This window comes from Acinonyx jubatus, chromosome A1, assembly GCF_027475565.1.
Source record: "Acinonyx jubatus isolate Ajub_Pintada_27869175 chromosome A1, VMU_Ajub_asm_v1.0, whole genome shotgun sequence".
Classification (NCBI taxonomy): domain Eukaryota; kingdom Metazoa; phylum Chordata; class Mammalia; order Carnivora; family Felidae; genus Acinonyx; species Acinonyx jubatus.
The window spans coordinates 61,860,116-61,932,204 of NC_069380.1; the positions used below are offsets into that span (position 1 = coordinate 61,860,116).

Consider the following 72,089-nt stretch of genomic DNA (forward strand, 5'->3'; position numbering starts at 1 on the left):
TGCCAATGTAACATCTCCTGATACATAAAGGAAAGCAACCATTTTAGTAAATGGTGTTGTCTTATCATTTGGATCTACCAGGCACTCATGTGGTAAGCTGCTGCATATATTTTATTCTTAGAACTATAAATTCTACCTGGTTTCTTCTAAACTGCAACTTATTTACTGGAAATTTATAGAGAAATCATTCTTGACTGGTGAAACAGAAGAAACAGGTCATTTATTGCTTTATGGAATGCCAGCTCATACTGAGGAAGAAGCAGCTTATAATGAACAGGAGTTTAGCTTTAGTGGATCTCAAATGATTCCTTTCAGTTTCCGTTTTCACATCAACTGCTAATTGATAGGTCTGACTGATTAAATTTAGTAAAAAGGGCCATCACAGCAGCTGGAAGCAGAGAATCAAATCATAATCATTTGGTTGAAACAAGAATTGGCAAACTCAGAGGTCTTAGCTTTTGACTTTAATTCTCCTCTACCCCCCCAGTGGGGACTAAGGGAGGATAGAGGTGCTAATTGAGCCAAAAGGCCATTCATAAAACTACCAGGGAGGATGGCACAATTTTCCTAAAGCATGAAGATGATTAGCTAATTTGGAGGGGGAATTGAAGGAGTTTGGGGTCATGTCCTTGGCTGATCTAAGATCAGCCAAGGACCTGATCTTGTTACCACCCTAAGAGTGAAAATTGGTAATTTCGGAGAAAATAAAAACAGATAAAAGACAGGATTGTTTGAGGTACTATTAAATGATTCCAATTAAAGAGAACACAGAAAAACCTAAATATTTTTAGTATGTAAAATAAGAGTATCCAAGGATTTACATGGAAAATCTGTAGTTCCCACTCCATAACTTTGAGTACCCAGAGGCAGTGTCATTTAACCATATCTGTTATTGGTTACTCTGATGGTAGTGACCTTATTTTAAAAATATATGCATATAGAGCTCTTTCGTGATAGTTTTGTCCATTGTTTTTGACTCCTATGAAAGTTAAGGGTGCAACTCTTTATTTGCCACTTGGCTTCTTGCCTCATACCCACTCCACCAAAATCACTTTTAGGGTTTCGATTGATTTGTTTGTAAATGTAAATGATACATATTCTGTTTCTAGTTTAATCTCCCTTTAGACATCCTTTGTATTTGTTTAGTTGACAGTGTTATATGTTAGGTATGCAACATAGTGATTCAACAATTCTATACATTACCCAAATGCTCACCAAGCTTAGTTACCATCTGTCACCATACAACACTGCAACAGTTCTTACTGTGTTCTCTGTGATGTGCTTCCATCTCAGTTTAAAACTAGAAGTACCTCTTAATCCACTTCACTTATTTCATTCATCACCTACCCTTCTTCCTTTTGGCAACCTCCGATTTCCCTGTAATTATAAGTCTATTTTTTCCATTTTGCTTTTTAGGATCCACATATAAGTGAAATCATACAGTATTTCTTTCTCTGACTTTCCCTAGCACAATACCCTCTAGATCCTTCCACGTTGCTATGGATGGCAAGATTTCATTCCATTTTGTGGCTGAGTACTATTTCTAGCACATCTAAGCCATTCATCTATCCATGGACACTTCTGTAGAATCTTTATCTTGGCTATTATACAATATATGCTGCAATAAATAAGGGCATATATATTTTTTAATTAGCATTTCTATTTTGAGTAAATATCTAGCAGAATTGCTAAATGGTAGGGTATTTCTATTAATTTTCTGAGGAATCTCTGTATTGTTTGCCACAGTGGTTGTACCAATTGACATTTTCACCAACCATACACAAGGGTTCCCTTTTTTCTCCACATTCTCACCAACACTTGCTGTTTTCACATTTCTTAAAGGTAGTCTCTTACTGGTGTGAGAGAATGTAGTTTTGATTTGTATTTCTTAATTACCAATAAACATCTTTTCCTGTGTCTGCTGTCAATCTGCATGTTGTCTTTGAAAATGTCTTTTCAGATCTTTTGTTCATTTTTTTTAAACTTAAAAAAAATTTTAAATACTTTTATTTTTGAGAGAGACATAGCATGACCAGGGGAGGGGCAGAGAGAGAGAATGAGACTCAGAATCTGAAGCAGGCTCCAGGCTCCAAGTTGTCAGCACAGAGCCCAATGTGGGCTTAGACTCATGAACCGCATGATCATTACCCGAAGCTGAAGTCGGACACTTAACTGAGCCACCTAGGCATCTGTGCCCACTTTTTGATTGCATTATTGGGGGGTGGGGGTGAGTTCTAGCTCCTATGTTTTTGGATATTAATCTTTTATTAGATATATCCTTTGCATGTATCTTCCATTTAGTAGGCTGCCTTTTGGTGTTGATGCTTTCCTTCACTGTGCAAAAACTTTTTAATTTTTGCTTTGGTTTCCCTTGCTTGAAGATACCTATCTAGAAAAATGTTGCTAAGGCTGATGTCCAAAAGATTACAGCCTGTGTAGATGTTTTTAGGAATTTACTGGTTTCAGATCTTATATTTAGGTCTTTAATCCATTTTGAGTTTATTTCTGTGTACGGTATTAAAATAAAGTGGTCTAGTTTCATCCTTTTGCATGTAGCTGTTTGTTACCCAAACACCATTTACTGAAGAGAATCTTTCCCACATCCTGTGTTTTGGCTGCCTTTGTCACAGACTAATTGACCATATTAATGTGGGTTTACTTCTTGCCTTCCTATCCTGTTCCACTGTTCCATGTGTCTGTTTTTGTGCTGATACCATACCATTTTGATTACTATAAATTTGTAGCATACATTGAAATCTGGTATTGTGACACCTCCAATTTTGTTTTTCTTAAAATCATTTTGTCTACTTGGACCTTCTGTATTTCCATACAGATTTTAGGATTATTCTCGATCTGTGAAAAATATTGCTGGCATGTTGATCAGGATTGCACTGAATCTCTAGGTTGTTTTGGGTAACATGGACATTGTAACAATATTCTTTTGATCCATGAGCATGGTATGTCTTTGCATTTTTGTCCTTTTCTATTTTTTTCACCATTGTCTTAGTTTTAAGTGTACCAGTTTTTCGTCTCCTTTTTAAAATTTACTCTTAGGCACTTTATTCTTTTTGATGCATTTGTAAATGAGATTATTTTCTTAATTGCTCCTACTTTATTGTACAGAAGTGCAATGGATTTCTGTATATTGATTTTTCCTGAAACTTTACTGAATTGATTTATTCTAATAGTTTCTGGATGGAGGCTTTAGGGTTTTCTGTATATAATGTCACCTATAAATAGTGGAAGTTTTCTCCTTTTGTCAATTTGAATGCCTGTTATTTCTTGTCTTCTGAAGCTAGGACTTAAGATATTATGTTGAATAAAAGTGGTGAGAGTGGACATCTTTGTCTTGTTATCTTGGAAGTGCTTTCAATTTTTCGCCACCAAGTGTGATGTTAGCTGATGTTAGCATTTGCATATATGACCTTTAGTACTTTGAGGTATGTTTCCTCTAAACCCACTTGGTTGGGAGCTTTTATCATGAACTAATAGTTTTACAAGTGCTTTTTCTGCATCTGTTGAGATGATTCTATAGTTTTATCCTTTATTGTGTTAATGTGGCATATCATGTTCACTTGTTGGTATTGACCCATCCTTTATGCTCAGTATACTCCTACTTGATCATCATGGATGATGCTTCTAATATATGGTTGAATTTGCTTGTTAATATTTTGTTAGATTTTTGCATCTATATTCATCAAGGATATTGGCCTGTAGTGTTCCTTTTGTAGTGTTTTTGCTTTAGGTATCAGGGTAATATTGGCCTCATAGAACGAATTTGGATGCATTCCTTCCTCTTCTATTTTGGGAGTCGTTTGAGAAAGACCAGTATTAACTTTTTTAAATGTTTGATAGTAGTCACCTGTGAGTCCATTTGATGCTAGACTTTTCTTCAGTTTTTTTTATTACCCCTTCAATTTCATTACTTGTAATTGGTCTGTTCAGATTTTCTATTTCTTCCAAATTCAGTCTTGGAAGATTGTATGTTTTTAGGAACTTATCCATTTCTTCTAGGATGTTCAATTTGTTAGTATACACATTTTGTCTCTTACAATCCTTTGTATTTCTGTGGTGTTCTGTTTTCTGATTTTGAATCCTCTTTTGGTTTAATTTTAATTTTTTAATGTTTATTTTTGAGAACGAGAGAGTGGGGGAAGGTCAGAGAGTAGGAGACACAGAATCTGAAGCAGGCCCCAAGCTCTGAGCTGTCAGCAGAGACCCTGCTGCGGGGCTGGAAGTCATGAACCATGAGATCATGACTTGAATATAAGTCGGATGCTTAACCAACTGAGCCACCCAGGCGCCTCATTTTTTAAAATATTTTTTAAGTGTTTATTTTTGAGAGAGAATAGGTGAGAGGGAGGGGCAAAGAGAGAGAGAGACAGAGAATCCCAAGCAGACTCTGTGTTGTCAATACAGAGGCTGATGCTGGGCTCAAACTCAGGAACTGTGCGATCATGACCTAACTGACTGAGCCACCCAGGCCCCCCTCAGAGTCCTTTTTTTTTTTTTTTTCCCCTTGATGAGTCTGGTTAAAGGTCACTCCATTTTGATTATCTTTTCAAAGAACCAGCTCTTGGTTTCATTCATCTTTTTTGTTTTTGTTTTTAGTCCCTATTTCAGTTACTCTGCTTTGATCTTTATTATTTCCTTCCTTCTACTAACTTTGGGCTTTGTTCTTTTCTAGTTCCTTGAGAGGTATGGTTAGATTGTTTAAGTGAAATTTGTTTAAGCAGGACTTATCACCCTAAACTTCCATCTTATAATTGTTCCTTGTGTCTCAACGATGTTAGGTCATTGTTTCTATTTTTGTCACCATGTATTTTATTATTTCCTCTTTGATTTCTGTGACCCATTGGTTATTTAGTTACATGCTTAGCCTGTTTCTTCCACTGTCTTGTAACATGTAGTTTCATACAGTTGTGGTCAGAAAAGATGCCTCATACATTTTGGCCTTAAATTTATGGAGACTTGTTTTTGTGGCCTAACATGTGATTTCTCTTGGGGACTGTTTCCTATGTACTTAAAGAATGTACTACTGTATTGTTTCTGGATGGGATGTTCTATAAATATCTGTTAAGTCCATTTGGACTAATGTTTCATTCAAAGCCAATGTTTCCTTTTTGATTTTCTGTCTGAATGATCTATCCATTGATGTAAGTGGGGTATTAAAGTCTACTATTATTGTATTACTATCGATTTCTCCCTTTGTCTTTAATATTTGCTTTATATAACTTATGTGCTCCTATGTTGAATGCATAGGTATTTACTATTGTTCTATCCTCTTTTTGGATAGACCCCTGGCTAAAGCTGAACTTGGCACTGGCTGGAGGGGTTTTGGGGTACTCTGTACAAGGGGTGCCACTGCAGGACAGCTGGAGCTATAGCAGGTATGAGCTCTCTGCAGGGTTGTCCTGGCTAGTCACGTGGAACTAAGGTGGGTGCTGGACTTGAGGTATCCCAGGGTGCTCTGTATCTCTGCCACCTTGCTGAGACAGCTGAAGCTGTAATGGGCTTGTTTTGGGGGTGTCCTGGTGCATGCCACACTAGAGCCTCTGTGGTAGGATGGCTGGACTTTGAATGGGAATGGGTGGGGGAACCTGCTTTGGGAAAATGGTTGCTTAGATGCCCAGGGAGATGTATACAATACCATTTACTAGCACCTTCAACCCTGGAGAATGTTACAGCCGTTCCCCTGTCATTTAGCAGATACTTTAGAATTAGTTCACTTCCAGTCTAGTTGCCCTTTAAATCACAGCTTTTTTCCCTATGCCTCAGGGTAAGCAAATGGACTCATGGTCCCTCTGTGCTATCATCCCTACTGCAGTTCGCAGTGTTGAAGGTGGTGGTCCTGTCATTTCCACGTTTTGTGTCTGACCTCCTGTTCTCTGTGCATCCCTCTATCCTTGTGTAGTTAGCTGTTCAGCCCTTCCTCAGGAGGAATTGCTCTGTATGTGATTGCAAATTCAGTGTGTCTATGGAGATGGTGAGTTCATGGTCTTTGTATACCACCATTTGGATTCCTTTCCCTCATTCTCTCTTAATTACTGACCAGGTATGAATATTAACATACCTGTAACAGCTCCACATTTCTACACCATTCCCCACTTCATTTTTTAACATTTGTAGTTTCCCAGGGTAATCTCTCAGGGTAATTTTTTTTTAAGAGTAACTATTGAATTCTTGGTCCATAGATAATTTGTAAAGGTTGAAAATAAGAATTTATGTGAATCTACAAAATACTTTTCATTGAAAAATATACAGAAATGAAAAACAGTCTAGTTTCTCTAAGGTCCTGTGTTAGGACAAAAAATGTAGGAAAATGTTTCTAACATCAAGGACAAATTATATTCCATTAATTGTTCCAAATAATGACATATTTTACTTTGGCTCATATGTATTCCTTGACTTTCCAATGCTTGCATTTGTTTTTTTGTTTCAAATTAGTTTTCCTTAATTTCCTAATTGTAAATTGTTCTATCTTGTAATAATAATAAAAAAAAAGTAGACAATTCATTGTATGGATGACGAAATCTTCCCCCCCCCCCTTTTTTTTCTTCATTCAATAACATGTCTACTACCCAATGTCTTTTTAAATAACCATTCTGGAGCCACAGAAGTTCAGTCCTTAATAGAACAACTTTTAAAGTTCTACAGACTGAATATTTGTGTCACTCCTCAAATTCATATGTTGAAACCTTTTCCCCCAATATGATGGTAGTTGGAAGTTGGGCCTTTGGAAGTTGATTAGGTCCACTCTCAGACATGCGATTAGTGCCCTTATAAAAGATTTCTAAGAGCCCTTTGCACATTCTGCCACATGAAGTTACAATGAAAAGATGGCTATCAATAAATCGGGAAGTAGGCTCTCACCAGACTCTGAATCTGCTACTACTTTGGTGTTTGGACTTCCCAAACTCCAGAACTCTGGAAAACAAATTTTTGTTATTGATAAGCCAAGCCACTCAGTCTATTACATTCTGCTCTAGTAACCCAAACAATGTAAGACACAAAGCCTGCTACACAACCATTGTCCCAGGGCTTCATTGCTTTGTTGAAGGTGCTGTCATTTGTGAAAATGTATTTTGCATCTATGAGACAGTTTGTTTCATTGTAGAATTCCAGGTTGAATATAATTTTCCCTTAGAAATTTGAGCTTATTCTGCTTTTCTACAATTCAAAGTTGATAAAAAAACAACCAAACAAACAAAAACAGGTCTCAACTTTCTTTGGAGCTGACCTTGCAGTCCTCTTCAGTCTTGAAGTATTTGAGAGCTTCTCTTGATTTTAATACACTGAGAATTATGCAGACCTTTTAAAATTTCTTCACATAAATCTGTAAATACCTTTGGTTTAAATCTTTTAAGTGTGGCAAACTTTCTCTTCGTCTAAGTCCCTCTTCTTGGTCTTCCTCCTTAAAATTCTAACTGAAGTACAGTAGACCCATGAAGTACATAAATCAGTAACTAGACATTCAGTGAGTGATCTTGAAGTAAACCTATTTCTAATATCTTGACCATCCATGTCAAAAATAAAAGATTGTAAACAAGATTCCCTTATGACTTATAGCTACATTTCCCATCCTATACAATTTAAACTCATTCCAATTTCTAAAACAAAAAGGTGATAGCTGGCTGGCTCAGTCCGTAGATCATGAGACTCTTGATTGTGTGGTTGTAGGTTCAAGCCCATGTTGGAGATGAGATTGCTTAAAAATAACATCTTTAAAAGCAATATACCCTCCCAAACTGCCTATTTTAATTTTACAAATGGAGTCCTGCAATATTCGTACTTAGGTCTGACTTTTTATTCAACATTAGCTTTGAGGTAAAACCATGCTGAATGTAGTGGTAGTTCCTTTAGTTTTAGTCCTATTGTTAGAATATCTCATTGTCATGTTTACTTATATTTTTCCATTAATACTTGATTAGTTTTTAAACATTGAATACTTAGATGCCAGTTTTTGGTAATTCTTTGCCTTTTGTAAATTTTCTATTAGGTTGTCGGTCTTTTCAATAGTGATGCATAGCAGTTATGTATAGTTTCTGGATATAGACCATTTGTAGGTTCTATTTCTTGAAGTATTTTCTTCTCTGGAACTTTATTTTTTCCACTCCTTTAATGGGCCACTTTATAAACACAGTATTATCCAACTTAATGTTTTTTATATTCAAGACTATTGTGTGCTGTTTACTTATCCTAAATTTATAAAGATTTTTTTACTATATTCTAAGAGCTTTAATGTTGGGCCTTTTGTATATTATATGTACAATCAACAGGAAACAGATTTTTGTTGATAGTATGAGAATAAAGGTCAAGTTCCGTTTATTTCAAGGGAATGCAATTCATCCAAACCTTTTAATAGAAAACATCTTTCCTTTAATATTATCCAATATCCATCTTGTCATAAATCAAGTATCCATATGTGTGGATCTATTCTATTCCATTGCCCTTATTGATATTCATCCAATTTCATTCTGTATTCATTCAAACAGCTTTAAAATACTTCTTGGTTTCTGAGAGACTAAATCGTTATTTCTTGTTATTCTTCAAGAGTGTCTTAGATACACTTTTCCCTTTGCATCTTGAACATTTTAGAATAATTTTGTCAAAATCCATGATAAAAGTTACTAGCATTTTAAATCACATTGCTTTAAGACCATAAATTAATTTGGAGAGGGTTGAGATCTTCACAATTTTCAGTCTTTCTGTATTTGAACACTGTGTATTCCTCCTCTGATTTAGGTCTTCCTTAAGGCTCCTAATGTTTTATGACTTTTGTAAAAAATTTCCAAATAATTCCTTAGAGCCCAGGCATTTGATGACTTTCAGTATAGAATGGTTATATTAAAATTTTATTTTCTATATTATAGCTTTTAGATGTAATACAGACCTAATTAACCTTCAAACTTTAACAAGTATGGAACTGGACAAAATATATGAAATGATGACTTCAGACAATGGTGGAAACAGGCAAAGCAGGAAGGCCTTAGATGAGGAATATGAAGAGGTAGGCCCTAGAGTTACCTCAGCTGGCTACTTGGAGATAATGGTTGAGACTATGCAGGGATGTAGTACCTTTCTAGCATCTTGTGGTGGTGCTGAGTTGAAGAGATTAAGATAGGAATTTAAGGACGCCAAGGTAGTTATAATTTGCAGAGCAGAATACTAGAAATAAGTGGTGCATAGAGCCCAGGGATTTATGAAAGGAATTTTGAATTCCTAAGTATCAGACTCAATATGCATAATAGGAACTTTCCTGATAATAGAGAAGTAACTATTGGAAAGAAGTAGGTCAAAGGATTCCTGAAGCTCACACAAGGCTGAAAATTTGTGTCCTATCGGCTGGAGTGGAAACACCTTATAAGCTATAAGATACTAGGTAGAATTCTAAGGAGGAGATCCTCTCACAAGGGGGCTAAAGTGGGGTTATACTAAAAGATGTCCTAGTCCTCCAATAACTAAGAATGCAGGTAAAACTCAAAAGGACAAAACTGGCAAGTAAGTTAATACCAGAACAAAGTCTGAGACCCAACAATGTAAAACTCAGAATATACAATATCCTATCAAAGTTTACCAGCCATGCAAAGAATCAAGAAAATACGGTCCATAACGAGGGGAAAAAAGCCATATAAACAGACCCAGAAATGAGATGATATTAATAGCTGCTATATATTCCATTATTTAAGAAGGTAGAGGAAATTGTGAACAAATTAGAGAAACATTAGATAAAAATTTTTAGCTTATTGGTTGTATGTAAAAAAAAAAAAACATAAAAACATTCATTTTATATATTGGTGTCAATTGGAGGGCACAGAGATGAATAGGTCAGAAAGCCCTTCAGAAAAGGACTTCTTGCCCACTTAGAAAAGGCATAGTTAAGTGACAACTTCTTCCTATTATTTCTGAATCTGCCTCGGAATTTGATCTGAGGTCACACTGATTACAGAGTGACCCCTGGACACTAAGCAAGAAGACCATGGCTGAAATCACATTGTTCTTTAGTAGCCCCTGAACAGTGGCTGACCAGATCAGTAATAGAGGGCCTATCCATTTACCTTAATGGGGAGGGGTCTCATGTCAAGCAGGAGAAGGAAAATAATCTTGGTTCAAATGTGAATGTAAGTAAATGTGAGTTGGTTCAGTGTATGGGAGTGAACTGAGATACAATGTCGTTGTGGTATAGTCCCACTCAGGGTTATCCTTGAAGAGTAGCACGGATGGAAGATTATCCCAATGGGCAGAACTTGCAGCAGTATACTTGACCTTCCATTTTATACGGAAAGAAAAGTGACTTGAGGTTAAAATGTATAAGAAATAATGAGAAGAAACCAATGGTTTGGAGAGGTCTGGTCAAGATTAGAAGATGGGTACCAAGAAGTTCTTGGGTAGAGGAATCTGGATGGACCTTTGGGAGACCGAGCATAGTAAGAAGATCATTGTATTTGATGCAGATGCCTATCAGAGGGCATTCATCATGAAATAGGCACTAAGCATCCACAGCAGCCAGACTGTTACTCTGCAACATGAATGTGAATGGACTCACTGTGGTGGTTCCTACTCACCAAATTTATCTACTGCTTGAGCCAAATACTCAACCTGCCATACAGTTGAGCAGTTGGGCTCTTGTTACAGCATCAAACTTTGAGTCATAGACTCACTAGCTACTTGGTGCGGCAACACAGTGGACTTCTTTTAACTCAGAATTTTGACTAGAAGACTTGAAAATTTTTGTACATTTTGCTTTTCCTTCCTGCAAACCCTCAGGAAGTGCCACTATTACAGCACTTATAGATGGCTGATAACACTACCAATGGATCACTTGCAACCTTGAATCAGACCAAGAAATCCACCTCAGCAATTGGTTCATGACCACAGTATCCACTGGTCTTGTCTGTACCACACTATCTAGAAGCTGCTGATATTCTGGGATGATCAGTTGATGACATGCTTAGGTGACAGTTTGAAGAGGATAGCCTTTGAAGACAGACACTTTTTTTCAGGAACCTGTATATTTTCTAAATCAATAATCCTCTGAGGTTAAACCCCCAACAGATGAACTACATAGGTCTAAGAACCAAGAGGTAGAAGTAGTAAAGGTCTCACTTCCCATCACTTCCTGTAACTCACTTGGGGAATTTGTTTCCCTCCTGGCTCTGTACTCTGCAGGTTTAGAGAGATCCAGTTTTCTCAAAGGGAAATATTTCCATCAGGAGACCTAGCAAGGTTGCTGTTGAATTTTAACCTGCCATCTGGGTACTTTGAACTCCTTATGTTAAGAAAATAGAAAGCAAGAAAAGGAATCGTCATCCTCATGAGGGTAATTGAGCCTGCTCAGAAAGACCAGGTGTAGGGCTGATGTTACAAATGGAGGTGGAGCAGAATGTGTTCAGAATCAAATGATCCAACTGGGTGTGTCTTGGTTTTCACTTCCTCTAGCTTATTGGTAGAGGGACAAGTGTGACAGCCAAGTCTTGAGAAAGTTAGGAGGCTGAAACCCTTTAGGAGTGATGATCTGCTTTATCGTGCCAAGTAAGCCATTTGGATGCTGAAATGTACAGACTGAGAGTTTAAGGGGATCTAAAATGGATAATATGGTAGATTGAAGATGGAGAGCAGATGCACCTTCAAAACTTGAAGGATGATGAAAACTAATTACGTCAGCCTTATAATTTTCCTTTGGAACAGCCCACCATTATTCTAAACTTCTCTCAGGACTTGGACCACTCCGATTCATTTTAATAGTACAAGGGGCCGCTATCACAGACCCTGCTCCATTACCCTTCAGAACTAAAGGATCAATTTCCCAGTCCATTGCTGCAGTACTGCCAGCTCTTAACCCTCGCTTCTGGGAGTTCCCCTTGGATGAAGAGGGCCCCGTTGTCTAAGGTCAGGACCTATCCCAGGCAGTCTGCATTCAATGACCGGTTGACTTATAAAAGCCCATTTGATTGCCCCAATAAGGGACAGATCTTGAAGTTATACAATGACTGAAGACTTGACTTGGAGTCAGCTGAGGCCATTGAATCAGGATTCCAGTTTCTCTTCTGAAACCTGCATTCTTCCCTTACATCCTCAGATGTTGATCCAAAGAGCACTCCTTAAGAAACTTCCAAAATGCCTAATCTTCAGTCTACTTCCTGGGAAAATGAAACTATAACTCCATATCACTGCAGCCAACCTCATCTTTCATAAGCTTCTAGAAAACCTATCCCAGAAACTTGACAACGTCTATCACTAAAGATCAAGATCATCTGCTTTTACTTCACTGTGTTTATTTCACTTTATATTCTTTACCTTTTTTCTTTAAACTAGTACATTTCTGTCCCTTTCATTCATTTCACCCAACCCCACCTCTGTTCTGTTCCTGGTATATGAGTGTTTTGTTTTATTTTTAAATATTCCACATACATGAAATTAGTATGGTGTTTGTCTTTTTCTCTGATTCACTTAGCATAATGCCTTCAAGGTCCATCCATTATTGGAACAAACGGGAAGATTTCCTTTATATGGCTGAATGTGTGTGTATCACATTTTCTTTATCCTTTCATCCATTAGTGGACACTTTATGCTGTTTACATAATTTGGCTATTGTAAATAATGCTGTAATAAACACGGAGTGCGTATATCTTTTTGAATTCATGTTTTCATTTTCTTTGCATAAATATCCAGAAATGGAATTGTTGGATCATACGGTAGTTCTGTTTTTAGATTTTTGAGGAACCCTCCTGCTGTTTTCCATACTGGTTGCACAAATTAACATTCCCACCAAAAGTGTATAAGGGTGATTTTATTCCCCACATCCTAACTAACCTTGATTATATCTGATCTTCTGGCAATTGCCATTCTTTAAATTTTTTTTTTTTTAATGTTTATTTTTGAGCGAGAGGGACACAGAATCTGAAGCAGGCTCCAGGCTCTGAGCTGTCAGCACAGAGCCTGATGCAGGGCTCAAACTCACGAACCATGAGATCTTGACCTGAGCTGAAGTCGCACGCTTACCAACTGAGCCACCCAGGCACCCCTGGAAATTGCCATTCTGTGATTAGTGATGTTGCATACCTTTTTATTTACCTGGTGGCTATATGTATGTTGTCTTGGGAAAAACATTGATTCAGATCTTTGAGTTTTTAATCTAATTGATTTTTATTAGAGTTGTAGGAGTTCTACTTGGAAATATTTCCCCATTCATAAAATGCCTTGTCATTTTGTTGATGATTTCTTAGCTATGCAGAAGCTTCTTAGCTTGATGTACTTCCACTTACTTGCTTTCGTTGCCTTTGATGTCAGGTCCACATTGTCAAGACCTCAAAGAGTTTTTGGGCCTATGTTTTCTTCCAGGAATTTTGTTTGAGGTCTCACTTTCAAGTCTTTAATCCATTTTGAGCTATTTTTGTAGATGGTTCAAGAGGGGTGAAGTTTCAGTCTCTTCCATGTAGTTGTCCAGTTTTCCCAATGCCATTTATTGAAGAGATGTCCTTTCCCCATTGTACATTCTTAGCTACTTTGTCATAAATTGGAGACACATGTTTGGGTTTACTTCTGGGCTCCTTATTGTGTTTCATTGATCTGTGTCTGTTTTTAGGCCAGTACCACAGTATTGTGATTACTGTAGCTTTGTAGTATAGTTTGAAATCAGGAAGCATGTCGTCAGCCTTATTTTTTCTTGGGATTGCTGTGGCTACTTGGGGTATTATGTGGTTCCATAAAAATTTAAGGATTTGTCATTTCTGAAAAATGAGAATTTTGATAGGGATTACATTAAATCTGTAGATTGCTTTAGATGGTATGAACATTTTAACAGTTTTCACCCAGTTCATGAGCAGGGAATAATTTCCATTTATTGCTGTTATCTCTAATTTTTTTCATGAATGTTTTAGAGTTTTCATTGTACAAGTCTTTGACCTCTTTGGTTAAACTTATTCCTAGGTACCCTATTCTTTTGGATGCATTTGTAAATGGGATTGTTTTCCTTCTATCAGCATGCAGCAATGCAGCAGACTTAGGACACAAAATCAATATACACAAACTTTAATGAATTCATTGATTATTTCTAATAGTTTTTGGTGGAGTCCTTATGGTTTTCTGTGCAACATCCTGCCATCTTCCAATAGTGACAATTTTACTTCTTTTCCAATTTGGATGTGCTTTGTCTTTTGCCTAATGCTCAGGCTAGGACCTCTAATACTGTGCTAACTAAAAGTGGGGGTTGTGAGCATCTTTGTCTTTGTTTCTGATCTTAAAGCTGAAGGTTGAGTATAGTGTTAGCTGTAGCCTTGTCATATATGACCTTTATTATTGAGGTATGTTCCTTCTATACCCACTACATTGAGAGTTTTTATCAAAAATAGATGTTGGAATTTGTCAAATGTTTTTTTCTGCATCTATTGTAAAATTAAGAATTTCATCCTTAATTTTGTTAATGTAGTATGTCATTTTGATTGCAGATACTGGAATAAATGGCACTTGATCAAGATACATAATCCTTTTAATGTTGAATTCAGTTTGCTGATATTTTGTTGAAGATTTTTGCATCTGTGTTCATCAGAGATATTGGCCTGGAGTTGTTTTCTTGTGGTATCCTTGTCTGGTTTTTATTATCAGGATAACATTGGACTTGTAAAAATGAGTTTGGAAGTGGTTCCCTCTTAGTTTTTTGGAAGAGTTTAAGAAGCACTGGTGGTATTTCTTCTTTGAAGGTTTGGTAGGTTTTACCAAATTAACTTTTAATTAACTTTCATCTTAATGCTTTTGGTAAGAAGGATATATGTATTTATTGACCCAGATCTTTCAGTAAAAACAGTCAATGGACTGATACTTCTACACTTAAACTTTCAGTGACAATTTTATGTGAATTTAGATCAGTGATCAAAAATTTAAGCAAAACTTTTTTTAAAAAAGACAAATCTTTAAGGATGTAGTTCTGAGATATAAAATTACTACTGGCTTTTACAAAACACAAATTTTGGGCAGAACGTAATATGACAGCAAAAAAAGAAATGCCATTGTGTAAATAGAGCTATGTTTCAAGTAGCATTTATGTTATCATAAATGGCCAACACAAGCAATCCATTGTAGGAGGTTTTGTGGCTTAGGTTGTGTTTATTTTTGAAGTTAAAATACTGCACTCATGACTGTGGTTCGTGTACTGGAATAATATTTCTATTTTTGATTCTTGAAATATTTTCTAAATATTCTAAACATAGTAGAACCTAAACTGTATTTCTGTCTACACACATGTCTGAGTATGTTTCTATAAATCTGGAAATAAAATTAAATTCCATTTATATATAGACAGGTCAGTACCTCAAATTCCTGAATGGCAGATTACCTTGAAATGATTCCTTTAGCACATTGGTTTCCTAGGCAATGAGATCAGCTTCAATATAACATGTCTTCTATACTGTCCGTGACCCAAAACTTTCAAATCTGTCCTGTAGGTTCAAAATCCATTTTATAACTATGGTACTGAAATGGTCAGTAATGTACATGAAATAAGAATTTGTTAATCCTCCTAAGAATGTTGAGGAAAAAAAAAACAGTAGGTCTATATGTAATTATTTATGTACTAATGTATTTATATTTACTTCGGAAAGACAGTGTTGAGTGGAGGAGGGGCAGAGAGAGGGAGATAGAGAATCCGAAGCGGGCTCCAGGCTCTGAGCTGTCAGCACAGAGCCCAACCTGGGGCTCGAACCCACCAAATGGGAGATGATGACCTGAGCCGAAGTAAGACATTTAACCAACTGAGCCACCCAGGTGCCTCAACTGGCTATGGGCTGTAAACAAAGGTGAAGAAACTTGGCTTTGTTGTTTAAACCGATGCAATGTAAGACCATCATGAGGGAGGGGGTTAACAAAGTTCTGCAATCCTCTTGGGCGTGGTGTGAGAGGCACAGAAACTTAGCAAATTGCTATTCAACTTGTCCGGCAATGAGAGCAAAGTAACCAATGTCTGCTGCTTCTGGGACAAATAAATAATATGAAAATCAGACCACAGCTTTTGAGTTGCCGTGTAGTAGAATAGAGAAGACAGAGCATACAATTTAAAGTCCGAGAACCTGGCCTAGAAAATTCCTGGCTGTGTCAAGTCAATCTCATTAAACATCGATTTCCTCATCTCTAAGGCAAGACTAGAAATGAAAATACTTCGCAACCTTTTCTCCTAGGCATGTTGTGAAGCTTGAGGAAGAAGGCCTGAGAAAATATTTTTCATAACATATAAAATGTCACTTAATTGGAAAATGTATAAAAAGTATAGAAAAACTTGTTTTTTTAATCTATGGGGAATGAATTTGACCTTATGGAAAATAGTGACTCCAGCTCATCAGTACCAGAGCCTAACCAACTAAGTGAAGTGGTTCAAATGACTGAGCCACCCAGGTACCCCATACATGATTATTAAAAAACTTAAAAGGATTCATGTAAATAGTGTAAAATTTTGGTAAGAAAAGTATAGACCTACTTCTAAGAAACAAACTCTAGAAAAAGTATGCTTGGGAGCCAGTGGTAATTTTCTTTTATGTTTATTCTTGAGAGCAGGACAGAATGTGAGTGGGGGAAGGGCAGAGAGAGAGAGACACAGAATCAGAAGCAGGCTTCAGGCTCCGAGCTGTCAGCACGGAGCCCAACAGGGCTCGAACTCACAAACCATGAGATCATGGCCTGAGCTAAAGTCAGACACCCAAACCAGCTGAGCCATCCAGGTGCCCTGGTAATTTGTTTTTATAAATCACTTAGAGCAGGGTTAAGAGCATGGCTGCATATTTTTCTTGCATCATCCCATGTATTTCATTGACACAGATGTGTTGATCCAGTATCTGTTTCTGTTTCTGCACTAGGAATTATTCACAAGAGTTTTGCCTCTATCTTGCCTAATAGTAGAAAATTTTCTTTCAGAATTCCTTCCAGTCACACAATTTCTGAATTAAGGAATGACTATACAAGTTACAAAGTGCATGGGGCATCTAGGTGGCTCAGTCAGTTAAATATCTGATTGGGGATTTCAGCTCAGGTCATGATCCCTCGGTTTGTGGGATGGAGCCCCCATAGGGCCCTGTGCTGACAGTGCAGAACTTGCTGGGATTCTCTCTCTCCCTCTCTCTGGCCCTCCTCTGCTTGTGTTGCCTCTCTCTCTCTCTCAAAATAAGTAAACTTAAAAGAAAAAAAGTCAAAATGGCCAAAAGAATTCCCCACCCTAAATCTAGCCTCAGGTATGTCACATAATAAGTGTTCAGTAATATTCATGTGGACCATATATGCCAAGGTCTGTTGAACTTTCTCTTGACCTGAAGAATGATTAATGTGAAAGCATAGCTTTTGTTACTACACATACTTTGCTCTTTGTTAAAAAAAAAAATTTTGTAGAATGATAAGCTAACAGTATTTGTAGATATTTTTTTAAATGGGATCCTCAGAACTGTATTCCCAACTGGAAAACAATATTTAATTCTATGCCTCACTTTATTACATATTTGTTTGTGATGTTTGCTGTGGAAAAAAAGTCATACTGGAATTAGGCCCTTGGCATATTTAAAAGTCCATCACAAATAGCATGTAGAATGTACAAATAAAAAGAATGGACAGATATATGCCCAAGTCAGGCTCTGGTTACAGACCCTTAAAGGTATGGTGACCTAATGATTGTAAATACTGTGCCACTCTTAGAACATGTTTTGTTAGTAACAGTGTATTTTCCCCTATATATAGGTCATTTTATCAATGAAATTAGGCTGTTTGTCTATTCTCCAGTTCAAATTTCATTACTTAATATGGGCACTTCCTAAATTTAAACTACATGTATAAGAACAGGAAATGGCAGAGGTGCCTGGGTGGCTCAGTCAGCCAAGCATTCGACTTTGGCTGAGGTTATGATTCCATGGTTCATGAGTTTGAGCCCCATATCGAGCTCTGTGCTGATAAGCTCAGAGCCTGGAGCCTGCTTCAGATTCTGTGTCTCCCTCTCTCTGCCCATTCCCCCTTGCATGCAAGTGTTCTCTGCTCTTCCTCTCCCCCCTCCCCCCAAATAAACATTAAAAAAATTTTACAAAAAAAAACACAAAAACCAGAAAATGGCATACCCAAATAGGAACCACCAACGGATCCATATTAACTGGTCTATTTTATTCTTGATCTCAAAATCTTGAAGCAAACACAATTGGCCATGCAATTGAGAATCTATAAATATGTGAAAACTGTTACTTAAAAACTCTTGTTATTTAACTTGACCCTTAATAAATATAAAATGAAAAAATAACTTCCATTTTTGTAATGAGAACTATTTTTTCAATTCTAAATTTTTAAAAATGTTTGAGAGAGTGCACACACATGTGTGCATGCGACTGGGGGAGGGGCAGAGAGATCAGGAGACAGAGAATCCAAAGCAGGCTGCACACTATCAGCTCAGAGCCCAACAGTGGTGTTTGATCTCAGGAACCGAGGGATCATGACCGGAGCCAAAATCGAGTCAGACGCTTAACCAACTGAGCCACTCAGTCTCTCCTAATGAAAAATAATTTTAATGAACTGTCGACACTAACAGAAAATGTGTCCTACAGTATTTCATTCTGTGCTATGTGTCCAACGAATTCTAACCAAGCAGCTAATAGTAAAACTACTAGCTTATGAGAGTTATCCTGATGAAATACCAGACAGGGTGGCTTATACAACAGAAATGCATTTTTTCCAGCTCTAGTTGATGGAATCCAAGGTGTTGAATGGGTTGGTTTCATTTGAGCCCTCTATCCGTGGCCTGCGGGTCACTGCCTTCTTACTGTCTCCACATGTATACACATTGTGTACTAATCTTCCTCTTATAATGATACCACTCCTACCAGGGCCCACCTAGATATGACCTCATTTTATCTGCATTACCCTGTAATGATGCCATTTCCAAATACAGTCACATTCTGAAGTACTGGGTGTTAGGACTTGAACATATGAATTGGGGATAGGGGAGATGGGGCACAGGGTACCCCATATCAAAAACCCTTAATTATTGTGGCTAAGATGATAAATTCTGTTCTTCAGCCTGTTCTCTGGGCCCCACATTGCTCTTGTCTCCCATTCTCTGGTCTGTTCTGGAATGTACACTTCTACTTTTCCAAGTCCTTTAAGTTCTTTGTAGAGAGTTCTTAAGTCTTTGTCACTGTCCTCAGAGGCAAGGATGGTGAGGTAGTGAGTTCTTTCTCTAAATTGTGCAATATTGTGCATTCCTTTTTTTTTTTTCTTTTTTTGCTTGCTACTTTCCTCCATCAGCATTGGCATTTTCTTTAGTCTGAAATGATGAGAGCAATTTCGAAGTTCTTTCCTGCTTGGAATCCATCCAAACTAAAACTTGGAACTAGAATCTACTCTCCAATTTAATTGGATCAGAGCATGTTCTGTGTCACTCCTGCAGCCACAGTAACTGCTTAGCACAGTTATTGGGTGATCAATGCCGGCCCAACAGCTTGGGGGTTGTGCAAGGCCATAGCATTAGTACATAAATGAATTTAATGTGAAATCCCTACCTGGTAAATAACTAGAAGTAATTTCTGGAGCTAGACTCTTAATATTTCCTTCAAAATAGTATTCTTTCCGCTAATACAGTAATTCTATTTCTGTTTTAGGCTCTAAAGGCATTTCTTTGGAAATACTCATAACAAGTTAAATTTCAGTTATCAAGAGCTGCTCAATCCACAAAGCTAATCATACAAACTACTAGTGTTCACTACTTTTTCTAATCTTCTGACTAGTCATTCTAGGTTATATAATACGGGCAATAAAACTATAGATGTTTTCAATGCATGTAACTTATCTTTCATATTTTTATAAGTGTTCTCTATGATAAACAGAACTATAAAGCCACTATATTACAAACGTAATACTTCTGTTCTAAAATACAAGATTGTGATGAATTACTGCCTGAGCTCTTCACAGCTCAATAGTTCCTGTACATTTAGAAAAGACTGAACTCTCTCCTCCCCCATATTTGCTTTGGTTTTTTACCATATCTGATAAGCACCATCTGAAAGCTCATGCTTTGTGTGTGTGTCTCATGGCCTACAGGGTGAATTCTATGCTGTCATTGTGTTGAAGTGTTCTGCAAAGAATACCAATTTCGAAAGGGGGGTGGTTAATTTTATGGGTCAATTTTGTTGGGCCATGGTGCCCACATGTATGGTCAAACATTGTTCTGTGTTTGAGGTTTTTTGATGAGATTAACATTTAAGTTGGATTTTGAATAAAGTAGATTAATCTTCATAATTTGGGTAGGGCTCCACCAATCCGTTGAAAGCCTCAGCAGAACCAAAGAGTGGCTTCCCAAGGGAATTCTGTCCACAAATGACCTTCAGGCTTAAAGTGCATCCACTCTTCCTGGGGCTCCTGCCTTTGGCCTCCACTGCAAATTTTGGAGTTGCCAGCCTCCACAATGGCATGAGCCAATTCCTCAAAATCTCAAATACATGCATACACACATGTACATACATATATACACACACATAATCCATACATCTACACCCCCAGTTGGTTCTGCTTCACTGAAGAACCCTGGCTAATAGAGTATCTCCAAACACTTTATTAAAAGTAACAAAAATGAAGGATGGGAGAAGGAAATGTGAAGGAAAAGGAAGAAATGAAGCAAAAGAGAAAATATATATTTTAAGCAGTTACAGACTTAAAAGGAATGTGCACAAAGGTAAATCTAGCCACTTACGAATCATAATTTTTTCCATTTTGTGGACAAACTTTCAAACAATGGCTTATCTGCACTCGGAGAAATGTGTCTAGTTCAACCTGAAGTAATACTTACCATTTATCATAAATAGTTTGTATATTTAATCCTTACCATAATCCTATGTATTTGGTATTCTTGCTTTTGTCAAACAAGGAAAAAAAAATTGAACATGTTCTCTGATACTCCAAAGTACCAGGAAGCATTACTAAATGCAGACAATGTTTCAAGATCATATGTTTCTATAACCTACATTTTTCACAACTCGTTTGTGTTTCTGTAAGTGTGAATTCTGTCATTTGGGTACAGATAGCATCAATAACCCACAAATTTTCCTTGATGACATAATAGATAATATGGCTAAGTTTCACTACCTTTTAAGTATATATATATCATTTATAAGTGACCATATTTTAAAATATTTTAACAGATTTTTAATTAAAATTTACTTATATTCTGCTCTGTTTAATATGGATATATAAACTAACCTCATATAAATTAATAATTCTTTAGTTTTAATTCTTATTCAATATTTTAAGCCTTTTCTGGCAAAATGGAAACTTAGCATGAACTAGAAAATCCCCAGCCCTTGCTCTTGCTAAGTTTCACAAGTTCAGAAAAGTTCAGAAATACTCGTGAATAAGTACACATAGAATCATTATGCTTTAAAGTTGGAAGGTACTTTATGGGTAGTCTGAAACAACTTTTTCAAATGAGGACTTGAAGTTGCTGGATGAGAAGTGGCTTGCTCTTGGTCACAGGTGTGCATAAAAAATAAATGCAGAGGCATATTAAAAAGATATATTTAAAAGTAAAGGTCTTTAATCACTATTTTCCAAAGTTAAGCAATTAGGAGTCTTCAATAGCTAAATCAAACATCTAGAATAAAATATTCAAAAGCAGTATGAAGGAAAATTGAAACCTTAAAAAGCAACTTCTTTATATACATGTGGGTCAAGATTTTGCCCCACAAAATAGTAACAATGTTTGCAGAGCAACGTATTTACAAAGAACGAATGTTTTGAAATGCTCAATACATTTGAATGTTTTGAAAATACTCATTTTTAACTTTTTATAGTAATTTATAAGTAGCCTTTGTTCTAATTCAGAATTATGATTTCAATTAACTTTTTAATTATAAAATCTTTTTTTATAAACCACATCTTTCAAGTTATGAAATTATTTCAAACTTTAAAAAATACCCTTGTACTTATCTTTGGACAAGTCATGAACTCAATTAGAAATCTGTAAGGGTTTATTAAAGAACATTAAATAGGAGCTATCTAGAATCATTGTAAGTCATTTGGTGCCTGTATCTCAGCAAACAAAATACGTTTGAATTCGAGAGTTCGACATTCAGGTCTGCAACAACCAGTGTAATCATCTGTACTGAATACAAACCTGTGTGAGGAATGAAAGACTTTGTGTGCCTTTGTAGCCTCTATTCTCCAATACTCCATTCTCAAACCCTTATTTTAAAGACAGCATTAAAGACCAATAAGCAAAATAGACTTTGGGGTTCCCCCAAATATTCTCTCCTAATGTCATCTTCAGATGAACGTTCAGTTTGGCACTTATTTTGACCTTTGATTTACACCTTTAATAATCTTGCGTTTGAAGAAGAAAATCTTGCATTTGAATTGTTAAAGCCTTGTTTTCTTCTGATTCCTGGGCTCAGACTAACCAGAGTCCCTTCTAGTGTTAGAAACTTAGTGCTCATCCTCAAAAATCACTTTCAGACACAGTAAACAGGGTTACCCACATACCATTTGTAACCCTTAATATATTAGGATTATTTTCTATGTCAATATAAAAGCCATCAGCAGAGAACTTCACATATTCCTATCAACAAAACTTCCCCATCCATCAACATTTGCCCCTTGTTTTTCCCACCTGTTACCAGATCTTACCAAATTTCTAAGTAAATCCAGCCCCCCGCCCTTTCAGGAACACTAGATCCTAAAAGTGGTGTTCTTAAATAGGTGAGACATGATGGGTGTATATATCCAAAAGAATGGAAATCAGGATCTTGAAGAGCTGTCTGCCTTCCTGTGTTCCAATACAGCATTATTTACAATAGCCAAGATGTGGAAATAATCTAAATAGCTTTAGATTTAGATAGGTAGATTTAGATCCATTTAGATAAATGGATAAAGAAAACGTATATAAAGGGGGGGATCCTGACATTTGCAAGAATGTGGATGAACCTACAAGACCTCATACTACTGAAATAAGTCTGTCATGGATGGGCAAACATTGCACGATTCCACTTATGAGGTATCTATAAGAGATTTATGGAGTAATTTTCCTAAAATAAATGTTGTGTGAGATCTTTTCTCTGTTGTAAACACCTAACACCTGCTCTGCATTTTACTTCTAGTAAAAATCACAGTTCTGTACAATACCGCCAAGGCCAGTCATTGTCGAACCTACTTACCTCACTGACCTTCTCTTGAGACCAGGACTCATGGTCTACTCACTGTGCTCCAGCCACATGGACCATCCTTACTTTCCTACAGTACTTAGCACATGGTTTACCATAGTACATAACTCTATTATTTTCTTGACCCAGGATACTCCCTCCCCAATTATCTACTAGCCTAAATTACTTCAGTCCTTCCTTAGATCTCACTTTTTCAACCCAGCTTACCCAGACCACAGTTCCTAATTCTGCAAAGCCCCTCCTCCTACCCCACCACTCATGATCCCTGTGTACTTACCTAAAATGGTAAATAATGTTTATAATTAGGCTTATTTTACCTCTCCCTAGAAATAAATTGCACAATGGTCTATTTTGTGGTTTATTCTCTTCATTGATACATGCTAAGTGCCTAATTCATCTCTTGAAACAGACCTGAAATACTTGATTATTGGGAGCACCTATACACTTAATTCTAAACTGTTTTTGTAACTTTCTTTCCATTCTTTCATTTGAAATGCTCTTAATTTCTATGGATATTTTATGTAATAGTCAAGTCCTGTTTTTGTTTTTTTTTTTTTTTGCATATAAGAAAATGAATAAGATCTTTTATAATGGTTAGCCAATTATTCCTATACCATTTGTTCATTCTTTCCCTATCCTGGAAGTCACATGAAGAAAGAGTAAACGAAGGTAAAATGAACTGAGCCTAAAGCTGGTAGGACAAGAAAGTGATGGTTGATACTGAATAGGTTTAGTGACTACTTACATATAGGCTGCATATGTGCACTTGGGTCTATTTCTGGACTTTCTATATTCCCTTATATAGTGTATTCACATTCCAGCAGCTTGACTGATCCTTTTAATACATAATGTTCCTTTTCTCAAAAGCCACCTCCTACACTTAACTCACAGTAAAAAACTACACATCTGTTCCTTTGCTAATAACTTTAAAATGGTTGATTCAATATTTACCTAGATCTAAATTTTAAATAGCATACATTGGGGCACCTCAGTGTCTCAGTCATTTAAGCATCTGATTCTGGATTTGGGCTCACATTTCGTTAGATCGAGCACGTGTCAGGCTCTTCACTGACAGTGCAGGGACTGCTTGGGATTCCCTCTCTTCCTTTCTCTCTGCTCCTCACCTATGTGCCTACCCTTTCTCAAAAAAAAAAAAAAAAAAAATAGCGCACACTAATTTTTGAGATCTAAAAGGACTATAAAGATGAACTGGCTTGAATTTAGCATAGGTTGACATCAGCAGGTCAGTGGCTGTGAACTGGCCACACCTATCATACAGAACATGAAAATTCTTATCTGGAAAGGAGAAAATGACGTGAAGCTTGAACTAATATGTGACTGCCAGAAGACAGATAGGTTGTGCCTAATGATTCCATATCCCTTCCTTTTAAAGAGTACAACCTACCCGCTCCACCTCACTGAATCATGCCCAACTTGGCTTACTTCCATAGACCTAGGTGGTCTAGGGATAACTGGCTGAAACAGGCCAACCTGATATGTGTGGAACCCCAATACTAATGGCTGTTGGTAACTTCTAAAATAAAGGTCAGCTATTTTTTTTTTTAGAACCAGATATTGTAAGGAACCAGATATTAAATATCTTGGGTTTTGTGGGTCACATATAGTCTCTTGGGTCTTCTCTTCCTCTTCTTTTTCATTTCCTTTTTTTTTCTTTACTCTTTAAAAACCAGTGTTAGTCCAAAGGTCATACAAAAAGAGAACAGTAGCTGGGTTTGGGCCATAGGCCATTGTTTGCCATCTCCTTGTCAAAAAGATATCACCATGATAGCTGGAGTACCATAAACAGATAACTTCTAGCTGACCTTCAAGAAATATTCTAAGGGATCTTCAGATCCTCCAGTGTGGCAACCAGGGAACTGTGTTGCTCAGATATCATGCTGTGGGGAACATAGTTAATGGACAGCCCAACTGCCACCCTGCCACTGTTGAATTTGTATTGAGGTCACACTGTCCTCAGGCTTCTCTGTGAGTAAGCACAACAGGGATTCTATGAAAGCTTACTACTGCAAGACCTGGGACTCCTGTGATACGTAACTTGAGGTAGAAGATTCTCTGTTAACCTATCTTAACCTTGCTTAGAAATATGCTCTATTCCAAGACTCCTTCACCCAGTCCTTCTTTCCTCCCCACTCCATTTTCATAGGAGTTAGACTTGCATGTAGTTAACTCTCCCCACCTCACCCCCTTTTTCTTCCATAGGCCTTTCCCCCAATAAAATTTTACACATCAAATCCCATCTGTTAGAGGACCTGAAATTACCAGGTGATTCCACTCCTGAACAGATTCCTTTCATGCTAATTTTTTTCACCATGTTAAAAAAAAAATAGTGTGCTAGCATTAGAATAACAAAATATCACCAACTGGGTAGTTGGTAGAATTTATTGTGTCACAGTTTTGGAGGCCAGAAGTCTAAGATCAAATTGTGTGAGGATTGGTTCCTTTACAGAGTTTTTGGGGGAAAATTTGTTCCATGCCTGTCTTCCAGCTTCTAGTAAACTGCTAGCAATTTTGGGTGTTCTTTGCAGATGGTGTTCTTTTTCTGTCTTAATATCCTCTTCTCTCTATAGGTGTCTTCATGCCAGACATACTGGATTAGAGGCTTACCCTACTTAATCATATCTGCAATGACCCTCTTAATAAATCAGGTTACTTGATGAAGTGCCAGGGGTTAGAACTTCAACCTATGAATTTTGAGAAAACACAACTCAAACCTGAACATCAAACATGTCACCTAACCACCTCCTCATGGGCCACATGAACAAAACCACCACATCTGCAGGAATAGTGAATATTTGAGGGCGACATGGTTGGAATTACAGCCCTCGTCTCAGAGCAAGTATTTAATATTGGTTGTTGATATTAAGGCATTTCAGCCAGTCACCTCTCAAGGGACAGTTTGCCTCAATAGACAATCGCCCACTTAGTGTCCACCTCCCAAGATTTCACTGGTGTATCTTCCCCTCCCATTTTTCCTTCTTTCGTGTCTTCGTCTCTCCTTTCCTTGGGGAAGAGAAACCAATCCTTCTGATTTTGTTTCATATCTAATAACTATTGCCCTAGAGTAACAAATAGGACTACTGTAATAAACAGGTCTAGTCTCCTTGGATGCAAAATGCACCTTGAAATAATATTTTACCCTCCTCCTTCAGGCAGCAGACAAGCAATATAAAATGTTATCACAGGAGCTCATGGAGTATAGAACAGAAATTTATTGCTTCATAAGACTGATAGCTCTAGAATACAGTGAAACACAAATGGGATATGGCACATTTTATAGTAAGGTAATTTGTCTTAAAAACATTCTTTATTGTAAGGTTTTCTCCCCTTTAGGAAAACATTAGTATTGATAGTTGATCAACAGTTTAATGTCAGGTGAAATGTAATTTATCCTCCCATAATTTCTCATATTTTCATAACTGCTTAACTTTCTCTCTGACAGAGGTTCCAGTTTTATACCTAGGGGGCTATTCAGAACAGCATTGAATAATTAAATGACAAATATTCCCCAATTCAGGCAGAGATGCATTGCTCTTGGAATCCAAATTTACCAAGTTAATGCAAACTAGCAATCCCAGTGAGATAACATCCCCTGTGGATTATGTGAATTTTGTCTATTTTGCTCTGTCTATTCTCTATCTGAACACCAATTTTGGATAATTGTACTCTTAAAGAGAAAGAAATTAGGACACTTAAGTATGGCAAAAAAAAAGTATTTTGCTTTTAGCTGACCCGTAAATAGCTCAGGATTAAGTGGTATATTGAATTCAAGTAGAATGTAAGTTTATCTAGCAGCCTGCCCATTAAAATTACCATATTGCCATAGCATAGGATAATCGTAGGTATGATGGACATCAATACCAACTTACACACCATATCAAAGTAATTTCCCAAGCAGACTATTAATTTCCTCATTGGGACCTGGAACTAGGTGTTAATATAGTAAACTGACATTACCTTCTCTAATACATAAAGAGCTGTCTTGCTTTCCTTTCAGTTATGGAGCTTAGAAATCCAAGAATTGTTATAAACTTCCCACTTTCCCTCACCTCATCTTTCTATTTTCCAAGACCCTTTTCCTGTTTTCCTTACCATCTCTTCTCCCTACAACTAGAATTTTTAAATAATAAGGCTAGAAAGCAACTTAAATACATACTCTTGTTATAAGTGTTCATGGTTTGGGGCGCCTGGGTGGCTCAGTCGGTTAAGCGTCCGACTTCGACTTCGGCTCAGGTCATGATCTTACAGTCTGTGAGTTCGAGCCCCGCGTCGGGCTCTGTGCTGACAGCTCAGAGCCTGAAGCCGGTTTCAGATTCTGTGTCTCCCTCTCTCTGACCATCACCCGTTCATGCTCTCTCTCTGCCTCAAAAATAAATAAACGTTAAAAAAAAGTATTCATGGTTTGCTTTGTTTTTTACATGATTAATGCGATCTTCATACCACCCCATGTCAGCATGGAGACGTTCTGGATTGTAGACCGTGTCTTAAAAAGGCTCTTTCTGTTTTAAATCCTTGTAAGCAATGTCCAAGTTCTCAATTTCCCCTTTGAAATGAAATAAAAAACCTTGTCTGTACTTGCTGATTCCCATTTCCTTAACTCTCCACCTTTTTCCTGTTAAAATATAGGATCCATGTTACAGATTACGTAGTACTAATATGTGTGTGTCCGGCATAAAAATAATAAAATGAATGCCGATACCAAGGTTGGCCACAGAGTAGAGCATCAATGGAATATCTGAATTTCTCTGTAAATTTTTCGCAATTACATTTCTGGTTGTCTTCCTAGAGGTAAAACTTTATCTTTGGGCTATTTGTGGACATAGACTGGCTTATTTTTTTTTTTTTACTTAATTGTTTTGTTTCTTTTTATTTTTCATTTGTTTTCGGTTCAGGAGTAGAATTTAGTGATTAATCACTTAGATATGACACCCGGTGCTCAACACAGTAAGTGCCATCCTTAATATCCATCACCTATTCCCTACCCACCTCCAGAAACCCTCAATTTGTTCTCTATAGTTGAGTCTCTTATGATTTGCTTTTTTTCCCCTCCCTTTTCCTATGTTCATCTGTTTTGTTTCTTAAATTACATGTTAGTGAAACAATGTGTTTTTCTCATTTGTTTTTCTGAGCATATAATACTCTCCATGTTGTTGCAAATGGCTGAATTTCACAATTTTTGATGGTTGAGTAATATTCCATTGTGTATATGCTATTTTTTCTTTATCCATTCATCAATTGATGGACATTTGGAGTCTTTCCATGACTTGGCTATTGTTGATAATGCTGCTATAAACATTCGGGTGTGTGTGTGTGTCCTTTGAATTTTTAGATCTTTACAGTAAATACCTAATAGTGCAATTGCTGGATCATAGGGTAGTTCTACTTTTAACTTTTTGAGGAACCTCCATGCTGTTCTCCAGAGTGGCTGTACCACTTTGAATTGCCACTAACAGTGTAAGAGGGTTCCCATTTCTCTGTATCCTCACCAACATCTGTTGTTTCCTGAGTTGTTAATTTTAGCCATCTTGACAGGTGTAAGGTGGTATCTCATCGTGGTTTTGATTTGCATCTTCCTGATGATGAATGATGTTCATCTTTTCCTGTGTCTGTTGGCCGTCTGGATGTTGTCTTTGGAAAAATGTCTACTCATATCTTCTGCCCATTTCTTAAATTTTTTTTGTTTATTTTTGACAGAGCATCAGTGGGGGAGGGGCAGAGAGAGAGGGAGACACAGAATCTGAAACAAGCTCCAGGCTGTCAGCACAGAGCCCAATGCGGGCCTTGAACTCACTGCAAGATGATGACTTAAGCCGAAGTTGGATGCTCACCTGACTGAGCCACCCAGGCGCCCCTCTTCTGCCCATTTCTTAACTGGGTCATTTGTTTTTGGGGTATTGAGTTTGATAAATACTTTATAGATTTTGAATACTAACCCTTGATCACATATGTAATTTGCAAATAACTTCTTCCATTCTATAGACTTTTAGTTGATAGTTTCCTTTGCTGTGCAGAAGCTTTTTATCTTGATGAAGTCCCAATAGTTCATTTTGCTTTTGTTTCTCTTGACTCTGGAGACATTCCTAATAAGAAGTTGCTGCCTGTGTTCTCCTCTAAGATTTTGATCGTTTCCTATCTGGCTTATATTTTAGAGCAGTTCCTTTACAGAGAAGAAAAACACAAAAAATATAGAAACATTTTAAAGTAATGTGTGAAGAAATTCAAATGTTAACAAGGGAGAGTGTTCTTTAAGAACAGTGAACCTAATATTCTAGGCCTGCCTTCTAGGCATTAATCAGGAGTCATAAGTTTGAGAAGTTAGGTGGGGTATGGAAAATGGGAGGTTTAGTGGCTGAAATCTTCAGAGCATCCTACAAGAATAAGGAACAAAACTGGATTGCAGAGCTAAGATGAGAGGTCTTGGTAAATACTTTGAATGTGGTAGAGAATGTGAGGAAGAGAAGGAATAACAAATAGATAAGCCTAGCTACAAATTAACTTAAACTCTACTCAGATTGACATTTGCCCCTCTCCTAAATGCATATTAAAAACAAAAATTCCCTTTAGAGAAGATGACTCAGGTCTTTAAAATTTCTCTGCAATGTTTTAAACACATCTGTAATTAAATCAAACTTACCTGGAATATCCACAGGTAAAGATGGATATCAAAAGCCAAAAATAAAAACACAACAAAGATACCTGAAGATCAAGATTGGTTTAATAAGACACTGTTAGTAATTCATTAAAATGTTAAAAATTTTTGAGAAAACAGAAAATACTTTGAGAGAATTTTATGGAAGTAAAAAATTTTTAAAGTCAAATGGGTTAAAGGTCACCTGGGTGTCTCAGTCAGTTGAGCTGACTTGATTTCACCTCAGGTCATAGTCTCACAGTTGTGAGATCAAGCCCCGTGTCAGTATCTGCATGGAGGTTGCTTGGGATTCTCTGTCTCCTCTCCCTCTCCCCTGTTCATGTGTTTAATCTCTCTCTGTCTCTCTCTCAAAAAAAAAGTTAGAAATCAAATGGGTTGTACTTATAAAGTTGTGAAGTGTAATAACTGAACTTGAATACTCAATCTAAGAGTTTAAAAGATTTTATGTAGCCGAAGAAAACAATTAAACTGGATAATAGGCCCAAATAAAATATTTAGTCTGAAGCCTGGGTGGAAAGCTGCCTTACTGTGAGAATTTCTCTAAACATCCCATAGGATAGCCTCTCCACTCTGATTTTGTTACTATTTTTTTTTGGCTGATTTTCATTTATGGTGTCTTTTTCCCTTGTCTATTTCTTTATTTTTTTGTATTTGGAGATTTACAAGAATTCTTTGTGGCCCCAGATGAGCATAATTCCTGTAGGAAAAAAATATTTGCTTCTGGATATTTGAAAACATTTCCAATTGAGGATTTAATTAGAAACCAAGTAAGACTGAGGATAGAAACTCTGAAGAATGTATTTAGGCCTCAAAACGTGTGAACTAAGACTTGTGATCTAAAAGTACTTAGTAAGTATATTTTCTCTTGACTAGAGCCAAATTTGTAACAAATAAGTGTTTTGTGTGTGTGTGTGCGCACATGCATGTGCACGTGTCTTATATCACCTTTTCATTGACGATTTAGCTCTCTGCTAGATTCCCAGTGTTATATTAGGGTCTTTAATCCAGCTCCAGGCAATTTTATGGCCTAGATTTTTTGTTCTTCCTGTCTGTTTTTGGCAGTTACAAATAATGCTATTGGCAAATAAAAATAATTTTAGGCTTGGTATGCTGTTTGCTATGTGACAGAATGTCATAGAAATAATAATTCCCTTTCTGTTTTTTTTGGTTTGGCCTTCAAAAATTTCCTTCACATTCTTCAGCAATGTTTAAAAAAGTTTTTTAATGTTTAAAAAACTAAATTTTTTAATATTTTGGGTGTTTTACTAAAGTCTTATGGTATAAGGAACTTTTAGTAGGAAAGATTTTAAGCCTATCATATTACCATTCTTCCTCAAACTGCCCTGATTGCTTTCACCAAGGCCTCCATATTGTTCAATCTAGTAAGTTCTGAGTTTTCCTTGAGTTATTCTTTGAGTTACTGGTTGCACATGCCCTCATTGATCACTCCTTCCTTCTTGATGTGCTTTCTCCACCTTCCTTCCAGAATACTCTTTATTTCTTCCTCACCATTCTTCCTCAGGTGTTAATATCAGACCCTCATTGTCTCAACACTAATGCATGATAAAACTCAGAGGTTCTGTACTCAGTCTTATTTTCTATTCTGTTTCTCTGGGACTGATCTCCTACACTCCCAAACTCAAAAGATGAGTATCTTTAGTTCAAGGTAAAGTTAAAGTTGGGCACACACATTAGGAACCATCAGTGAGTGCACAGATGGTATATGAGCTTGACCGAGTATGAGATCAGTCCAGAGAAACAGCGAGTAAGACAGATTGAAATATCCATGTGTATGTCTAAAGAGCCTCCAATAAAACTCCAGATTCTATTCCTCACCAGTTCCTCCTCCTGTGTTCTGACACCTTTGAGTCAAGTGTGCTTTCAGTGGACACCTTCGTTTCTTTGGATGCTCAGGCCAAAAACCCATCAGTCATCCCAGACTACTATTCACATCTCACATTTGATCCGTATAAAAATACTGTAGCCTATACCTTCCAAATAGCTGAAATTCGACCACTTTACTGCTGCACACTTCGTTCTCAGCTGGTTTGCACTTGCTGTCTCGTCTGCCTGGACTCTGAACACCACAAAACCACTTGGGAACCTGATGAGCAATCTCCTCTTCAGACCTACCCTAACACCTTATTTAAAATCATGGCCGCCATCATTCTACCCCCCCCCCCCAATTCTGCTGTCGTTCCCCTTGTGGAATTTCTCTCCATGTTACATACTGTGTATGGGTTTATTACTTGATTTTCCTCAAAAATTTAATGTGCATACAAGTATGGAGTTTTTTTTTTCTTTCTTTCACTGCTATATCACCAGCTCCATAACAAAGCCTGGCATAGAGTAAATTACAAAAAACAAAACACACCACATAAATAGGTATCATTTTATTGTATAGGAGATTGAGGCTAAAACAGTTTGTGTTTCCTAATGTCCTAGAGATGGTAGAATAGCTACAACTAAATCCTGATCATTTTAAAAGAATAACAAAAAAAAATGTTGTTTCTTATTGTCCCTTGCTGTGGTCATAAAAATGTCTTCACATGGTATCTGTGACTTCACAGTCTGACCCCAATCTGTCCTTTGAACCTCATCTCCCATATGAATCACTTTTCTTACAGAAGACCTATGTGAACCTCAGCTCTGTTCTAGCTGCCTTTCTCCAAAGAGGTCATGCCCTGTGGACACTGCTCCACCTCCTATTTCTCCCTTAGCCTGGGGTGACCTCTTTCCCTGTTTCTGGCTAATCAAATCTTCCACTGTCTTCGACTCAGGTCAAATGTCACTTACATCATTAAGTCAGATCCAGTCATCTCAGTAAAAATTAATCTTTTTTCCATTTCAGGCACTGCTAAAGCACTTAGTTTTTATAGAACTTTTGGCACATTACACTGTGCACCTTGTGTTGAATACAATCCTATGCCTGCTTCTTCTGGAACCTCAGGAGACACGAAGCTTCTTGAGGACAGTATTTTGTGTATAATCACCTTTATAATCTTCCTTTAGGTCTTAACAGTGTTGCATATACAGTCAGCACTGAGTTAAATATTGCAGAAGTGCTTTGAACTACTCCATCATATCCAGTTGTCCCTATAAGGAAAATATCCAATTCTTTTTTCTTTTTAAGTCAAAGATCTTCTGTTTGTTTTTAGACAAAGGCCTTATAAGAATCACAGATGAAAGATCATGCACAAACCACATTTTTCCCTCAATGACAAAAATACATGTTCAGTAATTTTTAAAACATCCATTTTTAGCGACCCAGCTAGCTGGGAAAATGTTGCTGGATTTTTTCTGGTCAGAGGGATGCTGCCTATCTTGGCTGTATTCTACCCACCACAAGAAGGAGAGCATAGATAGACTATGCTCATTTCAGACAACTAACTCTAACCAGCTTTGAAGAAGACTTGGTTAAGCTGGAGATACAGTTGCAAACTTTGCTTCCTCCTTCTCCCCTGAGGAAGTGGACACAGAAGCACACATCCAGGAAGTTCTGGGTCAGTGAATTATTCATGCTTTCACCAGTCAGACCTCATTGTGATGCCCGTATGGCTTCATGGGAGAGTCCTACCCGGTGCAAAAGTAGATGTCACTCTGGCACGTGGCTGTGCCCTCCAAGGTGGTCCGTAGCTGGGCGGCATGAGCTGTGCAGTCTGCTTGCTCGGTGTAGCCACCAAACTGCAGGGAATAGATGTGTTCCCTCTCCATCTTAATGCTTTCATCGATGCAAACTGGCAGGTGGCTCTGAAACTGGTTTGGAATCCAGAACCAGACTTCTTAAATTTCTTCTGTAGGGAACCATCCTCACTGAGAAATACAACAAAGGAGATAGGAACTGTCATCCCCATCCCGATTCCCTTGTCCTGGGGGCCTCCCACGTACTTCATGGCTTTGGGCAATGCTTCCCGTAGAGCCTCATCCACAGGCTTATCTGTCAGTTCCACTGTGGCAAACCGCCTGCCTTCACAGGTTGCGTCCTCATAGGAGACTTCTTCCTTGCCAACAGTCTGAAACAGCAAGTTCTTGACCATGCTCAGCAAAATGTGGCTGTGGCACTCTTTTTTTCTGACTGGTTTCTAAGGTACTATAATGATGAATACTACAACCAATAGCACTTATTTACAACATGTTTTCCAGTAAAACCACATTACTTAAAAACGAGAACAGATATTAAGAGAAAATACATAGAGAAGCAAATGTGGGGTGGTCAAACATGTATCTAGGAGGGAAATTCTCCCTGAGACGTGAAGGGAAATTACGTCCGCCCAGACTGTTTAGTTCTTTAATTCTGCCCTGTATAACGCCTGGGTGGTGCAGTCGGTTAAGCGTCCGACTTCAGCCAGGTCACGATCTCGCGTTCAGTGGGTTCAAGCCCCGCGTCAGGCTCTGGGCTGATGGCTCAGAGCCTGGAGCCTGTTTCCGATTCTGTGTCTCCCTCTCTCTCTCTGCCCCTCCCCCGTTCATGATCTGTCTCTCTCTGTCCCAAAAATAAATAAATGTTGAAAAAAAAAATTTAATTCTGCCCTGTATCAAGTCCAGTGGATTTTCAGCTTTTATTGTACATATGCTTTAACCCATGGGAGCTTGAAGTATATATCAGGTAAAGCAGATATGTTGATTCAGGTAATTCTGAAGGTACTTTGTTGGAGATAGTGTAAGTTGGTAAATACAGGAAAGATAGAGTTCAGACTAGAAAGAACCTTATCATGCTAAGACACTTGTATCTATTCCTTACACATATGAAGAACAAATGAAGGATGTTGAGCAGGGAAGGAACTTAACCATATTTGACATTTCAGAATTTAACATCAGATTTAGCAGGAAGTATAAAACTGTCTAGGGAAGAAATTTGAGTCATGCAGTTTGTTAGAGTAAAAAAAAAAATGAAAGGTTCATTCTTGGCAGATCAGCAATAGTTGGGGGGGGGGGCGACCCATAAATGATTGCAAATTTAGACCACAGACCCTACAAAAAGAATTTATTAAAGTATTTACTAATTCTGGTTTCATTAACTTTTATGGAATGCTTACGATAAATCTTGCACCTAAGAATATAGTGCTATTAAAGTGTTATATAGTGAATTATTTTACCCTGTCAAGGAGAGGAGAGTAATGGCTGCAGCTGAGAAGGAGCAGTGAGGGTTAACTGAGGTGAAGAAAGAAAAGAAGGGTATTTCAACCTATACCAATAGCCTGCCCAACTCCAGTGGCAGGACAGGGCTTGGCAAGTATGAGAAACTGGTTTAGGTCCAGTAGTGACTTCAGAAGACAATAAGAGGGCTCATGGTATTAGAGGAGACTGAAGAGACTGGTAAGGGCTAGACAAGGAAGGATGTTGTAGATCATGTTATGAATTTCTCTTTTTTTATGTGTTTTTATTTAAATTCTAGATAGTTAACAGTATGGTAAAAATTGGTTTCAGGTGTAGTATGGGGCTTAGAAAATATATTCATTTGCATGAGGCCACCTTAAGCACTCAGGATATCTGTTCGGGACCATATGGGGCCTTCTCACTTGTATCCAGGAGATGGGATGTGCGTAAGCATTGTTGGATGCCTTTTGTGGCTATCCTAGTGTGTATGTGCCCTCAAGATCTCTAGCATGCTTTATGGAGGAATATATATTCTCTGTACATTAGAGGGCTGGGATTGTGCTAAGCCACCTTGAGATTACTGGACTGAAGTAGTAATTACATTCATTTTTTCTGAGGACCATGAGAAGGCAATTGATGGTCTCAATATATTTGTGTTTTAAAGAAACATTCTTGCTGCAGATTGGTGGAATAAGGGATTCTGGAGGGAATTCATGAAGCATTTGCTTTGCTGACTGTTGTAAAGGGCACATCTCCAGATCTTAGACCAGTGAGGTCATGATGGAAATGGGAAAAATTGGGGGGTGGTTGGACATGAAAAGATGATCATGTAACTTAAAACTAAATACAGCTGATTGACTGGATGTTGAAGATGAGAAGTGAGCAGTTGAGCCAAGGGTTCCCAAGTCATCTGAAAGAAGAGGAAAACTAATCAGTGTGGTGGTAACAAGTTGAATAGAAAGTTAAAAAACCTGTATTGGCCATCAGGAAGTTGAAAATGTAGATCTGAAAAAGTTAAAAGTTGGAGGTTAGTGATTTCCATTATTTGCAGAGGAACAATGACAAAACGTAGTAAGGGTTAGTTGCTATAATTTGCAATTTCATCTAGTATTCAAAATACCACAGGATAAATAATATCAGGATGCCAATTTACAGATGAGATAAGCAAGGCTTATAGCATGTAATTTGCATAGGATCTGATTTCAAAATTTGCCTTCTTGAATTACCATCATTTTGTGCCTCTATGAATGGATAAGGTTGCAAAACAAAGAGAAAAAGAATCTCCAGCAAGGGATAATGAAAACAGAAGACTGAGGACCATATAGAGAGAGCCAGACACTGAAGTACTATTGAAGTCCATGGTGGAGATTTCATGATTTTGAATACTGATGTTAATGAAGTGTGTTAACCTTGTAGAGTACCCGAGGAATTGAAAGCAAGTTATTTTCTTTGCCATTTAAAACATTTTGTTGAGCAAGTAATCTCTGCCAGGTACTTTTCCAGCTGCTACAAATAGAATAGTGAACAACACAGTAAAATCACCTAGTAGCAAGCAATTAAATTCTAGTAGGACATAGATAATAAGCAGGCATGCAATTTTTAAGACGCATTAAGTGAGGAGCTCACAGGAATTACCAAAGAGAAGTAGTCTCTGGGGTGGAAGCCAGATAGCCAGGAGTTGATGAAATCAGAGGAGTTAATGCTGGAGTGGGATAAGGGAAGCATGATTACTTATTCACATTGTGTTAAGAGAAAGAATGTAATGTACAGACTACTGATGTTGATAATGTACAAAAACCATACAGAGATGGGACTACATGCATTTGAGTGGTCCTTGGATATCTGTGATTTCTTTTATGCAGTTTCCAACTAATAGGTAAAAAAAAAATTCTACTTTAACCTAACATACAACGTTAGTTGTATATAATGTATTGATTAAACAATTCTATACATTATTCAGTGTTTACCACAATGAGTATACTCACCATACAATGTTACAATATTATCACTAATTCTCCATGCTGTACCTTATATCTCCATGATTTATAACTTGAAGTTTGTTGCTCTTAATCCCCTTTATTTTTTTTAATGTTTATTTCTTTTTGAGAGAGAGAGAGACAGAGTGGGGGAGGAGCAGAGAGAGAGAGAGAGGGAGACACAGAATCTGAAGCAGGCTCCAGGCTCTGAGCTGTCAGCAGAGCCCGATGCGGGGCTCAAACTCAAAAACTGTGAGATCATGACCTGAGCTGAAGTCGGACGCTTACCGACTGAGCCACCCAGGATCTCCTCTTAATCCCCTTTATTTCACCCATCCCCCTGCTGTATTTCCCCCCTTCTCTTTGGCAACTACCAGTTCTGAGTCTTTTTTTGTCCATTTTTAAGTGAAATCATGTTATTTATCTTTCCTTGACTTCACTTAGCATTCCCCTCCAGCTCATACATGTTGTTGCAAATGGCAAGATTGCATTTTTTATGGCTGAGTAATTTTCCATGGTATATATACCACCTCTTTATCCACTTACGGATGGACACTTGAGTTGCTTCCATATCTTAGCTATTGTAAATAATGCTGCAGTGAATGTAGTGGTGCATATGTCTTTTTGAATTAGTATTCTTTTCTGTGGATGAACACCCACCAGTGGAATTACTGGATCATACAGTAATTCTATTTTAAATTTTTTTAAGAACCTCCATACTGCTTTCCACAGTGGCTTCATCAGTTTACATATATACCTGCACTTATTTCTTTCCTTGATTCCACTCATTCTGATGTAAGGTGATATCTTTATTGTAGTTTAGATTTGCATTTCCCTGATGATTAGTAATAAGGTGGGAGGAAGTTCTAAGTACTGGTTCTCAAAATTAAGGGTTTTTTGGAATCATGTGGAAGGGTTATAAAACACAGTGCTGGATTTACCTCAGGATTTTGATTCAGTAGATCTGAGGTGGGACCCCAGAATTTTCATTTTTTTTTTTTACCTTAGAATGCAAGTGGGGGAGAGGGGCAGAGAGAAAGAGAATCTTAAGCAGCTCAGTGTGGAGCTTGATCCCATGACCTTGGGAACATGACCTGAGGTGAAATCAAGAGTCACTCAACTGATTGAGCAACCCAGGTGCCCCCTTTTTATTTTTATTTAAGAATGTTCATTTCTAATGGATTCCCAGGTGATATTGAGGCTGCTGGTTGGTTGATGACACTTTAGGAATAATTGCCTTAAACAATCGCTTTAAATTACTTACAAAATACTTAAATTTTGTAAGTAATCAAGATAGTGCAGACTTCAATGACATTCCTTATTCTGTCTCCCAACCAGTTCTTAATCAGAGACCAGAAGACGCTCTTGAGCTAATCTGGGAAATTCTGTTCTTAATTATTTAGAAAACTGAATATAAATGTTCAACAGGCTGTGTTGCTCTATCCCTGAAAAGGTCCCTATGTCTCATTATCATACAGGCTCCACACACATTGCAAAATGCCAATTTTGCTGCCAAGGAGCAAGTTCTTAAAAGTGCATTTCACAGAATATAGAAAACAACCAATTAAACTTTTCTCACAGCAGGACCTCTCTTTAAAGTATTCTAATCATAAAGAAGAACTTTTACTCCTGCAAAAAGTTGGGTTGTGACTAACATTAACTTAAGGTGTGAGATTTTAACATTTGCTTTCTTGTAAAGTTATTTACTTCATGTATTTTTAGTAAGTCTTCCCATTGCACTAACAAACTAAACCTATTAGAAGCATCTTGCCCTGTCCAGATTATTCCAATGACACTCTGCCTGGGATCCCAATCTCCTCCTCCATTTGTGAACACTACCTTGACCCCTATACCGTTTTGTACACAGTTCAGTTTTTCTATTGCCATGCAGTTCTGGTTAGATTCTTCTGTCTTTCAGGTCAAAGCTTAAATGCCATTTAACTTAATGAGCTCTGTCTTACTCCCTAATGCGAGGTCCAGAATACTTTGTTATAAGTGCACATTGGATGTTGATTTTTTTTGTTTATATTGAAGTAAAAAACGTGTATATTTAAAAATACAGATGTGTGGGTATATCTAAAATACACAAAGATATACATATCAATATATTTTGTAGAAGTTACCACAATTGTATACCAGCAGCCTTTGGCAGAAGTTTGGACAGGAAGTCTTAATGCTCTCAGTTTCATGCTCCTGTAGACCTGTCTTCTGCCCTTCACTAGAAGGCAGGTCTAGGCTTTTCCCACTAAATGTATTTCCTGAATTATGGACAACATACATAGAGATTCTAGAGCCCAGCCTAAGGAAACATGAACACGGGATTTGGTGTCAAGAAGAAAAGTGCATTAAGCTCCTAGAGCCACAATATCCTCTTTGGAAGATCGGGAGTTAAAAAACAAAACAAAACAAAAAACCTACTTTATAATATTTTTGTAGAATTTTGATACAAAATATATAAAGCAACCAGGGAAAAATAGGCACTATTTACGAATTCTTTTTCTACTGCTTTTCTAAGGAAGATTCTCTATTTTCCATAATTCTGCCAAATATTTCTGTTCTTTAATTCTTGGCCATCTTATAAAGATGAAAGATACTTTCTTAGAGGACATAAATAGGATTTTTTTGGACCACCTAATAAAAACATTCACAATTTTATCTAGTATGAGCTAAGTACGGCTGGTCAATTTATATTCTCTCCAATCTTCATAATCTTGCTTGAAAGTAGATATAATTATCTCAGATGTTAAGTGATTTATCCTGTGGAAAGAGCTCAAACTCTTGAAAGAAGGATTCACATTTAGGTACCTGTCATTCCCCATGCCTCACTGCTTCTGTGTGCATTGTGTCACAGTAAGGTTGGGCACCCATGAGAAGAATGCGCTGGAATGGAATCAGGACAAAGAGTCATTTATGTGATGCTCTACTACAAATTGGTAATAATGGGGGCGCCTGGGTGGCTCAGTCGGTTAAGCGGCCGACTTCTCTCAGGTCATGATCTCACAGTCCGTGAGTTCGAGTTCCGCGTTGGGCTCTGTGCTGACAGCTCAGAGCCTGGAGCCTGTTTCAGATTCTGCGTCACCCTCTCTCTGACCCTGCCCCGTTCACGTTCTGTCTTTCTCTGTCTCAAAAATAAATAAACGTTAAAAAAAATTAAAAAAAAACCCAAATTGGTAATTTTTCAAAAATATTTTGATTATAACTGTACATTTCCATTTTGAATTGCTTATCTGTGTTGTAAAATTTTAAGCAGTGCTTAAAAAGTCTCTAACTGAAATCAAATGGTGAGGTTACAATTTCTGTATGAATACAGCAAAATACTTCACGCCTAGAAGAACATTGCGTTTGTCAATTCTATACTATCTCTGGAGGAATAGAATGATTAGGCAAATAAGTTACGTGGGTAAAACATCTTTTCAAACATTGACTTCTAATGCCTACATTCCACTCCTACTCTATCATATCATGTCTCTCAGTAGAAACATAAACTTTCAGTACAGGTTGCCATTCAGTCCACAATTCTAATAAAATTGTGGTTGATAAATATCTTCAAACAGACCTATTTCTATGTATGTCAAGAGTACTGTGATTCACTGTATGTGGTTTTGATGTATTGAGTTTCTGTACCTGAATGTTATACGTTTATGAACATAAGAATTCAGTGTTTTACAGCAGCACATGACTGATGCACGATCTTCCTGCCCCTTGCTGTGTGTTCAGTGTTTGTTTAGATTTAACTGAAACCTTAGTTGTGCCAATGATTCTAACTTAGTTTATTAAAATTTTGAATGAAGATAGAGACTAAAATGTACCAAGAAGGTGGTTTACACTCCACTGACTTTCTAGTTATTATGATATAAACTAGAATTTGTGAGATAAACACTAATAGAAATATAAACGAAAATGTTTTTTTTTTAATTTTTTGTTTATTTTCAGAAAAAGCATGCACATGTGCAAGTTGGGCAGGGACAGAGGGGGGTGGGTGAGAGAATCACAAGCAGGCTCCACACTGTCAGCATGGAGCCCCATGTGGGGCTTGAACTCATGAACTGTGAGATCATGACCTGAGCCAAAACCAAGAGTGAGATGCTTAACCAACTGAGCCACCCAGGCATCCCAAAAGTAGTATTCTTAATTATGAAATTCCAATCCAATATTCTTAAAATGTGTTATTTCAATTTTCTATAATTTAGGTTTTCAAAAGGACCAACTACTATTTTATGTTTTAAATTTTCTTGGTGGGACATGATTATAAATAGAATATAACATCTGCAACTTGTGAGCAAATGCCAAATTAATCTGAAATTTTCTGGAATGATTTATTCAAGTGCATTATTAATTTTTTGAAAGTAAAAATTCTTAAGATGACCTCTTACTATTCTATGAATAGGTTGAAGGGGGGAAATGTAAACCCAAATGATTAAGAGTATTTTAGAGAATTTTTTTACCCTGCCATTTTTATTTTTGAGACAGAGAGCATGAATGGGGGAGGGTCAGAGAAAGAGGGAGACACAGAATCTGAAACAGGCTCCAGTCTCTGAGCGGTCAGCACAGAGCCTGACATGGGGCTCAAACTCAAGGACTGCGAGATCATGACCTGAGCCAAAGTCGGATGCTCAACTGACTGAGCCACCCAGGCGCCCCTACCCTGCCATTTTTTATAGGTTACCTCATGTATTTTAATAAAACATGCAATAAATTAATGCCTATTTGGCCTTGATGCTTGTGATAGATAAACTTCAGATGATTCATTTAAATATCTAAAGCTCAAATATGATCGTATGAGGGATCTAACTTACGAAATGTGGATTCTCAAGGTAAAATTGTAAGGATCTCTTTCTAATCTTGAAAGCCCAAAATAACCTCTTATAGGATATTTGATACACTAAATAGGAAGAGTCACCAGTACACTAATTGTCTTCAAACCTGTGGGACACAGAAGGCCGAGGGAATTTGGTAAGAACTCCATTAAACTCTGTAGTTGGTTTATCTTTGGTTTTCGCTAAAGGTGAGGAATAACTAAAGAAAAATGCCTCAGTAACATGGTTGCATAATTGATCCAATATCTATTTCATAGGTTTTTCTTTAGTATTAACTTGGCAGAGTGTGATAAAAAAAGACAAGGTTCTTGGTTTCATGGAATCATGACTAGTATGTTATGCATACGTGCAACAGAAAATCACATAAATTATTTTAATGCATTTGCTAAATATCACATGAAAAAAATAAAATGAGATACTATAACAGGGAACCCTCAAAATAGCCTAGAGAGTCAGGTATATTTTTCGAGAAGCATAGGATACAATCTCAGCCCTGATGAAAGGTGATTCAAGATTTTCAAGACTAGAAGAAATAGGGAAAGCTTTCTGACAGATTGATAGATATCATGCAGTGTTCAGAGGAGAGAAAAGAGGATTCATTTTTAAGTAAAGAAATGGAGACACAGGTGGCTAAAACAGTTGCAAGAGTTCATTAAATTGAACCTAATGAGCTAGGCAGTAGTGAATATAGTGAGCTTTTGTCACTTAGGTTAAATATTTTGAAAGTTATACTAAGACCAGTGGGAAGTCAAAGCATATTGAAGAGAGAATTGACATGATCAGATGTGCAAGTTTGATTTTTTTTTTTTCAAGCTTATTCTACCTTCTTGGGGTTTCTGGTTCAGTGTTGGTTAAGTGTTCAACTCTTGGTTTCAGCTCAGGTCATGGACTCACAGTTCATGAGTTCAAGCCACATGTCAGGCTCTCCGTTGACAGCATGAAGCCTGCTTTGGATTCTGTCTCCCTCTCTTTCTCTGCCCAGCCCCCCACCCCCTGCTTGCTTGCTTGCTTGCTCTCTCAAAAATAAAATTAAAAAAAAATTAAGGTGATTCTAGGTTCTCTGTAAACAATGGCAAAGTTAGAACAAAGTAAGAGAACACCTAGGAAGACAACCTTAGAGGCCAATGGAGTCATGTGGACAACAATGTTAACTTGGCTTGGTTATAATTATAATGCAAAGGGAGAGAAGTGAATGGATTTGAGGTATGATCAGATAAAAAACTAGAGATGTGCTGATTGGTTACAGAAGGGAATCAGTCTCCAAGGATATCGAGGGTAACAGTAAGTAATGAGGCTATCAGTGGATAAAGGAAACACTGGAGGAAAAATGGATGGGGAGGGGAAGAGGAAGGAAGATGATGAGGTATTCAGTTTGGATAGATTGTGTTTCAGATGCCTGAGAGTTACCCAAGTAGAAATGCTGAATAGGCAGTCAGATATGTGTGCACAGAACTCAATAATGAGGTCTCACCTATCAGTAAATTTGGAGTTTGTTGACATTGTAAGGGAAGAAAAATTTTTCTCTTACTCTCCTGAGTTCTTGGCTGAGACCCCAGTTAATAAGACGCAAATTAGCAAGAGAAAAACAGGAGTTTATTAACGTGTATGTCATGTATAGGTGGGAAGATAACCAGGGAAAAATGAGTAACTCAAAAAGGTGGCTTGAGAATTCAGGGCTAAATACCATCTTAACAAGGAAAAGAGATGCAGGGCTGTTACAGTCCTTTGAGGGGAGAGCCAATGATTTTTAGGATAAGTGAGTCTTTAGAATAGATGGGAGGTGTGATAATTGGTAATAATTTGTGGCAAGCTGGTCTGGGTATAGTGTTGACTTTGTCTATTCTGATTAGTCAACCTCCCTTTGTTGATATAACTCACTCTCAGGAAAGGGATCTATGACAATTAAGTTCCTTTTGGATAATTTATTTTGAGGAAGGGACGTTCAGAGAAAGCCTCGACCATCATTTGCTGTTTTTAGGTTTTACAGCTCAAAATGGTCAATATGACAAAGTGGCATGTTTGGGGTAGTACATTTTGCTACCCTTCAATATACAGATTAGTTTTTATTCCATAGGAGGCGATGTGATTCCTTACAAGAATAGTATAGTTTTCAAAGAAGAGAGTGTATAGGACAAAGCCCTAAGGAACTCTTGTATCTGAAGTTTCAACAAAAATGGAGAAAACAAGAGTGCAAAGAAGGAAGAATCAGGGAAATAAACCGTGAAAAGTGCAGTAACTGTCTCTCAAAAATGGAGCAGTCAACAGAATCCAGTTCCTGATTTTGCATGTGTAAAGTCATTGGTAACTTCGGCAGGAGCAGTCACATTGATTTTGATTGGCCTATAAGTTGAGTTGTGGAATATAGGGAAGAGAATAGTAGTTTAAAAAAAGGAACATGGGCTTTGGGAGGAACTTCTATGCAAAGTACCAGATTATGTTTAAATAGTAATTGGGAGGATGCACAAAAGAGTTGAAAGATACAAGGAGGGGCCAGGTACATTTCGTGTATCCAGTTCTGAGAAGGGAGCAAAGAAGGGATGAAAGTAGTATCAATGGATAGAAAAGTAAATTCTGAACGAGTACACGTTATATAAAGATAATTCCTATAGGTGAATAGGAGGGAAAAAGGGTAAGAATAGCTATTGATGATGGTAGTTTTATATATTTAATGTCTGAGTTTTCTAGTGGTTTTGTTTTGGTTCTTCTTGCAAAGACACAATCATCTTTAGTATGTCTTGACCATAAACAACATGGGTGGTGGTAGTGAGGGAGAATGCTTAAAATGTTGGAATATGGAAGAAAATTAAAGGACTTTCTATGGGGAAGGGAAGACTGATGAAATTTGTGTTTCAGAAACATTCCTCTGGCTGTGACGGAGGAATTTAAGATGGCAGATCTGGAAGTAAACCAAACTGAGAATGATTTTCATGAAGACTGTTGCTGATATTTCTGTTTTTATTCTTCCCTCCCTCCACATCTCGCACACATACAAACTACCACTTGTCTGTCCTTCTCATTGGCCAGAAAGGATCGTGCAAGGTTTGACTAGTATTGTCTTGCATCTGGGCATTAGTGGTGTAAACAGTGGCAGTTCTGATCCTCTTTATGCTACCATGTAGGCTCATGCAGGTCAGTTAGACCAGTAAACAATAGGAATTCTTTATTCAGCAACATTCTTTCAGGTGTTCTGCTCACTCTGTATCAGGCACTGAGGTTTGCATAAAGTGGTGAACCAAAATGAAAAGATTAAAGAACTGTTCCTTCAAGAGATAGACATGGCCACGGTTTGGAGACACATGGCAAGGTATTCCTTAATTTTTTTTTTAATTTTTTTTTAATTTTTTTTTAATTTTCTTAATGTTTTTTTTTTTGAGAGACATAGATGGCAAGAGCAAGGGAGGGGAAGAGAGAGAGGGAGACACAGAACATGAAGCAGGCTCTGGGCTCTGAGCTGTCAGCACAGAGCCCGACGTAGGGCTACTTTAATTAGTATTTTGTTTGAATTCTGTTTGGTATGATAAGCATATAATAAATAATCCACGGCTACTTATGGAAGGAACCAATGGAGTGGCATATTCTATTCCATTTACAGTTAGTGGTGAACTTGAGCTCCTCTACACACTTGGTGTTAAGGCACCAAAGCTAAAAACAGAAGTGTCCCATTTATTTTGGGATTTGGAACAGTAGAGCATAGAATACATCCCCTAACAGCAGTGCATGTAAAATATCTAGCCACCTAGGGCTATTGTTACATATCCATGGTAAACATTATTTTTTTTTCTTGGCTGCTAACTGTATGTTGCTAAGCAATTTGTTATCGTGCTGGATAATCACATCAAAACTGTTAAACCCCCTACATATATTCTCATTATGCACAAATTCTGTCCACTACCCAAGAAAACCTACCAAGCATTAAAAAACATCTTTTTCAGAAGCCAATTTTTGTCTTCTGCATTGTGTCACTTAATCAAAATGTGTTATCGACGCTTGCGAGAAAGCTAAGAAGTTTATAAATCACTGTGTATGAGGAAACCAAGCCATATCTGTTAAAGTAAATAATTAGAACATGCTATGTGATGAACTGATGCATTTTTATCCCACTTGATTGCCTTACTGGCCTGGAAAATACCAGTAACATGTAGGTTTACAGAGAAATACACAGAGGCTCTAGCAATGGAGAATCTCTTGTCGGCAACAACAGCTACTTTGTCAAGTCTTTTCCATATCCTCGCTCTTTTTTTCAGGGGAATTTGCCCTAGCAACATAAAAAAGCAGTGGAACTTCTACAGAAATAGGTTAACAGTAGGTTAGGGAACAGTAGGGATGGAACTCCATGCACAGGGAATAAAATGTCTCATTTTACTTCTAATACTTTCCTCTGCAAGGTTTATCATGAAATTTTAATTGCTTTTTGAATAATCAATTACTGTGTAACTTTATAAAACTCACAACTAATTTTGGATGTGTTGAAACTTTGTTAATTTCTTTTGGTAGATGATTAGATTTAACTTGAAGTAGGACTATCAATTATGACAATTTTGGAACATCAATTACTTAATTGTTCCAAGTCAGACTATCTTGGTTCAAATGCTGCCTCATCTATAAAGTGAGACTAATGCTAGTGGCTAGCTTATCTAAGCATTAATTTGAGCATTATAAAACTTATATATGTCAATGGCTTAAATCAAGGCCAAGGACATGATAAACATGATATGTTTCATTATCATGTTTATGAGCCTGCTTTAGTCAAACTTTTGCTACTCTGTAGTTGTAATCCTTAGTCTACAATGTAAGAGTGAATATGGTTGAGTTCAGAATTCTTACTCTATTTTTTATTAAATAAGATGAAAACTCCAATCATTAAAAATTCTTTTGAATAGAGTTTTAACTAAATTGAATTCTTCCTTTGCTTAAAGTAAGTTCAACTGATACAAGTCATTTTTAAATGTCCTAATGCATTTATCTTGTTTATAAAAGGTTTACATATGACATATAGCAGATTTGGGCAAAGTAATGGGATAGTTTTATTCTTCTGCAAGACTCTATACACACAGTGATGAAGGGAAGTGCATTAGAAATCTAGGGCCAGAATTCAATACTAAATAGTAATTGGAAAAGATATGTTGCTTGGAAACTGCAGAGAGCACCGCTTTGTTTCAAGTGAAGGGTAATACAAATCATGCATTAAAATAGTAGAACCTTTTTAAAATTTCAACTATGCAATTGATGAGAGTTTTAATAAGCTCTGACACATAACTCAGAATAGTGCATTTCAATCATACAGATGGTTCATTAAGATAACCCACAGCATTGATAGATTTATACAGAGGTTTGGTTACATACCTTATGAGGCTTCAGGTTCTGGTTGCATAAACTGGACTCAGATTAAAGGTAATGAAATATTCCTTCTAAGAATAATCACCCTTTTAGAGAAAACTGCACCTAATCAGAGTGTCATGCACCATTGAGTCTTGTGCATAGGACTTGCTGTTTAATAGCTGTTTGGTGACATTTGCAATTGGATGCAGTTAATAAACAATGTAAGATGCTAATTTGTTATTTGGCAGGAGGAGTGAGTCCCTTTGCTCCCTCCTAATTTCAAAACATGATGACCCTGAAAGTTAATGAAAATAAAGATCTGCACATAGCAAAAATAATAATGTAGTGGCAGTGACTATTCATCTTTTGTTTGGCTGTTTGAAGGATGAAATTCAAATACCTACAGACAAGACCCCTGAATTGTGAGGTGTTCACTCCATCATTAGTTTCTCTCTCCTGAAAACTCATTATATGCAAATCTCCTCCAATGGTCTTGAAAGATCTTCCAATTTGGAAAATAATTGATCTGTACATAAAGCAGTTTCTGAGGCCCTGCCTCACATTTTGGAAATCCGTTCTCTATTTAACCCCAAACTTAATCTTATCTTGTCTTAGCAAGCTATGACCCAGCATTAAGCTTTTTGTTTATGCATTTGTCATCAGAGGTTGGTTTTAGCTCATCTTAAATAGATCATTTTTATCAACTATAATTCAACAGAGGAGAAAATATTTGTTGGATCCTATTGTACACTGTACTTACACGCTACAAGCTCACAATGCACTGTAAGTCACACATGAATACAATCAATTTTATGACAATTATCAGCAATTGACATTGTAAATATGCCCAGAAGTTAGTTACTTATGATGGATTTTGTTAACAAGAGATTGTGGGAGCTTTTTTTTTTAGCATTATTATATTTTTATTTTTATTTTTATTTTTTTGGTTTTTATTTTTTTTTCATTATATGAAGTTTATTGTCAAATTGGTTTCCATACAACACCCAGTGCTCATCCCAACAGGTGCCCTCCTCTCCCTCCCACCCCCCATCAACCCTCAGTTTATTCTCCGTTTTTAAGAGTCTCTTATGCTTTGGCTGTCTCCCACTCTAACCTCTTTTTTTTTTTCTTCCCCTCCCCCATGGGTTTCTGTTAAGTTTCTCAGGATCCACATAAGAGTGAAAACATATGGTATCTGTCTTTCTCTGTATGGATTATTTCACTGAGCCTCACACTCTCCAGTTCCATCCACGTTGCTACAAAGGGCCATATTGCATTCTTTCTCATTGCCACGTAGTACTCCATTGTGTATATAAACCACAATTTCTTTATTCATTCATCAGTTGATGGACATTTCGGCTCTTTCCATAATTTGGCTATTGTTGAGAGTGCTGCTATAAACATTGGGGTACAAGTACCCCTATGCATCAGCACTCCTGTATCCCTTGGGTAAATTCCTAGCAGTGCTACTGCTGGGTCATAGGGTAGGTCTATTTTTAATTTTTTGAGGAACCTCCACACTGTTTTCCAGAGTGGCTGCACCAGTTTGCATTCCCACCAACAGTGCAAGAGGGTTCCTGTTTCTCTACATCCTCTCCAGCATCTATAGTCTCCTGATTTATTCATTTTGGCCACTCTGACTGGCGTGAGGTGATATCTGAGTGTGGTTTTGATTTGTATTTATTTCCCTGATGAGGAGTGACATTGAGCATCTTTTCATGTGCCTGTTGGCCATCCGGATGTCTTCTTTAGAGAAGTGTCTATTCATGTTTTCTGCCCATTTCTTCACTGGGTTATTTGTTTTCCGGGTGTGGAGTTTGGTGAGCTCTTTATAGATTTTGGATACTAGCCCTTTGTCCGATATGTCATTTGCAAATATCTTTTCCCATTCCGTTGGTTGCCTTTTAGTTTTGTTGGTTGTTTCCTTTGCTGTGCAGAAGCTTTTTCTCTTCATAAGGTCCCAGTAATTCATTTTTGCTTTTAATTCCCTTGCCTTTGGGGATGTGTCAAGTAAGAAATTGCTACAGCTGAGGTTAGAGAGGTCTTTTCCTGCTTTCTCCTCTAGGGTTTTGATGGTTTCCTGTCTCACCTTCAGGTGCTTTATCCATTTTGAGTTTATTTTTGTGAATGGTGCGAGAAAGGGGTCTAGTTTCAACCTTCTGCATGTTGCTGTCCAGTTCTCCCAGCACCATTTGTTAAAGAGACTGTCTTTTTTCCATGGGATGTTCTTTCCTGCTTTGTCAAAGATGAGTTGGCCATACGTTTGTGGGTCTAGTTCTGGGGTTTCTATTCTATTCCATTGGTCTATGTGTCTGTTTTTGTGCCAATAACATGCTGTCTTGATGATGACAGCTTTGTAGTAGAGGCTAAAGTCTGGGATTGTGATGCCTCCTGCTGTGGGCTTCTTCAAAATTACTTTGGCTATTCAGGGCCTTTTGTGGTTCCATATGAATTTTAGGATTGCTTATTCTAGTTTCGAGAAGAATGCTGGTGCAATTTTGATTGGAATTGCATTGAATGTGTAGATAGCTTTGGGTAGTATTGACATTTTGACAATATTTATTCTTCCAATCCATGAGCAGGGAATGTTTTTCCATTTCTTTATATCTTCTTCAATTTTCTTCATAAACTTTCTATAGTTTTCAGCATACAGATCTTGTACATCTTTGGTTAGATTTATTCCTAGGTATTTATGCTTTTTGGTGCAATTGTGAATGGGATCAGTTTCTTTGTCTTTCTGTTGCTTCATTATTAGTGTATAAGAATGCAACTGATTTCTGTACATTGATTTTGTATCCTGAAACTTTGCTAAATTCATGTATCAGTTCTAGCAGACTTCTGGTGGAGTCTATCGGATTTTCCATGTATAATATCATGTCATCTGCAAAAAGCGAAAGCTTGACTTCATCTTTGCCAATTTTGATGCCTTTGATTTCCTTTTGTTGTCTGATTGCTGATGCTAGAACTTCCAACACTATGTTAAACAACAGCAGTGAGAGTGGACATCCCTGTCGTGTTCCTGATCTCAGGGAGAAAGCTCTGTTTTTCCCCATTGAGGATGATGATAGCTGTGGGCTTTTCATAAATGGCTTTTATGATCTTTAAGTATGTTCCTTCTATCCTGACTTCTTGAGGGCTTTTATTAAGAAATGGTGCTGGATTTTGTCAAATCCCTTTTCTGCATCGATTGACAGGATCATATGGTTCTTATCTTTTCTTTTATTAATGTGATGTATCATTTGGATTGATTTGTGAATGTTGAACCAGCCCTGCATCCCAGGAATGAATCCCACTTGATCATGGTGAATAATTCTTTTTATATGCTGTTGAATTCGATTTGCTAGTATCTTATTGAGAATTTTTGCATCCATATTCATCAGGGATATTGGGCTGTAGTTCTCTTTTTTACTGGGTCTCTGTCAGGTTTAGGAATCAAAGTAATACTGGCTTCATAGAATGAGTCTGGAGGTTTTCCTTCCCTTTCTATTTTTTGGAATAGCTTGAGAAGGATAGGTGTTCTCTCTGATTTAAATGGCTTCCCAGGGGAGTTCTATCAGACATCTGGTCCTGGACTCTTATTTGTTGGGAGATTTTTGATGACTGATTCAATTTCTTTGCTGGTTATGGGTCTGTTCAAGCTTTCTATTTCCTCCTGATTGAGTTTTGGAAGCGTGTGGGTGTTTAGGAATTTGTCCATTTCTTCCAGGTTGTCCAGTTTGTTGGCATATAATTTTTCATAGTATTCCCTGATAATTGCTTGTATCTCTGAGGGATTGGTTGTAATAATTCCATTTTCATTCATGATTTTATCTATTTGGGTCATCTCCCTTTTCTTTTTGAGAAGCCTGGCTAGAGGTTTATCAATTTGGTGATTTTTTTCAAAAAACCAACTTTTGGTTCTGTTGATCTGCTCTACAGTTTTTTTTTTTAGATTTTATATTGTTTATTTCTGCTCTGATCTTTATTTCTCTTCTTCTGCTGGGTTTAGGCTGTCTTTGCTGTTCTGCTTCTATTTCCTTTAGGTGTGCCGTTAGATTTTGTATTTGGGATTTTTCTTGTTTCTTGAGATAGGCCTGGATTGCAATGTATTTTCCTCTCAGGACTGCCTTTGCTGCATCCCAAAGCGTTTGGATTGTTGTAATTTCATTTTCGTTTGTTTCCATATATTTTTTCTTCTCTAATTGCCTGGTTGATCCATTCATTCTTTAGTAGGGTGTTCTTTAACCTCCATGCCTTTAGAGTTTTTCCAGACTTTTTCCTGTGGTTGATTTCAAGCTTCATAGCATTGTGGCCTGAAAGTATGCATGGTATGATTTCAATTCTTGTATACTTATGAAGGGCTGTTTTGTAACCCAGAATGTGATCTATCTTGGAGAATGTTCCATGTGCACTCAAGAAGAAAGTATATTCTGTTGCTTTGGGATGCAGAGTTCTAAATATATCTGTCAAGTCCATCTGATCCAATGTATCTTTCAGGGCCCTTGTTTCTTTATTGACCGTGTGTCTATATGATCTATCCATTGTTGTAAGTGGAGTATTAAAGTTCCCTGCAATGACCACATTCTTATCAATAAGGTTGCTTATGTTTGTGAGTAATTGTTTTATATATTTGGGGGCTCCTATATTCGGTGCATAGACATTTATAATTGTTAGCTCTTCCTGATGGATAGACCCTGTGAGTGTTACATAATGCCTTTCTTCATCTCTTGTTACAGCCTTTAAAGTCCAGTTTCTCTGATATAAGTATGGCTACTCCAGCTTTCTTTTGACTTCCAGTGGCATGATAAATAGTTCTCCATCCCCTCACTCTCAATCTAAAGGTGTCCTCAGGTCTAAGAGGAGTCTCTTGTGGACAGCAAATAGATGGGTCTTGTTTTTTTTTATCCATTCTGATACCCTATGTCTTTTGGTTGGCGCATTTAATCCATTTACATTCAGTGTTACAGAAAGGTATGGGTTTAGAGTCCTTGTGATGTCTGTATGTTTTATGCTTGTAGTGATGTCTCTGGTGTTTTGTCTCACAGGGTCCCCCTTAGGATCTCTTGTAGGGATGGTTTAGTGGTGACAAATTCCTTCAGTTTTTGTTTGTTTGGGAAGACCTTTATCTCTCCTTCTATTCTAAATGACAGACTTGCTGGATAAAGGATTCTCGGCTGCATATTTTTTCTGTTCAACACATTGAAGATCTCGTGCCAATTCTTTCTGGCCTGCAAGTTTCAGAAGAGAGATCAGTCATGAGTCTTATAGGTCTCCCTTTATATGGGAGGGCACGTTTATCCCTTGCGGCTTTCAGAATTTTCTCTTTATCCTTGTATTTTGCCAGTTTCACTATGATATGTCGTGCAGAAGATCAATTCAAGTTACGTCTGAAGGGAGTTCTCTGTGCCTCTTGGATTTCAATGCCTTTTTCCTTCCCCAGTTCAGGGAAGTTCTCAGCTATTATTCAAGTACGCCTTTAGCACCTTTCCCTCTCTCTTCCTTCTCTGGGATACCAATTATGCGTAGATTATTTCTTTTTAGTGTATCACTTAGTTCTCTCATTTTCCCCTCATACTCCTGGATTTTTTTTATCTCTTTTTCTCAGCTTCCTCTTTTTCCATAATTTTATCTTCTATTTCACCTATTCTCTCCTCTGTCTCTTCAATCCGAGCCGTGGTCGTTTCCATTTTGTTTTGCATTTCGTTTAAAGCGTTTTTGAGCTCCTCCTGACTGCTCCCTAGTCCCTTGATCTCTGTAGCAAGAGATTCTCTGCTGTCCTCTATACTGTTTTCAAGCCCAGCAATTAATTTTATAACCAATATTCTAAATTCACTTTCTCTTATATTTAAATCCTTTTTGATCAGTTCATTAGCTGTTGTTATTTCCTGGAAGTTTTTTGAGGGGAATTCTTCTGTTTCGTCCTTTTGGATAGTACCTGGAGTGGTGCGGGACTGCGGGACACTTCCCCAGTGTTGTCTTGAATAACTTGCATTGGTGGGCGGGGCCGCAGTCAGACCTGATGTCTGCCCCCAGCCCACCACTGGTGTGTGCCTTCTCTTCCCCTCTCCTAGGGGCGGGATTCACTGTGGGGTGGCGTGGCCCACTACTTGCACACTGACAGGCTTGTGGTGCTGGGGATCTGGCGTGTTAGCTGGGGTGGATCGGCAAGGTGCACAGGGGCGGGAGGAGCAGGCTCAGCTTGCTTTTCCTTTGGAGATCTGCTTTGGGATGGGCCCTGTGGCACCGGGAGGGTTCAGACCTGCTGCCAGAGGGATGGATCCGCAGAAGCACAGTGTTGGGTGTTTTCGTGGTGCAAGCAAGTTCCCTGGCAGGAACCGGTTCCCTTTGGGATTTTGGCTGGGGGATGAGAGAGGGAGATGGTGCTGGCAAGCGCCTTTGTTCCCGCCAAGCTGAGCTCTGTTGTCTGGGGCTCAACAACTCCCTCCCGTTGTCCTCCAGCACTCCCGCTCTCCGAGCAGAGCTGTTCACTTATAACCTTCCAGATGTCAAGTCCCACTTGCTGTCGGGACACACTCCGTCCGGCCCCTCTGCTTTTGCCAGCCAGACTTGGGGGCTCTGCTTGGCTGGTGGGCTGCCCCTCTGCCCCGGCTCCCTACCGCCAGTCCATGGAGCGCGCACCGCCTCGCCACCCTTCCTACCCTCTTCAGTGGGCCTCTCGTCTGCACTTGGTTCCAGAGACTCCATTCTGCTAGTCTTTTGGCGGTTTTCTGGGTTATTTAGGCAGGTGTAGGTGGAATCTAAGTGATCAGCAGGACGCTGCGGTGAGCCCAGCATCCTCCTATGCTGCCATCTTCCCAGGATCCCTTTTTTTTTCCACTAACAAAAATAGTAGGGTTAAGAATGTGTGTATAATATAATGGAAAATTATAACTTTGGTATGAAATTGATAAGCTTCGGAACTTAAAGGTAGTATAACACATGGTATATTGGAAACTAGAAGAATAATTCTCTAAGACAAATTTTTGTTATATCTATGCTAAAAATAATTTTTAAACTATTTTTCCAATTTTTTGCCACCTATATTTCAGATTAGAAAATATCTCTGGCATGCTTTTGTTAAACTTTAAAGTGAATGTTTTGACAATAATTAAGAATATAAAAATATATAGTGATTTGTGGCAAATACTTTTGTTTTTCACTTATGTTTCACAACTGAATACCACTTAGAATAGAGTAGGTTATTCTGAGAAAATTCTAGTATCACAAAAACTCTCCAGACTCCAAAGAACAAAGGCTTGTTTCTTGCTCAAGCTAGACCATCCTGGAGGAGGAAGGAGTTCTCCTGCTTGTAGTGTGTTGGGCCAATCTGAGGGAGCAGCAGACATCTCAAATATTGACATGTCAGAAGAAAAGAGAAGTGGGGAAAAGGGGTCTTGCATCCACCATTAAATACTGTATATTTGAAAGTTGCAGAGAGAGTAAATCTTAAAAGATTTCTTGTCATCACAAGAAAACATCCATCACCTCACATAGTTATTTTTAACTAAACTCCTTATGGTAAATATTTCATGATACATATGAAACCATTGTGTTGTAAACCTTACGCAAATACAATGTTATGTGTTAATTATATCTCAAAACTAGAAAAAAAAAAACACCCTGAGCTTCATATGTGACATTCATCACTTCTCACAACTCATGGGCTAGAACCGGTTCAACCACAGGGAGACCAGGAAGTATAACCTATCTTTGTTCCTAGAAGGTAGGAGTACCAGAAATGTTGACTAACTCTTAGAAATACCACTACTAGGTTTTATTCTTAGCATTGCCTTACAGATAGAGACAAGACAGGTGCTTAGGAAATTTAAAAGGCTTGTTCAAGATCACCTAGTAACTAAACTTCAGAACCAGAATTCAAATACATATTTGTAAATTCCGAATTCAATGCTATTTCCATTAAACCTTTGGTTACAATTGTATTCAATTCACATCTACTTGAAAGGTGCGTGTAATGAATTTGTAGCCATTGGTTTGTACATAACCAGCCATATTTTTTTTCTCTCATTGCAGATCATTGTTACAACAGCAACTATTAGTACCTACTATGAAAATCTGATATGTAGCAAGTTTTAAACTGAACTTACTAAAAAAAATTCTGCTCTCGTCTTCTAGTTCAGGCACTTGATATGATTATCTACTTAGCTACACATCTCAGGATTATCCTCAACTTTTCCCCTAACGATTACATCTCAGAAATGTGACTTGATCCATGCACTTCTCTTCATTTCAGGTATAAAAGAAAAATTACCCCAGACATTTATTTAAAACTTCAAGAAAGACTTGACTCAAGACTATTGCATGAGGGATCAAGACTGTTGCAGTGTAGAATGCTTGAGCTCCACTGAAACTGAATGTAGGAGAAAGTTTTAAGTGCTTGGAGTGAGCTAGTGGGGAAGTAGTAGAGGACATTAGTGAGGGGGATTGTGATCAGGCCCCTTACATTACCAATTTGGTAATTGGTGCTTAGTGAAGTTGGGCTCTCACCTTCCCATTAAGACCGGGCAGTAAGGACCTCACCTTTGTTGCTGATTGAGTTTACAAAGGATGGCTCTTGGTCTTTGAGGAAGACATTCATGAGTTGTGAAAATGGAAAGAGGCTATGGGGCCCCTGGGTGGCTCAACTGGTTAAGTGTCCGACTTTGTCTCAGGTCATGATCTTGCAGTTCGTGAATTAGAGCTCAGAGCCTGGAGCCTGTTTGTGTTTCTCTGTCTCTCTCCCCTGCTCGTTCATTCATTCTCTCATTCTCTCATTCTCTCTCTCTCTCTCTCTCTCTCTCTCTCTCTCTCAAAAATAAACACAATTTTTTTTTTTTAATGGGAAGAGGCTGGGAGAAGAGTTACGCCTCAAAGCGGTAAAGAACTTACAATTGCACATTTTCTCAAGCAAATGCTGTAAGAAAAAGGAAGTCAGGGGTGTGGAATTAGGAAGAAACTTGTCTAAAGTTGAGTCATGCTGAGAGGAATGTTAAGGCCTTCTTGGTCACGTATTCTCATCTCCCTTTCCTGCCCCTGTTGTCTCCTCATTCTCATCTGTGTTGCTGTTTTTTTTCCCCTAGCTTCTGAGATGTCCTCCTCTAGTAATACAAGTTATATCATGTCACTCCTTTCCATAAGAAAATAATCGCTAACCCCACCCATCCTCAAAATATGTTTACAACTTTGGACTTTCTACTCCATTTGCCCTGTATGTACATCTCCTGTCCCACCACACTGTTCTTAGTGTTCTCAAAATACAGTGCTATCTCTGCACATCCCAGTCACTCCTTCTAAAATGGGCTTTCTTCCCTTCTCTTGCCAATATTTCAATAGACCACTTCAGACTTCACCTGCTTGGTCCTTCTCTTCTAGGCAGGGTTAGTCTCTCCATTCTCTGGCCTCAAATAATACACAAAACAGTTTATCCATTGATAGAAATCACCAGATGGTTCTGTTGGTCTATTTGTAGTCCTGCCCACTTCTCTGGTACCAAGCATCCCTAGAACCTGGACTCTGTATAATTTAGCTTTGTATTTTCAGTACTTAACAATTTGTCTTAGTACGTAGTTGTTGCTCAGTAACATTTTCAGATGTTCTTTCATACGGAATATTCCATATACAATGATAAGTTGATTTTATAATTTGTTTTTTAAATACAGTCGATAAATCCATTATGTAAGTATATTTACTGAAGACGTTAAGCAAGTGTATATCCTTGATAAACTTTAAGCTTCTTCAAGAGCTTAGTATTTAATGGTAAACAAGGTAGATGTTCAGGACTCCTTTAAAAGCAGAACGAATAAGCGTGATTTGGTCATCACTGGAGACCCTAGTTCTCAGAGATCACCTCAGCTGCTTGAAGGAGCATTGTGCAGTAGGCTGAAAGTGCAGAAAGCCAGTTCAGGCCAACTCCTGGGATGGAAGCATTCTGCATAGATCAGTACATGTGAAGGCATGGAGGCATGAGAAATGGAACATTTTCTGGAAACTACATGGAATTGAGGATTCTTGAAGCATAAAATGAAGAATGGAAGGGGTAAGAAGAGGGGGTGCAAAGGAAGCCTGAACTAATTAGTCAAGGAGAGTTCACAAGGACAAATAATGCCAAGGCAATTTGGAGTTTATGCTGTCAAGATGACAAAACTGAAGCCCCAAGTTTTTATGTGATTTTTTTCAAGCTCACACAGAGCTCACTAGTCGGGTAGAGATAGAACCTTGCCCACAGCCTGATACTTAATGAGTGTTTGTTTCTTCGGAATATGTTGTAATCAGTAATTAACACTGAATCCTGAAATCCCTATGAGATAGAGCTAAGTTTATTTCACTTTTCAAGATGAAGCTGATTAGCAGAACCAAGGAGTCAAGGCCACAGTACAATCATTTTGAATTAAGGATTAACATTAGGCAAATTTTAAGGCTCCATTTTATTCCTATTGCTTGCCTCTTTGTAAATTATATGTTTACATCTTTGAATCAAGACCCCAATATTCAAACTAACTCTGATTTTTAAAATTCATGTCATTTTCTGACCTAAAATTACATGATAGATTTGTTATTCAACTGAGAATCTAACAATGAAATACTTGATAAACATGTTGAGAAAATAAAATGCATAATATAGAAAAGAGCAGTACCTTTCTCCACACCTGTGTATTAGTGGTTAGAAGGAAAACGTGATGGTGTAGCCCTACTACTAACTAGTGAAGATTACTATTTGTAGTAAAGAACAAAGGTAATAATAATTTTTTCGGGTGAGAACTGCTTTTTAGGGACATGGTATGCTTCCCAGGTAGACTGTGCACTTTGCAAATGAAAATCTTGCTTTTAACAATACGCAGTTCCCAAAAAGATTTCTTTTAATCAAAAAAAAAAAAAAGTAATCCTAAGGGCACGTTGCTTAAATGAAATTATTAAAATGCTATCTGGAAGCGGTTGGTGTTCAGAGAATTTACAGGACTCTGGTCTCACTGTATCATCAGGATGATCAGCTTGCCTCTGAAAGCTTTTGAAATGATTTTTATTTCTTCATTTCTTTGTCCTTAGGACATGTGGGGATGCTGGAGAGCAGGAGATAATTATAATGGGAGTTTTCCCCTCCTAGGATATGAATTCTCTTTAGAAATCTTTCCTCTTCAGTGATAAACAATAGACATTTTGATCAAAATAATATGAATAATACACAGCAGGAATCTTCCCCCTTTTAAAAATAAACTGCTTGCTTTTACTATTCAGACTAAAAGCTTTATGTTAGAGAAGATGCTCATAAACGTTGAGCTAACATTTGAAGAAAACAAAACTTTCTGGTTGATTTTGGCAAGGTTCTTCTGACCCTTTGAACATTTTCACCCCATCACAGAGAATTGTTCAAGATTGTATTTTTTTCTTCCACATTTCTTTTTACCGAGAGCCACCATGTTCATACCGTTATATTAGCTGGAATAAAATTTTTTAACTATTTCACTTATTTCTACTTTATTCAGTCATTTAGAAAATTTTAATCCTGTTCTATGTTTTAAATGTGCCTGTATTAGAACGGTGAATGTAACTTATTAATGGTTTTACTTATATGGACAATGGACTCTAGTTTTGTTAAATCAGTGTCTTCAAAATTTGAAGCCTTCTGCTCTTTAAGATTTCCATCGTGGAGATTAACTTTCAGTTTTACAGTATTTCTAGACACATTTCATCTCTTCCCTAATGTTTATGGACTAAGGATACTTGATGGTATTCATGAATGGAATGGCATCTTTTCATTGCTTTTTCCTCTTGGCGTTGAGTTGTGACACTACTCATTATTTCGCTCTTTATAAAAACACTACTAAAATTGGGCTGCTTGGATAAGGCTTTGTTGAATTTCCTTCTTTTGCTCTGTTTTCTTTTTGCTCATCCTCCCGAGCTTCAATTCTCCACCTAAAGGTGACGTTTCTGATCATCTTCCCTTCACTTGTCTTCCTGTCTGTCCCTTGGGCTACTACAACCACAGTCCCTGTTTCACCATGTTCAACTCCACCCACTCGTTGTTTGCAGGTACTCCCCTCAAGCTCTAGATGTTTGGAAGTCAAAATCTTCCCTTCTCAAATGTGTTCTATTCCTACTCCCTGAGAAAATGAAACACTCACTAGGTTACACAAGCCAAAAATGTGACTATTATTCTAGATTCTTCTTCTCTTCCACCACACATCAAATCAGTGGTAAAGTCTGTATAATTATATTTCCCTAATCATTGTCTTAATCTTCATTTTCCTCTTCATCATAATGTACTCTTGAATGGGCCCCATAACGTTTTTCATGTACATTAGAACTAAGTGGCTTTCCTTATTACCATCTTGCCCCAATTAGTCCTTCCTCACTATCTGGATCATCTTTGGGTGATGAATCTAATTATATTGCTCTTTTGTTTAAAAATATTACCTCTGGATTAGCATTGATTAAGTGATTAAAATATGACCTTATCAACACACTTGGGACTTGTCTAGGATCTGCTTTTTTAAGACTTGTTTCTACCTTCTCTGCTTAATACCACTGAAATTAATACTTATATCAATTATGTATAAGGTATAAAAATAGGACTATTCGGTTAATAAATGAAAATTTGAAGTACTATTCTCATTATATTGAAAGACAGCCTTAGTTGAATATAAGAGACAACATTTACAAATTTAGGCAATATCTAATTTAGATTATCAAGCCAACCACCTACTCCATCAATTACTGGTTTTTAGTTTGAGAACTAAGCAGAAATTGGTTTGTCTCAAAATATTACATCGACCATCACAGAACAGGACTATTTATAAGGCTGCATTTTGGGAAAGACATGGTCTTGTTTTATCCCCTTTAATCTCCAGGAGATCTGCCATTATATAACTTTGACCTACATTTTATCATTCCAGCAATACAATTAAAACTACAGTTTCCAATGATGTCTTAATATTATTCTTGAAAAGGAAGAAAATCTTCAGTTAGTTATTTGCTCTTCAATCTTACTAACCGAAGAAATAACAAACTTTATTTTCATTAAGGCACTGAATATAAGCTCCTGCCACATGTTTTTACATAAATTATAATTACAACATATTAACAATATTTTGAAAGCTATTTTGGAACAGAAAAATAGAATGATTCATATGAAATGCAGGGAGTCTGATGGTGGTATTAGGTGGACTTTCCATTTTTGGTAGACTTGTCATTTAGGACAAATTCACACCCAGGCCTGTAGAAATTTTTCTTGATTCGGGTGTTCTAAAGATCTTACTGGCGCACTATTCAGTGGTTCATGAATCTGGCAGCGTACCATCCAGCAGATAGAAAGGAGCTCTGAAGACCTAACAAGAAGGTTTTTACAGGTAGAAAAAGATGGAAGAAAAAAGTTTGTAGTAAAGAGTGGATTGTTTCAGGCAAGGATACTTTGCTGTGGGGGACAGAGAGTGTCTTTGATGTGGATATCTTTACTATATTGATCAGGTAATGCCAAAATGACTCCTGGGAGAGGCTGAAACTCAAATTAGGTATTATGTTTTGGTTTGCTGAAGTGGGGCTTAGCTCAAGTGACTTTATTTTAGGCTTATTGTCTTTTTTAATAGATACAGACTTACACTCCCTACAGTCATTTGGTAACTTGTGTAATATCAATTTTAATATGCACTCTCCTTACTGTACGTTAGTTTTCACATCTGATCCCTTTGAGTCCTTTACATAATCTCAGAGATTCTGCTTTGCTGTATCTTTTCCCTCCTCCCCTCCTCTTAAGCCAACATCCTTTGGTTTATAAACTTTTTTGTATGCTAACTTTTACCTATAATTTCTGAGAAAAAAATACAAAATCCAGCAAACTTAGTCTATTTTCTGCAAATGATGTTTTAGTCAAGATCAGGCACATAAGGCTTTATTCATTGCAACTATTATTGTTATGGGTTGACAGCCATCTGGTCCTTTATGTACAGTTGTAACCAGGTTGTGTAGAAAATTAAGCTGCAAATCAATGCTTTTCTGCAGTTTGGGATTTTAATTCAGGAGCACTAGCTAATTCCCAAGTTTTTAGCATGATTATATTTATCTATATTTAAAGTACAAAGGAATCCACATGCTGGTAAGTAATTGCTCTGTTGCCATAGGGAAAGAGATTAGGAAAACTGTGAGTTTAAGGAAGAAACTGCCTGGGTGTAGTAATCCCTTTTATTATCTACTCTAAGCCATAAATAATTCTATCCCTAGCCCAATAAATAATTATGTCATGAACTCTAAGGTCAGAGGACTTTGGCAAGATTGTTAAGAAGTACAACGATTAGAAACTTTCCATGTTCCGAAGGTCATATTGTCTCTCTTAAAATATGTATTTGACAGCAGTGAACGCGATGCAGATGCTAATGTGCACAGCAGGGGAGGACAATTACCAAAACCATCCATTTACTCCATGATCTCTAAGTCCCCTTCTAACTTTAAAATTCTATGCCTACGTCTAAATTAGAGTCATTTTCATTTAAATTGACAAAGCTAATCATATGTTTTAATTAAAATATGTTCCTTCCCTTAAGTGACTGTGTGTCAGATCAGGGAATTATGTTAACGGGGAACCCAAAATTTGTCTAGAAAGCCGGGGTCCTAGAGCAGGCAGAATTTAGGCAGTGACTGAGATCTCACAATACAAGTGTTCTGGCAGAGCCTGTGCTCAGGCCTTGGTCGATTGGGCAGGGGGAAGACCAATCTGTAGAGGAGGACCAGAACAAGAATCGGTGGTGAACCGATTTACATGGAGTAAATAGGTAAGGCCAACGTGCCTTTCATGAAAAGGCAGACAGAGCAAGCTCTGGAGGTGTGAATCTAAACCTGTTTTTCTGTTGGGTTTCTGATTTTCTCCTGCCAGTTTTGCTCCCAAGACAAACTCTGAAGCTTCATTTCTCCTAGTACTGTGAAAATAGTTTTGATCCATTTTGCCACTTTAACAATCTTTAATAATCCTACAGAAGCAATTCTAGACAATGTTGTTAGTGGCAGTTCATTAGATTCTAACAGGGACCTGCAAGCCAGCAAAAAAGGAAGTCATGATCAGCTACTGGGAAATTCAGATGTCTGTCCTGGTAGCACTCCAAAAACAACCACAAGAAGCTTGATCAAACTAGATAGGCCCAAGATGGTGGGTGCCATGACAGGAAACCCTTGACCAGATAAGGAAGAAGAGGTACAAAACTTTGCTTCCAAGAAATCGTTGGTCCAGGTAATGAATATTCCACCATCTTATTAACACCTGTCAATAAGATAAAAACCCAAACCCCATTGACTGCAGCTGTCTTGAACTTGCCCATTCTGACATCTTGAGACTGTGCTTTCACTTTAATAAACTTTCTTACTTGTATCACTTGTCCGCCGTGTTGCCTCTGTCCTTGAATTCTTAACACTGAGACCCTTTGGTTGACATCTTTGGTACAGGTCTCGGGGCCTGAGGTCTCCTCAGCTCACCAAGAAACAATATGGACAAATCATAAGCATATCATAAGAGCTGGGACTGGGGTAGGGTGAGTTCTAGGATCTCATGTGGGTTGGCTAGGTAGTTGCTGACAATTTAGGGGCTTGCGAGTCTTCTTCATTGCCATTGTCTGCTCCTAGAACCCAGATCTCCACTGTCAGGCTGAAAAGGAGTCTGAACAGTCAGGCCTCTGATCAGAATTGAAAGGAAAATAATCAGCTCCAATGAGTAGATAATAAATTTGACGCAATGTCTCTGGAATGTCCTATTTCCTCCTTACGTGTGTAAGGCTCACCATCTCTGAAACCCCACTCCTCATATACAAAGCTTCAATAATGATTCCTGATCAAGGTGGCCACCTCTAATTCTGAATTCCTCTGTCTTTTTCATTAGAGTCACTGGCTGCCTTATAGTAGCTTTTACATTGTTTCCTTGGATGATTTAACTAATGCAATTTAATACTTCAGATGCTTTTCAGAAGTACCCACCAGGGCCACTACCTCCTTGAAAACATTAACCAGGAAGTGTAAGATACAATAGCATAGTTCTGACAGGGCGGTGATTGTGTCTTTCATGTTCAATGATCTGTCACTAAAGATTGCACCCAATAAATACTTGATAAATACATGCAAGTGAGGACAAGGAGTGGACAATCCCTAGTTCCAAATGGAGTGAATAAGTAGATATTTCCATTATTGAAAACAAAGGAAAGCTGAAGAGAAAAAGATAAATCTTATGTCAAGAATATTAAATATGCCCATGTGGTAATCCAGCTGTTGGTACACACATCTCCCCTCATAGGTGTGTAATGTGTATTTTTTTCTTCTGGGTGCTAAGTTTCATGATGGAAGAAACTGATTTTTGTTTGTTCCTATATAATAGTGGGATAGTGCCTGTCACACACCAGATACTGAATAAATCTTGGTTATGTTAATAACTGAGTTAATTTAGTTAATATCCTATGCATGCCTCATTGTAGGAGTGTTGAAAAGTCATTTTTTATAGTTAATAATGTAGTGTGTTTTGCATGCCAGTTAACATTCTAAGCACTTTGATATATCGACTACTTCAAATCTCAAAACTACACTGAAATAGTCACTGTTGGGGTTCCTATTGTACATATGAAGACATGCACAGATAGCTTAGGTAAATTGTCCAAAGTCACCAAGCTACCAGATATTGGGTCTGAAATCTGAATGCCAACGGTATTTCTACAGGCTATGCTGTTCATCTTATTATTCTGTTACTTCCGTAATGGAAGTAATGCTTCATACTTTTATACTGGCTAGACTTTAAGCAAAACAATTGGCTGATGAGAGAAGGATCTGAAAAGAATTTATACCCATTTATACTTGGTGTAAAAAAGATGAAGAAAAAAGAAAGCACTCTACAGTAACACAGAAGCATAAGCAAGCCTGTTAGAAGCTAACACTGGGAAGAGGAGAAAGGAGGAAACATAAATACGTTTTCTATTTTAAATAGCTCACCCTAGCAGCAATGTAAATGTTCATTTTAATGCTGCCACTGAGGAAATGGTTTGAATTAGCAGGCTCTTGGAATTCTCTAAGAAAGAACACACTTCAGTGAGAAGGGGACCAGGGTAAGGCTGAGGAAACTTAAAAAGTGTAATTAGAGGGACATGGTGATAGAAGACTCGTGAATAATGAAAACATGTGGGGAGTAACTGGTTCTCACACTCCTGGGTTTGAGAAGATGGATGCTAGACCCATGATCATAAAGATGTAGGAGAATCTGGATCATATTTCATTGCCATGATGAATTCAGTTGGGGATACTTTAAGAAACTTAGATGTACCTCCAGCCTCTTTTCGGGGCAATATGTGTTTAATTGCCTACTTATCACTCACACTAGTTTATCTCTAGAACCCCTTAAATTGAACACGTGCAAAACTGGATTCATGAGCTCTCTCCAAACCCACTTACATGTCAGTGTTCTCAGTTTTAGTAAAGGGCATCATCACCTGTCTGGAAGCCCAGCCTGAATTTTGGAACTTCCTTAACTTTATCCTCCCCCTGACCTTCATACCTTCACATGTATACCATAACCCAATTTACCAAATCTTCATACAAATGAATATATATTTTTTCTGTCCCCAAACTTAGATCCTCATTATTTCTCATCTAGATTTACTGCTACTTTGCTAGATTAATGAATGTTAACTGAAAGGTGAGAAAGTGAAACTTGCTTTTCTCCCATCCAAAAAAAAAAAAAAATTCCTTCTCCCTACTTCACAGATCAACTCTTCACTTATACTTAGAACTCAGCTAAAAAATGATTCCACTGGAAACTTGTAACTAAACTTTATCTAAACTAGGATAGGTCACTCAGTTCTATGTCCCCTTTTTCTAACATTTGACAACCCCATAATTACCCATTCAGTGTCTGTCTTTCAAACTAAATTGTGAATACCATGAAAATGTGGTCTGTCTCTGTCTTGTGGACTTATTTCCCTAGTACCTTACAATGAGAGATATTCAGTAATTCACTAAATGAAGGAGTGAAAAGAGGTAAAGCAATAAAACACCAAAAAACATCCATTTACCTTCATAACATGAAAACTTGCCAGTTTACACAGGAACAATTTTAACATAGAAGGTGTACTAGGAGGCATAAAAGGAAAATAGTTCAAATACACTTCCAGGAAGTACTGCTGACATTTTAGAGGAATTGAAAGAGGAAATTGAAACAATTGGCTGAAGTACCTTTGCTCATTGATAGTTACCCACTGACCTGAATAATTGAGAACTTAGCATCCTTGAAATCTTGTAAACAACGGAATCAGCACTAACAACTACAGTAATGCTTTATTAAATTTCCTTGAAAATGCCAACCACAGATTTTATTCCTAGCTTGAGCAAAATGGGAAATGTAAAATCACTGCCTGCCTATTATCCTAATGCATTTGTAATTCCATAGTCCAAAAAGCATTGTAACATCCTAAGTGTCAGCTATACAGTAGTTATATTCAGAGAAAAAAATGGCCAAGGCCTTAATCCTCAAAAGACCTGGAACAATCTGACAGCCTCTCAGGCAGTTAATGCCACAGAAAAACTTGTGGAGGTTGAATCTGACCTGCTTTTCACCCTTGGGAACCTCATACTCAAGTTGGCTCTAAGATTCCCCCTAACTGTCTCAGGACTCGAGAGAATAGCAAAAAGGTATAATCTTTCTTGTCACTTAAAATTCTTCAAGGGATAAAGAGGAGGTCTAAGATGAGTTCTTATAATAAATACTGTTCTTCATGTAAAAACTTTTTTCTTTGAAGACCTTTTTTTTTTAATTTCCCAAATGATTTTTAACATGTAACCATTGCCCTTTTATTTCCAACATAGCATATAGACTAGCATTAAGTCACTGAGAGATTTAAAATCCAAACAGGTGACTTAAAAATACTAACTCATTTTCAACTTTGGTCACTCTGGGGATCTGAATTAGATAAGTACTCCTTTTAAGTGGTTCCAGTTATACAGCAGATGCCCTTTTACTTTAAAAAAAAAATTAACTGTAGATTATAATAAGGGATTTCAGTTTTTTTCAGCATGGACTGTCTCAAAGGAAGAATTAAAATGCACCAGATTAGTAACTATATTGGAATGAGTATAATGGCTTTATGCAGTAAAGAGTCAATGGGGCTAAGATTTCTGCATAATGAACATTTTTCACAAGCTGATGAAAATGAATTAAGTGATATCATTTAATAATGCCTAAGTGTGAAAATGAGGTTTTTAGTTCCTACCTCCAATATTCAAAACCTCATTCTGGCTGGGGAGGCAGTGGAGGAAGCACTTTTGAAAACAATTAGAAGTGGGTACTCCTTTGATGATGAAGACAATCAATATTCAAGTTTGTCCTTTTGTGTTCACTAGTCAGCTTTATAATTTGTCTCATTAAGATGTTTTTATTTAATACACAAATTCAGATTAACACCTATTTTTCCCCCGTACGTATTAAAAACTACTAGATTCTTTAGAGGCTTCCTTCAGCCATGAAAAACTGGGTTATCTTGTAGGAAATGAGGATAATTCCACTAACTGTAAGAATTCTTAACCTAAGAAGTAGGCCATCATCGGTTCTGTGTGTATATTTATATTAAATAACTTTAGAAGGCCCAATGTGCTGACCTGTATATAAAAGGAGCTCTTAGAGCAATTCTCTAGAGAATTCTTGTTGGACTGGAAGACCCCTGCCTTCACCACCACCCCCCTCCCAGCCCCTAATATGGTTCTTAAGTTGCTCTCTGAGTTCTTTGGATCTGGCACAGCACTATTTTTTTAAGGAAAATAAGCCCAGGGGAAGAATGTTACTGTGAAGACATGTAGAAAAGATGTGGAAGCCTCTAAAACCGGTAGGACTGTGCTCCAGTGTGGCGTCCATGCTCTCTCCCATGGCATATTTGAGCATTACCATATGCCTCTCTACCAACATTTCTCTGCTAGAGAGTAAGTCCTTTTTTTCAGACCTTTGAATTGAGCATTTGTCATTGCGTGTTTTTTTTAAATCCTTCGTCATGACCATTCATCTGATGTTCTCATATAACGAACTTACTTTCTCAGATTTAATTAGTTAATATTTCAGAGTAACTTTATCTTTCATTTCAAAAGCCCCTGATCAGGCTGTAGATTCATTGCCCCTGGATAAAGTATTTGCTCAGGATTAGTCAACTGTAACTAAGGTGAAAAAGGGCAGTGTGTGGTGGGAAAACAAACAACCAAAAAAACACAAAAAATGTGGCCACCACGAGAACTGTGTATAAGATAGTTAAGTGTTCTTTTGGGGATAGGCATCTGAATAAATTTAACATAAGAAATGGATTTATTAGATACTGTCTATTAAATTGTAAACATTTTTATTTGGATGACATAATGGCAGTAGTAAGGAAAAACACATTGTTTTGAATAACTGCAGTTTCCAGTTTAATAGAGGTCTGTATTTTTCACTGTAATCTAAAAACCGTGGAAATTAATATCTTGTATATAAAATTTTGAGAAATAATTGAGTAGCTCCACTTCTCTCCATCATTATGAAATAATTTTACTAAAGTGTTTTTAACGCTTCATAAGATGGATGCTAAGTTAATTTTTGCTACGGATTAAATCAGATACTTTTATTTAAAAAAAATTTTTTTGATGTATACTGTGGGAGTGGGAGAGGGACAGAGAGAGACTGAGACACAGAATCTGAAGCAGGTTCCAGGCTCCAAGCTAGCAGCAAAAGCCAGATGCAGGGCTCAAACTTATGAACCAGCAAGCTCATGACCTGAGCTGAAGTTGGCCACTTAACTGACTGAGGCACCCAGGCACCCCAGATACAAACCTTAATAAAAACATTTTCAGATGTTACTAATGACACTTTGAGAAATAGATAACCATAACCAAATATAATTGACTTTCTTACAGCAGACATTAGTGAAACGTACCCATTCTTTGCTTCTTTCAACATGTCCTTTAATTGCAGATCACTTTAATATTAATCTTAATTTGTATTTTGTTCTTATAAAGTTGCTCCTTTATTTCTTGTTTTGAAATAAGATACACATTTAAAACATGAATTTCTGTCCATTTTTAAAAATTTTATAAGCTCCTTCTCCATGAGGACAGGTCATAATTGCTTTTATCTAACTCAAGTTGCATAAGCATTCAATATGCCTAGTCTGGACTTTAGACATATTATACATACTGTTATTATTCTTATTACTATGTGGTACATACTTTTCCAAAATGACATGCCACTGTACTAAACATGTCTGATACTCCTAAAATTTACATTTTCCTTCTTATCTTTTCATTTCACCTTACCACCTTTTCAGTGATACTTTCTGAAAAGGAATTCTCAAGCTCAAATAACTTTAAAGATAGAAAAAACTGTTAGAAATATCAAATGGTATTCAAAATTTTGTATGTTTGAATGTGAGCATATCCAGAAAAGACAGATGTAATTAGTGACAAAAAACAAAATAAATTGTTCCAATCAAGGCATCTTTTTATTATTTCATTCTGTAGGTTACTATAATTGTGAAACGTATGGGTTCTGTAGTATCAATATGTCTCTAAATCCTTTTTGATTCCCTTTGAAAATCTCCGGTAGAAGACAAATGGGTTGGTGGGTTACAAATAATATCTCAATAGTTCATGGTAATAACATAATATTTAAATATAGTTATTTAATTCTTTGTTTTTTAAATATTTATTTTTTGACAATTCAAGAGAGAGCATGAGCCAGGGGAGGGGCAGAGAGAGAGGGAGACACAATCCAAAGCAGGCTCTAAGCTCTGAGCTGTCAGCACAGAGCCCAAAGTGCGGCTCGAACTCACAAGCAGTGAGATCATGACCTAAGCCAAAGTCAGACGCTTAACTGACTAAGCCACCCAGGTGCCCCTAAATCCACTTGATAAAAACAAAATATTGTGGAATATTCAGAAAATAGGCTACTTTTAGCACCTAAGACTTAATCATTAAAATTTACTTTAAAAATAAAAATTACTAACTTTAGGGGCTCCTGGGTGATTCATTTAAGTGTTCATCTTTTGATTTCAGCTCAGGTCATGACCTCACAGTTTGTGCATTCAAGCCCTGCATCGGGCTCTGCCCTGATGGTGTGGAGCCTGCTTGGGATTCTCGTTCTCCCTCTCTCTCTCTCTCTCTGTCTCTGTCCCTCCCCTGCTATGCATGTTCTCTCTCTCTCAAACTTTAAAAAAAGTTACTTAAAAATTCCCCTGTCCTGACACAGTCCTTGACCTATTATGTGCTCTTGATAAATATTTGTTGAATAAATGAACACCCAAGGTTAAAAAAAAAAAAGTTACCTGATTCTAGTAAAGGTGGTTATCTACCATTTAATGGCTTACCAGAGCCCTTTCAGATGCATAATGAAACAATTTCCAAGAGCATATACTTTACAAAATACACATAAGTGGTTTTTTCTGAGGGGCATATTAGAAAAAGCCTGTGGATCCTGAGAAACTTAAGAAGACCATGGGGGAGGGGAGGGGGGAAAAAAAGGGAGGGAGCCAAACCATGAGAGACTCTTAAAGACTGAGAATAAACTGAGGGTTGATGGGGGGGGGGGGGTGGGAGGGAGGGGAAAGTGGGTGATGGGCATTGAGGAGGGTGCCTGTTGGGGTGAGCACTGGGTGTTGTATGGAAACCAATTTGACAATAAATTTCATATTAAAAAAAAGAAAAATCCTGTGGACTGATAAAAGTGATTCTGATGAGGGCTCAGAAAGGAAAAGGGACCTGTAGAGAGGTTCCATTGTAGAGAATACATAAGTTATGTACAGAACTTTGATAGAAATATGGGTGGTGAAGACCATTCTAATGAGGCCTCAGAGGAAAATGAGGAACATGTTACTGGACAATGGAGAAAAGGTGGTTATTGTTATAAAGTGACCAAGAACTTTGCTGAATTCTGTTCATGTTCTAGTGTTTTGTGGAAGGTAGAATTTGTGAGTGATAAAATTGGATATTTATGTGAGTTTTTTTTTTTTTACTGTAGTTGACATACAGTGTTGCATTAGTTTCATGTGCACAGCTTAGTGATAGGACAAGCTTGTACATTATGCTAAGTTCACCACAAGTATAGCTATGATCAACATCATTGATCATGTTCCTTATGCTCTGCTTTTTATTCCAGTGACTTAGTCCATAACTAGAGGCCTGTATCTCCCTGCCTTCTGCACCCATTTTGCCCAAACCCTCCCCATCCCTCTGGCAACTACCAGTTCTTTGTATTTATAGTTCTGATTCTGCTTTTTGTTCATTTTTTTTTAGATTCCATTTATGAGTGGGGATATATGGTATTTGTCTTTCTCAGTCTAACTTATTTTACTTGGCATAATATCCTGTAGGTCCACCCATGTTGTCTTAAATGGAATGATCTCATCCTTTTTATGGCTGTGTGATATTCCAGTGTGTGTGTATGTACACACATACATATACGCCATTTATTCTTTATCCATTCATGTATTAATGGGCACTTAGGTTGTTTCCAAGTCTTGCCTACTATATATAATGCTATGGTGAGCATTAAATATGGAGTTGTATATATCTTTTTGAGTTAGTATTTTCATTTTCTCTGGGTAAATGCCCAATTACGCAATTATTGGATTATAAGGTATTCCTATTTTTAATTTTTTGAGGAATCTCCATATTGTTTCCCGTGGTGACTGTACCAGTTTGCATTCCCAGCAACAGTGCATAAGGGTTCCTGTTTCTCCACATCCTCACCAACACTTCTTTTCGATTTTATACATTCTAACAGGTGTGAAGTCATATCTTATTGTGGTTTTGATTTGCATTTCCCTGATGAGTGATGTTCAGCATCTTTTCATGCGCCTGTACACCATCTGTATGTCTTATTTGGAAAAGTGTCTGTCATATCTTCTGCCCATCTTTAAATTAGATTGTTTGGGTTTTTTGGTGTCGAGTTGTATAAGTTTTTATACATTTTGGATATTAACCCCATAGAAGGCACATCATTTGCAAGAATCTTCTCCCATTCAGTAGATTGCCTTTTTGTTTTCTCAAAGGATTCCTTTGTTGTGCAAAAAGCTTTTTATTTTGCTGTAGTCCCGATAGTTTATTTTTGCTTTCTAGAAAAATACTGTGATGGACAATGTCAGAAATCTCTTCTGGGATTTTTATGGTTTCAGGTCTCACATTTAGATCTTTAGTCCATTGTCGGTTTATTTTTGTGTATCATGCTCAAAAGTGATCCAGTTTCACTCTTACACATGTAGCTGGCAGTGTTCTAGCACCGCTTATTGAAGAGACTTTTCGCCATGTGTATTCTCACCTCCTTTGTCCTAGATTGACTATATAATGGGGTTATTTCTGGGTTCTCGATTCCGTTCTATTGATCTATGTGCCAGTAAAATACTATTTTCATTACAGCTTTTGGTATGTATTGAAATCTGGTATTGTAATACCTGAAGCTTGTTCTTTCTCAGGAGTGCTTTGGCTAGTCACTATTCAGTGGTTCCATATACATTTCAGTAGCACTGAAGCTTTGTGAAAATTGTTGTTGCTATTTTGATAGGGATCACATTGAATTTGTATATTGCTTTGAGTAATATGGACATTTTGACAATATTCTTCCAATACGTGAACATGGAAAGTATTTCCATTTGTTTGTGTCATCTTCAATTTCTGTCATCAGTATTTTATAATTTTCAGAGTACACATCGTTCACCTCCTTGATTCAGTTTATTCCAAGGTATTTTGCTCTTTTTGGTGCAAATGCAAATACTTTTTACAATTTTTCTTTATCTGACTTCATTGTATATAGAAACACTACCAATTCGTATTAATTGTGTTAATTTTAATTGTATTAGTTTTGCATCCTGCCACTTTGCTAAATCTGTTTATTTTAGTGTTTTGGTTTTTTTGTTTTTTTTGTTTTTTTGTAGAGTCTAGGATTTTCTATGCCTGTTACCAGTAAATAGTGACAATGTAACTTCTTTATCATGGCTGCTCCTTATTTCTTGTCTGATTGCTGTGGCTAGGACTTCCAGTACTATGTGGAATAAAAGTGGTGAGAGTGGACATCCTGATCTTAAAGGAAGCTCTATTTAGCTCTATCTGAGTATAATGTTGGCTG

General features: G+C 37.4%; 1 pseudogene; it reads right to left on the reverse strand.

Moving 5' to 3' along the window:
• Positions 1-33,342: 33,342 nt before the first annotated feature.
• LOC106989122 (heme-binding protein 1-like) lies at positions 33,343-33,863 on the reverse strand (annotated as a pseudogene).
• Between the last annotated feature and the right edge of the window lie 38,226 nt (positions 33,864-72,089).